The sequence below is a fragment of the Marmota flaviventris genome, chromosome 17 (genome assembly GCF_047511675.1).
Source record: "Marmota flaviventris isolate mMarFla1 chromosome 17, mMarFla1.hap1, whole genome shotgun sequence".
Classification (NCBI taxonomy): Eukaryota; Metazoa; Chordata; class Mammalia; order Rodentia; family Sciuridae; genus Marmota; species Marmota flaviventris.
In genome coordinates this window covers 33,511,735-33,567,802 of record NC_092514.1, presented here as the reverse complement: position 1 = coordinate 33,567,802, position 56,068 = coordinate 33,511,735, and the positions used below count along the sequence as shown (strand labels likewise).

Here is a 56,068-nt window from a genome sequence, read left to right as displayed (position 1 = left end):
TATTTATTTCTCCTAAACTTTAGTGCATAGAAAAAGTGCATGACTATATAGCTTAATGGATTTAACAGAATAGACCCATTTCAGAAAGAAATATTACTTGTACCACAGAAGATCTACTAAATGCTTTTCCAGCCTAATCTGCCTCTCTTTGACTTTGGCTTTGGGTTTTTGTTTTTGCAATGCTTGGGATTGAACCCAGGGCCTCACCCATGTTAGATAAGCACCAGCTGCATCCCTAGCCCCTTTCAATTTATTTTGAGATAGGGTCTCAATAAGCTGCCCAGGTTGGCCTCAAACTTGCTGTCTTCCTGCCTCAGCCTCCTGAGTGGCTGGGCTTATAGGCCTGTGCCACCACACCTGGCTTCTCTTTGACTTTTAACTAAAAGTTTGCTTGTTCACATGTTTTTTTAGCATTTATCCATTCTGTTGTTGGTGAACATTGGGTTATTTCTTGCTTGAGGTTATTATAAGTAATGCTTCTAGGAATATTCTGTATTTGTCTTCCAGTAGATACATATATGTGTTTGGGTGATTCCTAGAAATGGAATTGCTGAGGCATAAGATATGCAAATGTTCAGCTTTATTAGATTAGATACTATCAAAAAAAGTTTTCCAAAATAGTACTAAAGTGTACTCTCCATCAGTGTAAGAAAGTTCCTCTTTATGTCTTACTTTAGCCATCCTAGTGGGTGCAGTGGTCTCACCGGTTTTCATTTTGTGGTTCCCTTATAGCTATCTTATGTATTTATTAGCATTTGGATTTTTTTTTTTTTAATAATCTGTTCTGTGGCCCTACACACACCTTTTTTGGGGGGTGGGGTGGGGTAAGGGGTAAGAGGTAGATGATCTGCCGTTTGTTTTTTGTTTGTTTTTATTTTACAGTGCTAGAAGTCCAACCCAGGGCCTCATGCGTGCCCTCTACCATTAAGCCACAGCCACAGCCCTGACTTCTTTTTTTCTGTATGAGTCATTTAAATATTCTGAATATGAGTCATTTGTCTTTGCAAGTAACTTCTTCCTCTGACTTGCCTTTCATTGTCTTTTATATTTTATTTTTTGGATTAAACCCAGGATCACTTTACCACTGAGCTGCATCCCCAGCCCTTTATATTTTTGATTTTGAAAAAGGGTCTCACTAAATTTCTTAAATTTGCTAAGGCTGGCCGTGAACTTGCAATCCTCCTGCCTCACTTTCCTGAGTCACGGGCATTACAGGTGTGTGCCACTGCATCCAGCTTCACTCTCTTAATGGTATCTTTTTAAAAAAATATTTTTTAGATGTTGATGGAGCTTTATTTTTATTTTATTCATTTATATGTGGTTCTGAGACTTAAACCCAATGCCTCACACTTGCTAGGCAAGTACTCTACCACTGATCCATAACCCCAGCCCTTAATGGTATCTTTTTTTTTTTTTTAAGAGAGAGAGAGAGAGAATTTTAATATTTATTTTTAGTTATCGGCGGACACAACATCTTTGTTTGTATGTGGTGCTGAGGATCGAACCCGGGCCGCACGCATGCCAGGCGAGCGTGCTACCGCTTGAGCCACATCCCCAGCCCAGTGGTATCTTTTAATGAACAGAAATCTCTTTTATGAAGTTAATTTAAATATCTTTTATAATTCAGTTTCTTGGTTGTGGTAGATACATTTCTAGTGCCCAATAGCCACATGGAACTAGTGGCTACTGTATAAGACAGTGGATTTACAGGACATTTGTATTATTCTAGAAAGTTATACTGGACATCACTCTTTCAAAGGCCTATTGTGTACTTTTCATATGGCACCTGGAGATAATTTTCCTGTGTGGTAAAAGAGGACCTACTTTTTTTTTCCATATGGATATTGGAAGGATCCAGCAGCGAATGAAAATTTGTTCAAATTAAAACTACAATGAGTAGAGTGTGCACTTGGCATGTACAAAGCCCTCATTTCAACCCCCAGCACCAACACAAAACCCATCACAAGGAACATGATTATATATCCTCAAGAATCTCAGAAATGTACAATACCAAATGTTGAGGATGTGAAGCAGCAATTTGTTGTGGTAGGTAAACTGTTACAAGCTTTTTGGAAGATGGTTTGACTTTACCTATTAACATTGGCACTGAACTTTTTTTCTTTTTTTTTTTTTTTTGGTGGGGGGGTGATACTAAGGGATTGAACCCAAGGGCGCTGAATCACTGGACCACATCCCCAGCCCTTTTTATATTTATTTACAGACAGAGTCTTGCTATGTTGCTGAGGCTGGCTTTGAACTCATGATCTTCCTGCCTCAGCCTCCTGAGCTGCTGGGACTATAGGCTTGTGCCACCATGCCCAACTGGCACTACACGTTTCTTATAATGCAAATATTCCACAGATGCACCAGGAATGTTCATAGCAGTGTTTTTTATCAAACTGGACACAACCTCAACATCCACTCAGTAGTAAATTAAATATATATACGTTCACCACACCACATGCACAGTCTCCAACATTGCAATGATCTCATTAGAGCCACATATGACAGACAACTTGGATGTGTCCCATAGCCTTGTGACAAAAAGCAATTCACATAGTTTGTATGGGGGGAAAAGATTCAATTATATTCTATAGAAATGCATGGTTAGGTAGTAAAACTAAAGAAAAACAAGGAAATGATGATTACAAAAGTCAAGATAGCATTCATTTATGGAAGGGATACCCACTGAGCTTCTGGATATTGTCAGTATTTTGTTTCCTGCTGTGGATGGTGGAGACTCAGTTGCTCGCTTTCTCGACTGTAAGTATGTTTATATGTTTTGCATGTATAATGTCTCCCAGTAAACATTTTGGTAATCTTAAATTTTTAAATATATGGGTTGGAGGAACTGGTTAATCTTAGTCATTTCTAATGGCTTATGCACTTACTATAATACATTTGATAATGTATTATTTGGACCAGTTTGAATAAGAGATTTATTAAATTTGTTGCTAGATATATGTTATTTTGAACATTGGAGGCCCAAGATAATGTACTTAAGAAATTTAATGAATTGGTAAACAGCTGTTCCTCTGAGTCAGTTTTAAAAATAAGATATGAAGGACTTAAAATACCTTAATTTTTCTCCCCATGCCCTTGTTTACCCTTACTCCAGGCACACCAAATACATAGTACTAACTCCTGCTAACTGTGCTTTCTTACTTTGTTATGGGTTTGGATATGAGATGTTTCCCAAAAACTCATGTGTGACACAATGCAAGATTTTCAGAGGTGAAATGATCAGATTATGAGAGCCTTTACCTAATCGTAGGATTAATCTAGAGATATACATTAACTTGGTGACTGCTATAGGCAGGTAGAGTGTGACTGGAAGAAGATCACTGAGGTCATTCCTGTGGGGTTTTTATCTTGTCCCTGGTGAGCAGACCTCACCCACCCCACTCCAAGGCCTCTTTTAATACCCATCTTGGTCTCAGCAACATGTCCATGTTTCCTTTGCATTCTGTGCTTAATGCTATCACCGCATTATAGTATGATGATAGTGTGTCAGTTGTTCAAGGGCAAAGATCCAATTTTGTGTGCCCAGCACTTACTATAACACTGGCATGAGGGAAAATTTAGAAAAGTTTTCTTCGTTATTTTAGCATGATTTATTTTAATATTCCTCAAGTGTTTCTTAAAATCAGAATTTTAAAACTGGAAGGAGGGCTGAGGTTGTGACTTAGTAGTACAGTGCTTGCCTAGTATGTGTGAGGCAGTGGGTTCAATCCTCAGCACCACACAAAAATAAAGGTATTTTTTAAAAAACTGGAATGACCTTACAGATTACCTAATGTAGACTCTGTGCTCTGGTTTGAATATGGTTTGTTCCCTCCAAAACTCATGTTGAGGCTGGGCACAGTGGCACATGCCTTTAATCCCAGGAGCTCAAGAGGATTGCAAATTCAAAGCCAACTTCAGCAACTTAGTTAGGGCTTCAACAACTTTGCAAGACCCTATCTGTAAACAAAATACAAAAAAGGGCTGGGGGGTAGAGCACTTGTCTCACATGTGGATGCTGATCCATAGTGGGGCAGGGGAATAGGGAAGAATGAAGGAACTTTGGTTTGTGTACAAGGGAGTGAGGGGAGGGATGAGATTGCAGGGATGGGAAGGATGGTAGAAATAGACAGACAGTATTTCTCTATACACATGTACGATTACACTACTGGAGTGACTCTGAACCATGTAGAGCCAGAGGAATGAGAAGCTGTGCTCCACTTTTGTACAATATGTCAAAATGCATTCTATAAAATAAATTAATTAATTAAAAAGAAAGAAGTCCCTCTCATCCTGCCATTCCAGCTCCACTTAAAATTTGAGTATTTATCCTGATCTTTCGTTTCCTCCTCAGCATATCTTTTTATACACAAAGCTTTACTCACTTTTATTTCATATTAAAGTACAAGCACCTTTCCGTTTCGTCTGCATGGGTTCGATTCCTGTAATTATGAATGACCGTGTAATTTTTTTATCCAATTGATGAACCGTGATGTATTAATCATTCCTTTATTGTGAGACATTTCGTGTTTCCCAATTTGTTTTAGGCATTTAATTTTTTCCATATTTTGGATTAATTTTCCTCAGGATAAATTCCCAGAAATCTAATTAGTGGATCAAAGGCTACAAATATTTTTATGGCTCATGATATTGTAATGCCAAATGTTTTCCAAAAAGAAGTTACTAATTAATAAAATTCATCAACAACAACAAAAAATGAGAATATCATTTTAGAACATCCTCACTAACAATTAGGCTTAATAAAAATAAATTTTTCGACTTTCTCTGCTAATTTTAATTTAGAAAAATTTAAATTTTTATTTTTAAATGTCTTTGATTTTTTTCAGCTCAGTCAAATATTTGCCATGTTTATCTGCTAGTTTTGACTTCTTTTTTTATGACTTGTCTTTTTATGGCCTTGGAATTAAAATGTTTATTTTATCAATTTGTACAAGCATTTTTACTTAATAAAGATATCAGGACTTTGACCACTATAACAACAAACAAATAAACAAATAAAGTTAACATCACCAGTATGATGACAAATCAAAATACTGCTCCAGCTGATAGGATGTAATGAAATAACACAGGACAATTTCCATGATAAGCTTCAGGATGGAAGATGAAATTAAAACCTTCCACGATAAACAAAAGTTAAAAGAATTTGCAGCTAGAAAACCATCTCTTCAAAACATCCTCAGCAAAACATTACAGGAAGAGGAAATGGAAAATAACAATGAAAACCAACAGTGGGAGGTAGGAAAGTAAAGGGGGGAAAAATAATCAATGAGGAAAACAAACCATGTTTAGTAACATAAATAAACAAATATGGCTGGAAGAACAACCCATATCTCAATAATAACCCTAAATGTTAATGGCTTAAACTCACCAATCAAGAGACACAGGCTAGTAGAATGGATCACAAAACAAGACCCAACAATATGCTGCCTACAGGAGACGCATTTGATAGGAAAAGACATACATAGGCTGAAGGTGAAAGGTTGGGAAAAATCATATCACGCATATGGACTTCGGAAACAAGCAGGAGTGTCCATACTCATATCAAATAAAATAGATTTCAAGCCAAAGTTAATCAAAAGGGATAAAGAGGGACACTACATACTGCTTAAGGGAACCATACACCAACAAGACATAACAATCATAAATATATATGCCCCAAACAATGGTGCAGCTATGTTCATCAAACAAACTCTTCTCAAGTTCAAGAGTCTAATAGACCACCATACAATAATCATGGGAGACTTCAACACACCTCTCTCGCCACTGGACAGATCTTCCAAACAAAAGTTGAATAAGGAAACTATAGAACTCAATAACACAATTAATAACCTAGACTTAATTGACATATATAGAATATACCACCTAACATCAAGCAGTTACACTTTTTTCTCAGCAGCACATGGATCCTTCTCAAAAATAGATCATATATTATGTCACAGGGAAACTCTTAGACAATACAAAGGAGTAGAGATAATACCATGCATCCTATCTGATCATAATGGAATGGAACTGAAAATCAACGATAAAAGAAGGAAGGAAAAAGAATACATCACTTGGAGAATGAACAATAGGTTACTGAATGATCAATGGGTTATAGAAGACATCAAGGAGGAAATTAAAAAATTCTTAGAGATTAATGAAAACACTGACACAACATATCGGAATCTATGGGACACATTGAAAGCAGTTCTAAGAGGAAAATTCATTGCTTGGAGTTCATTCCTTAAAAAAAGAAAAAAACCAACAAATAAATGATCTCATACTTCATCTCAAAATCCTAGAAAAAGAAGAGCAAAACAATAGCAAAAGAAGTAGAAGGCAAGAAACAATTAAAATCAGAGCTGAAATTAATGAAATCGAAACAAAAGAAACAATTGAAAAAATTGACAAAACTAAAAGTTGGTTCTTTGAAAAAATAAACAAAATCGACAGACCCTTAGCCATGCTAGCGAAGAGAAGAAGAGAGAGAACTCAAATTACTAGCATACGGGATGAAAAAGGCAATATCACAACAGACACTTCAGATATACAGAAGATAATAAAAAATTATTTTGAATCCTTATACTCCAATAAATTAGAAGATAGTGAAGGCATCGATAAATTTCTTAAGTCATATGATCTGCCCAGATTGAGTCAGGAGGATATAGACAACCTAAACAGACCAATATCAATTGAGGAAATAGAAGAAACCATCAAAAGACTACCAACTAAGAAAAGCCCAGGACCGGATGGGTATACAGCAGAGTTTTACAAAACCTCTAAAGAAGAACTAATACCAATACTTTTCAAGCTACTTCAGGAAATAGAAAAAGAGGGAGAACTTCCAAATTCATTCTACGAGGCCAACATCACCCTGATACCTAAACCAGACAAAGACACTTCAAAGAAAGAAAACTACAGACCAATATCTCTAATGAACCTAGATGCAAAAATCCTCAATAAAATTCTGGTGAATCGGATACAAAAACATATCAAAAAATTGTGCACCATGATCAAGTAGGATTCATCCCTGGGATGCAAGGCTGGTTCAATATACGGAAATCAATAAATGTTATTCACCACATCAATAGACTTAAAAATAAGAACCATATGATCATCTCGATAGATGCGGAAAAAGCATTCGACAAAGTACAGCATCCCTTTATGTTCAAAACTCTAGAAAAACTAGGGATAACAGGAACATACCTCAATATTGTAAAAGCAATCTATGCTAAGCCTCAGGCTAGCATCATTCTGAATGGAGAAAAATTGAAGGCATTCCCTCTAAAATCTGGAACAAGACAGGGATGCCCTCTCTCACCACTTCTGTTCAACATAGTTCTCGAAACACTGGCCAGAGCAATTAGACGAAAGAAATTAAAGGCATCAAAATAGGAAAAGAAGAACTTAAATTATCACTATTTGCAGATGACATGATTCTATACCTAGCAGACCCAAAAGGGTCTACAAAGAAACTATTAGAGCTAATAAATGAATTCAGCAAAGTGGCAGGATATAAAATCAACACGCATAAATCAAAGGCATTCCTGTATATCAGCGACAAATCCTCTGAAATGGAAATGAGGACAACCACTCCATTCACAATATCTTCAAAAAAAAATAAAATACTTGGGAATCAACCTAACAAAAGAGGTGAAAGACTTATACAATGAAAACTACAGAACCCTAAAGAGAGAAATAGAAGAAGATCTTAGAAGATGGAAAAATATACCCTGTTCATGGATAGGCAGAACTAACATCATCAAAATGGCGATATTACCAAAAGTTCTCTATAGGTTTAATGCAATGCCAATCAAAATCCCAACGGCATTTCTTGTAGAAATAGAGAAAGCAATCATGAAATTCATATGGAAAAATAAACGACCCAGAATAGCAAAAACAACTCTAAGCAGGAAGTGTGAATCAGGCGGTATAGCGATACCAGACTTCAAACTATACTACAGAGCAATAGTAACAAAAACAGCATGGTACTGGTACCAAAACAGGCGGGTGGACCAATGGTACAGAATAGAGGACACAGAAACCAATCCACAAAACTACAACTACCTTATATTTGATAAAGGGGCTAAAAGCATGCAATGGAGGAAGGATAGCATCTTCAACAAATGGTGCTGGGAAAACTGGAAATCCATATGCAACAAAATGAAACTGAATCCCTTTCTCTTGCCATGCACAAAAGTTAATTCAAAATGGATCAAGGAGCTTGATATCAAATCAGAGACACGCCGTCTGATAGAAGAAAAAGTTGGCTACGATCTACATACTGTGGGGTCGGGCTCCAAATTCCTCAATAGGACACCTATAGCACAAAAGTTAATAACTAGAATCAACAAATGGGACTTACTCAAACTAAAAAGTTTTTTCTCAGCAAAAGAAACAATAAGAGAGGTAAATAGGGAGCCTACATCCTGGGAACAAATCTTTACTCCTCACACTTCAGATAGAGCCCTAATATCCAGAGTATACAAAGAACTCAAAAAATTAGACAATAAGATAACAAACAACCCAATCAACAAATGGGCCAAGGACCTGAACAGACACTTCTCAGAGGAGGACATACAATCAATCAACAAGTACATGAAAAAATGCTCACCATCTCTAGCAGTCAGAGAAATGCAAATCAAAACCACCCTAAGATACCATCTCACTCCAGTAAGATTGGCAGCCATTATGAAGTCAAACAGCAACAAGTGCTGGCGAGGATGTGGGGAAAAGGGTACACTTGTACATTGCTGGTGGGACTGCAAATTGGTGCAGCCAATTTGGAAAGCAGTATGGAGATTTCTTGGAAAGCTGGGAATGGAGCCACCATTTGACCCAGCTATTCCCCTTCTCGATCTATTCCCTAAAGACCTAAAAAGAGCATGCTACAGGGACACTGCTACATCGATGTTCATAGCAGCACAATTCACAATAGCAAGACTGTGGAACCAACCTAGATGCCCTTCAATAGATGAATGGATAAAAAAAAATGTGGCATTTATACACAATGGAGTATCACTCTGCATTAAAAAATGACAAAATCATAGAATTTACAGGGAAATGGATGGCATTAGAGCAGATTATGCTAAGTGAAGCTAGCCAATCCCTAAAAAACAAATGCCAAATGTCTTCTTTGATATAAGGAGAGTAACTAAGAACAGAGTAGGGTCGAAGAGCATGAGAAGAAGATTAACATTAAACAGGGATGAGAGGTGGGAGGGAAAGGGAGAGAGAAGGGAAATTGCATGGAAATGGAAGGAGACCCTCAGAGTTATACAAAAGTACATACAAGAGGAAGTGAGGAGAAAGGGAAAAATAATACAAGGGGGACAAATGAATGTCAGTAAAGGGGGCAGAGAGAGAAGAGGGGAGGGGAGGGGAGGGGAGGGGAGGGGGGATAGTAGAGGATAGGAAAGGCAGCAGAACACAACAGACACTAGTATGGCAATATGTAAATCAATGGATGTGTAACTGATGTGATTCTGCAATCTGTATATGGGGTAAAAATGGGAGCTCATAACCCACTTGAATCAAAGTGTGAAATATGATATATCAAGAACTATGTAATGTTTTGAACAGCCAACAATAAAAAATTAAAAAAAAAAAAGAGTCCAGAGAGAATAAAGATAAAGGTTGAGATCGATAAAATGGATAAAAGTCAAGTAATAAGAAAAATTGAAAAGATTAAAAGAAATGACTGATCAACTGAAAGGAGACACAGAGAGAGGGAGGGAGGGAGGAAGGGAGAGAGAGAACACACAAGTTACTAACATCAGGAACAAAAGAAGGAAGCCAATATGGACCCTTGGACCTGGAAAGAATGAAAAAGAACAATTATGAACAATTTCATGTGATAAATCAACAATTTAGATGAAAGAACAAATTCCAGGAAGACAACTTATCAAACCTGATTCAAGAAGAAATAGAAAATTTGAACATCCTATACCCATTAAATAAATTTAATTCATAATATTTTTAAAAACTCCTCACAAAGAACAGGCCAGCCCCTGATAGTCTCATCATTGAATTCCATCAAACATTAGGAAAATGAACAGAGTGGCAAAAAAAAAAAAAAAAAATCACATTGCAGAAGAGCTGGTGGATAAGAGAGTGTTGCAGTCATATTTGGACTGATGTTATTTGAGACAGGTTCTCGTTCAGTTGTTGTGCAGTTGGAACCCTCCTGCCTCAGCCTCCCAAGGAGCTGGGATTGCAGTTGGAATCCTCCTGCCTCAGCCTCCCAAGAAGCTGGGATTATAAGCATATATAGCCTCCTGGGCTGCCCAAATATTTTTTTACCTGAAGTTGGTTGAATCCACAAATGCTGGAACCCACTAATAAGAAGGGCCAACTGTAAATTATTGCAATCATATAAACTATCATGTATTTTCATCTGCAAATTTAATCTTCAAAAATTCTTAGAGGTGGCTAACAGTTTAATCCCCATTTTTCAAGTGGGGAAACTTGGGCATAGAGAAATAAATTGTTCAAGGCATACTGTTGTTAAGAGGTGGAGGCTGAACTTGTACCCAGGCAACCTAATTCCAGAGCAGGTGGTTGTAACAACTATCCTATTGCAACCATGTAATGTTTGAATGATATTCTGAATGTTTGAATAAACCAAGTTTTATGTAGTTAAAAAAAAAAAAAACATTGGTATCAGATTTGTGGCTTATCAATTCTATGTGAGAATGTCATTTTGGTCTGATAGTTAGCCTCATTCTGGGCCCCATTTTATTATCCCATTCATATAATCCACCTTTTTCTTTTATTTTGGGAATCCCTACCATGCTCTTTAAGCATCTTTATACAAGTCACTGTAAACCAGTTAATCTGACTCTAGTACAAGGATTAGATTTACTGTGGTGATGTTACCTGGGGAATCTTTTTAAACTAACTATAGTGTGTACATACACACAGAATGATATGTCAGCATCAGTTTTTTCCTCTGTTCCTATTCCTCCTCTCCTTCATGCTCTAAAATGAGACAGAACAGTAGCATATGCCTATAATCTCAGCAGCTCAGGAACCCAAGGCAGGAGGATTGTGAGCTCAAAGCCAGCCTCAGAAATTTAGCAAGACCCTAAGCAACTTAGCAAGACCCTGTCTCAAAATGAAATATAAAAAAGAGCTGAGGATGTGGCTCAGTGGTTAAGCACCCCGAGTTCAATCCTTCATACCAATAAATAAATAAATAAAATTAAAAACATTATTGTATTTTAGAATTTCCAGGTTTCTATGGATTGGTTTCTCCCCAACCCCACCTCACCCTGTGCTAGGATCAGATCCAGCACCTCACACTTGTTAGGCAAATTCTTTACCATTTAGCTATATTAATGGCCCCAGTGAATGCTTTTTTTTTTTTTTTTTTTTTTTTGAGTACTGGAGATTGAACCAGGAGTGCTTTACCACTGAGCTATAAGCTATATCCTCAGCATTTTTAATTTTAATTTTATTAATTTTATTATGGGGGTAGCTGATTGAATTTAACCAATGAGCCGCAACCCCAGCTCTTTTTATTTTGAGACAGGGTCTCCCTGAGTTGCTGAGGGCCTTGCTAAGTTGCTGAGGCTGACTTTGAACTTGCAATCTTCTTGCCTCAGGTTCCACCATTTCATCCAGCTTTAATTTTTATTTTGAAACAGAGACTCACTAAACTGCTAAGGCTGGCCTCGAACTTTTGATCTTTGTGCTTCAGGCTCCTGACTTGCTGAAATTACAAGTTTGTGCCACCATACCCATCTAGATGCTTGTGTGTGTGTGTGTTTGTGTGTGTGTTTGTGTGTGTGTGTGTGTGTGTGTGTGTGTGTGTGTGGTGCTGGGGATTGAATCCAGGGCCTGTGCATGCAAGGCACTCTACCAACTGAGCTATATCCCCAGCCCTTGGGTGCTGACTTTTAAGATAGATGTACAGACAACTTTGGCCTGGAATTAAAAAAAAAATAATAGGCATAAGTCCTGTTCTGGAACTGTTTTAGTCAGCTTTTTCACTGCTATTATTAAAGGACCCAATCAACACAATTGTAGAGGAGAAAAGGTTTATGTAGGGGCTTATGGTTTCAGAGGTCTTAATTCATAGAAAGCCTGCTCCATTCCTCTAGGCTCAGGCTCCAGGTAAGGCAGAACATCATGGGGAAAGAGTATGGCAGACAGAAGCAGCTCACGTGGTGGTCAGGAAGCAGAGAGAGAGACATTTCACTCACCAGATACAAATTTTTCTCCAAAGTATACACCCAATGCCCCATCTTTCCAGCCACACTCCACCTACATTCAGTTACCATTAGGTAGGTGATTAAATCACTGATTGGGTTAAGGCTCTCGTAACCCAATCATTTCTCCTCTAAACCTTTTTGCATTGTCTCACACATGAGCTTTTGGGGGATACTTCACATTCAAACCATAACATGAACTTTTCAGCTATGTGAACGTGGATAATCAACCAACCTCTCTGAGTCTCAGTCTCTTCATCTGCAAACCTGAGAGTATAACATCCATGACCTAGATTTCTGGTTAGCAAAGAAATGACACATTCTAAAATACATTATAAACTATAGATTGTTATAATTGCAAAGACCTGTAATAATTTCTTGCTTATTGTTTTACTGAAATTTAATATTTCTAATTTGAGGTGATTTTGATGCTAAGTATTTGCAAATGATTGTAGTGCTGTTTTGAGGAAGGTCTAAATATCTGGACAATATACAATAAGTTTTTAGCTGAGCATAGTGGTGCACTCCTGAGACTCAGGAGGCTAGGACAGGAGGATCGCAAATTCAAAGCTAGCAATTTAGTGAGACCCTAAGCAATTTAGCGAGACCCTATCTCAAAATAAAAAATAAAAAGGGCTGGGGATGTTGCTCAGTGGTTAAACACCCCTGGGTTCAATTTCTGGTTCAGAAAAAGAAGGAAGGAAGGAAGGAAGGAAGGAAGGAAGGAAGGAAGGAAGGAAGGGGAAAAGGAAAAGGAAAAGGAAAAGGAAAAGGAAAAGGAAAAGAATAAGATTAGCCAGGCATGATGGCACAAGTTGGTAATCCCAGCGGCTCAGGAGCCTGAGGCAGGAGAATCACAAGTTCAAAGCCAGCCTCAGCAAAAGTGAGATGCTAAGCAACTCAATTAAACCCTGTCTCCAGATAAAATACAAAATAGGGCTTGGGATGTGGCTTGGGGATGTGCCTTGAGTTCAATCCCTGGTACCCCCCCTCCAAAAAAAGGAAGATTTTAATTTTAACCTTAAAAGTTGGATTTTTTAATGAGAACAAATCTATCATGATATTGAGTTATTATAGTAATAGTTCATAGCAGAAATTAGTTACTGACATCTCAAAACCCAACTTGGAATATTCATATGTAACTAAACTGCTACATAAATTAATATAGTAGTATTTTGTGCATTTTAAAACTTAACTTCTAGCCAGGCATGGCAGTGCACAACTGTAATCCCGGTGGCTTGGGAAGCTGAGGTAGGAGATCTTGAGTTCAAAGCCAGCTTTAGCAAAAGCGAGGTGCTGAGCAACTCAGTGAGACCCTGTTTCTAAATAAAATACAAAATAGGGCTGAGGCTGGGGCTCAGTGGTTAAATGTCCCCAAATTCAATCCCCGATACCCCCCAAAAAAAACTAAAAAAAAACTTAACTTCTGATATGTCTAACACACAATCAAAATATCCTCAAGGGAAGAGGTGTATTTCAGTGGTAGAACACTCCTTTAGCATGCCATGGGTTCCATTCTCAGCCCCGAAAACAAAAAACTGGCATTGGTGGTAGAATGGTGTGTGTTTTATGATGTGTTGCTAAGATTGCTCTACATCTAGTATTCGAATTGAAATATATTGTAAATCATTTCCAACAAAAAACTCTTTGGGCTGGGTGTGATGGCACATACCTATACTCCCAGCTCCTAGAGAGGCTGAGGCAAGAGGATCTCAAGTTCAAGACTGGGCAACTTTGCAAGTCTTCTCCTCCCTCTTCCTCCTCCTCCTCCTCCTCCTCCTCCTCCTCCTCCTCCTCCTCCTCCTCCTCCTCCTCCCTCTCCTCCTCCTCCCTCTCCTCCTCCTCCCTCTCCTCCTCCTCCCTCTCCTCCTCCTCCCTCTCCTCCTCCTCCCTTTCCTCTTCCTCCCTACCCTCCTCTTTCCTTCTTCTCCTTCCTTCTTTTTCTCTCTTCCTCCTCCTCCTTCTTTTTTTAATAGTAATAGAGATTGAACCCAAGGCCTTGTACATATTGCAGGCAAGTACTGTACCACTGAGCCACATTTCCAACCTAAGCCTCTGTCTCAACGTAAAATTTTACAAGGGACTGGAGGTAGAGCACATGTGCAAAGCCCTGGATTCAGTCCACAGCACTGGTGAAAAAGAAAAAATACTAAGGCCAGGCATGGTGGAACACATCTGTAATCCCAGCTATGATGATGTGTGAACTCCATGATGACTTCTTCCCACTTAGCATAGGACTATTTTGGTTTTATTGTATTACTTATGGGGATGACAGGTGGTGGCATAATCTTTCTGAGGAGTCTACTACTACTTTTCCTCATCCCTTCCTGACAAAGGGAAAAAAAAGGAAAAGAAAAGAGGAGTGAAAAATGCCCCCACTGTGTTTAAAGAAGACAACCATCCTGGACAGTTCTGATATCTTAATCACTCAGTGTTGATTTATGAGTCAACAGATATACTAAGGAAGGAACCAAGCTTCAATTGTACCATTGAGTGGCTGAGCATTGTCTAAGATACATGTGAGAACAGCAATGTTAAGCCATCGTGTTCCATAATATTTAGTTTTGTTAGCAATCTCCAAGTCAATTATACAAGTAATAAAACATCAGGTCAGTCTTTCCTGCTTATCAGAACAAATGCTATTCTAATTCCACCAGAATAGTCTCCCTTCTAAGGGAGAGGGAAGAGTTAAATGGAAATTTATGCATACACTTAAATTTGTATATTGGTACCACCAAATTACCAAGATTTGTGAAAATAAAATGTTCAGAAAGTGACTAATCTCACAGAATAATTTTTGCCTTATTTTGTGATTCCATTATTTAATGATTCTGGAGCCTTTGATTTGAATTTGGATTTGTGAGGGTCTTTGCATCTGTCTCCAGGTGGGAGAAGCCAGAATGATGAATTTAGGTTACAACTCATACATTCTAGCCAAGTTTATAGTTGAGAGATGAATTATTTAGATTTAATTGCATATCAATAGAGGAAATAACCTCTAATAACTGAATTGTCTCCTTGACTTTGTCTTGTATCTTGTCTATTTCTTGGTTGTTGGCTTTTGGGTTTGGGGGTTTGTGTGTGTGTAGCTCTAGGGATTGGATCCAGGGCATCAAGTATGCTAAGCACATGCTCTACTACCAAACTACACCTCCCATTTCCACTTTCTTAGGTACTTTTTCTAGTAAAATCACAAGAAATTAGCTTCAGTTGTTAAATACTTTCACAATTCAATTTTCAATTTTTTACTTCTTAAAAATATATTTATTAATTGTTGATGAATATTTATTTACTTACTTATATGTAGTGCTGAGAATCGAACATAGTGCCTCACACATGCTAGCAAGCACTCTACCACTGAGCCACAACCCCAGCCCTCAGTTTTTTGTTTAGATGCTACACTAGGTGTTAATATCTTTGAAAGAGAATTTTTAAATCTACCACCTCTTAAATTTTCCTTTAAAAATTTATAGTGTTATTAATAAAGACTAGTCCAATAAATGTAAAATATGTAGAAGAAACAGATATTTTGGGATTTTTTCAGATTCATGAAGTTTGAAGCTCCTATATAAGATTCCCCTAATACCTGACTTGGTGAAACTCATTCCAATTGAAAAAGTGCTTATTAAAAAAAGTGTAATCTTGAGAGAATGCTTAAGTGTATATGGGGTGTGGAGAATCTTTATCCAAAAATTTTTACAAAGCAGGGTCTTAATGTTTGCAAAGCTGTTTACCACTTAATACACTGCCACTTACAGGACTTCTCTTTTCAGCATACTACAAAGGGAATAGAAATAAGGCACAAAGAAGGAATGAAAGAATGAAGGTAGGTAAATAGACATTCTTAAATCCCTCTTTTCCCTTAACATTTTAGGAAACTTCTCAGTAACTGACATCTATGAGGAAAATATATTGCCAAAAAGACCCCTGAAAGACCATTATGTCAGGAGAGTACAGGAAGATAGAAGAGATTGTGGAGGGAAGGAAACCAAGGGAGAAAGATCTGTAATGGAACAAACCCAAGCTTCTATTACATAGACTTGCTTTTTATAAGGTTGTTAAAATCAAATTTGGTTTATATGGGGGACCGAAGTTATGTGGGCCAGATGATTAAGTTCTTTTGTCATTGATGAGGTTTTATTCAAGATTTTGCTAAAGGAATCTCATACCACAAGCTAATATTTGCTTCTCTACTTTTGGTCACAAGTCACCAAAAGCCAAATGTACTTATCTGTGTTAAGGGCTTTACAAGGGACAAAAGATCATTCACTTGTTGGGTTCCCAAGCAGCCTTATATAAACTCAAAGTTGGAAACTATCTGGAGAGTTCACAATAATGGCCACCACGAAGGGGAAAGACAAAGAAGGAAGGCAATTAAAGCTAGCCAGACTCTCCAGTTTCTCCTGGACTGATGATACCCTTGATTTAGCTCAGGGTGTCAGATCTCTACACTGAGAGCTAAATGGGAATTGGATTTACACTCTCAGCACAAAACAAAATAACCTAGATAGTTAAACTTAGTCATTTGAAGTAGACAGAGCTTAAACCAGAAGATCAGTTGAACATCGAAGGTGCACATGTTGACATCTATCTTCACAGTAGTTCCCATAACTAACAACATAGGCCATATTTGCCTATGAAATATATTATCCTGAAGATTGAGCGCAGAGAGGAGCAGTAATGAAGTGCGGCAAATACCAAAGAAAGGTGCGTGGGCTAACGTAGTATCAGTGGAAAAGGAAAAGGTAGCAGAACATGTTGTAGTACTTGTACCCTTCAAATAATAACACACACACACACAATTGAGTAGGTAGAATTTGTTAATGTAAGAAAATTAGAGGTAATTCATAGCTTGTAGTGGACCCAAAGTATTGGAATAGAGATAATACACAGACACAAAAATATACACACACACAAATGCTCAAATGTACACATTGTTTTTCAGTTTAGCTGCTGCTGCTTTTCCTGACTCCACAGCAGCACATAGGTTAGAGGGTTCTAGAAGGTTCCAGGTATAGAGTTCTACACTACTCAGAAAATATGTGGCTAGCAAGACAATCTTTGTTTTCTCCTAGATGGTTAGGACTTCATGAACAGTGGAGTCCTTAGAAGCAGATGTCAGCTAACAATGATAATACCCAAAAAATACAGTAGACTTTCACAGATTTGATTCTAAACCTAATCCTAACTGATGATAGGGTGGTCTCATCACCTCCATACACACCCTCACATGTCCAAAACAGGCTACTTCAACTGTTGTCACAGTCTAACGTGGTAATATGTCCCAGAGATTCATGGAAAGAAATGGCTGGAGGCCATAAGAGTCTGGGCACCGTAATCTCTTGGGACTGTGTCTCCATGAAGAAGGCCCTTCTGTTGTCAGGCTCAGCTGGAAACCAATTCACGGGGAGGGGAGAGGCAAGGTGGGACTCATCAGAGCTAGAGGTGGCAACAACTGGGAAGTGTTTTCCTCTCTGGAGTGTTTACACAGCATTCAAGCGGATGTCCCCGCAGGGAATTTCTGTTGGTGTTTCTGGAGTGATACTTTTAATAATGCGCTGTTAGGAAGAAAAAACAATGTTACAGTCTTGTAATTTAGCAAAATTACAAAAATATTTCAACATTAATATTAAAGCTTAAATAGCATTTTACTAACACTTAATAGTAAGTTGGAACAGTCTCAATGACTTTTCTTTTTTATTGGAAAGATGCTTAACCACTGATTCACATCCCCAGCCCTTTTTTATGTTTTATTTAGAGAGAGGGTCTCACTGAGTTGCTCTATAAGGCCTCACTTAGTTGCTGAGGCTGAGTTTGAGTTCAAGATCATCCTGTCTCAGCCTTCCAAGCTGCTGGGATTACAGGCATGTGCCACTGTGCCTGGCACTGACTTTTAAGAAGGAAATTCCCAGCCTTGTAGGTGCATGCCTGTAATTCCAGCTACTCAGAAGGCTGAGGCAGGAGGGTGGCAAATTTTAGGCCAGCCTTGACAATTTAGTGAGACTCTTTCAAAATAAAAAGGGCTGGCCATATGTAGTTTAATAGAGCACACGACCTAGTTCAACCCATAAGTTAAAAAAAAAAATCCCCTTTTATTCTCAATATGAATAAAAATGGTATCTATTGTCTAGATCTATAATAATCTGTAAACTAGTTAAGATCATCATCATAACAAGGGAGAAAACCAACCTTCAGTAGACCCCCTGCTGAACTATAACATGCCTTTGAATGACTTGGGACAAAGCATCCCTGTTTCCTAGACAAAGGAGGTTCCCTGTGGCCACACAGGGCTTGAGGAGCAGAGTAAGGGCTGGGTTTTGGTCTGCCGGCTTCCTCATGCCCTGCATGCACACTGCAGCCACAGTGGCCAGCCCTTCAGGAGCCACTGCAACAGCCAGGATGTTACTGACTCAATGAATCCAATGTACAGCAGTGCTGGTTAGTTCATATGAATACAAATTACAGCCATTTAAAGAGGTGAGCCTTAAAATCGTCACTTCTAAAGCAGTCTTACATGGAGTGGTCCTCATCACAGAGAAGCTGAGAATTTCTACTATAGAAACAGCAGGAGTACACAGAAGCTTTGAGAGAGAGCTGAAATATACTTGGGCTTGGTATAAAACATACAACCTGCCTTGTAAAACTTAGCATCAGAGTGATATGAAACAGCTCAAGGAAGTGGAAAGAGAACAGCACCACACAGAGGCTTAGAAAAAATTTTATTAAGTCACTTCATAAAATCTTTAATGGACAAATGTCTGTATGTTGGTAAACAGACAAAATTGGATCTGAAAGCATCTTTTGATTTATTGATCTTTAGGTAAAGCTTTGCTGTCCTTTTTATTTTAGGTTGAAAAGGGAAGGAATACTCTTCCCCCCCCCCCCCCGATTTTCTGTTTCTGAGAATTTATTCTTTAAGGTACAAGGCCTATGGAATTCAAAGAGTTCCAATCCCAGCCAGCCAAAGTGATGCATGCTTGTATTCCCAGTGGCTCGGGAGGCTGAGGCAGGAGGATCACAAGTCTGAGATCAGCCTCAGAAATTTAGGGATGTCCTAAGTAATATAATGAGATCCTATCTTAAAATAAAAAAATAAACTGGGTGTGGTGGTGCACTGTAATTGGGATTACACCTGTAATCCCAGTGACTCAGGAGACTGAGGCAGGAGGATTGCAAATTCAAAATCAACCTCAGCAATTTTTCGAGGCCCTAAGCAACTCAGCAAAAGGGTTGGGATGTGGCTCAGTGATTAAGTGCCCCTGGGTTTAATCCATGGTACCAAAAAAAAAAGAATTGTATATTTTGTGTTTCTCATGACCTTAAAACCTGAGTACTAAACTCTCACACTAGTACTTAAAAAGGAGTTGTTGCTGGGTGAGGTGGTGAATACCTACAACCACAGCCACTTGGGAGAATGAGGCAAGAAGATCATAAATTTGAGGCCAGCCTCAGCCTCTTAGTCAGACCCTATCTCTAAATAAAAATACAAAAAGGGCTGAGGATATGGCTCAGTGTGATTAAGTGCCCCTGAGTTCAATCCCTAGTATCCAAAATAAATAAATAAATAATAAAAATAAAATAAAAAGGTCTAGGGATGTACTGATATCCTTTATCAGGGAATGACAAGTCACTGAAAGCAAAATTCCAGAAATGATCCATTCCTGTAGATGCATATATAAACTATAACTGCTTAAACAATTATACCTTGCTAATTGGCAACTAGACGTAGATCATGGCAACCAGTCTTATGCCGAGGTATGGAGTACTGAGGGAGAAGAGATCACTAAGTCATGCATAGGCAAAGGCAGCAAAGAAAAAATCATTATAAAGAAAAAAATGTTTGGCTTTTGTTGCCCAACCCCTACCCACACATTCTGCTTTCCTCTGGCTGCTGGTCTCCCATAACACAGACTCAGTTTTGTTTCCTGGACTTTGGCAGCATTCTAGTTGTCAGTCTATTGTTGCTCTTAAAATTTGGCAGGCCCGGGCCTTCTACAAGACGGTCACTAGCTAATCTAAGGAATGGACCACTCCTGGTATTTTTCATAAACATGTCACTCATGGGAAACGTTTTCTAATATCTTTGTGTAAGTTACTGGGGGTTTATGCAACAACAAACTAAGTTGCTGTATGACCTTGAGACTTCGAGGCTTCAAATGTGTATGATATCCTCCAATTATACCTGTAAGTGGTAGCTCACTCCATAGCTCCAACCTTATACAGATGGCCCCCCACTTACAAAGGTTCAATTTAACTATTTTTTACTTTATTATGGTACAAAAACAATAGGCATTCAATAGAAACCATATTTTGAATTCTCATCTTTCTCAGGCTAGTGATATACAGTACAATACTTGGGGGCATCAACAATGAGCCGTAGCTGAAACTATGATATTGTTGGATAGTTAATTTTTTTTTTAACTATTAGTTGTTGATGAACCTTTGTTTTATTTATTATATGTGGTGCTGAGAATCAAACATAGTGCCTCACACATTCTAGGCAAGCGCTCTACCACAGAGCCACAACCCCAGCCCCAAGTTAGTTAACAATTTTTAAGTTAAAACTATGAAACTGTTGGAACATTCTTATTGTATGATGATTTTTAAAATAGTACTTGTCACATTGCTGTTATACTAAAAAATGCCCACAGTAATTTTTTCTAACTTCCACTTAAAAATCTGTGTGTGATCACTTTGCAGTCTTTTAGCTAAGATTAAGTATCATATCTGTTCTTATCAGTTCAACATCTGATATGTCCTCCATCCAAAGACAATATTTTAAACTTATGCCATTTTTTTAAAACGAAAGAAGAGATATGTAGTTAACAGAGCCAGTGTGTTTTAGAGTCTTTAAAAGGATATTTTTAGTTGTAGATGTACATAATATCTTTATTCAACTTATTTATTTTTATGTGGTGCTGAGGATTGAAATCAATGCTTCATATGTCAAGGCAAGCTCTCTACTACTGAGCTACAACCCCACTAATTCAATGAATAGTAATCATAGAGTATCCATATTATATATCCAGTGTCTGCTAATCAAATACATTTTGATGTCTACACTATGTAGGTAGTAATGCTCTGGAGAAATTAGCAAGTTCATCTCTTATGATCAAGATCCTCAAATATGCTTTTTAAGTCAGTGAATTCTGTACTATGAATCAATTTTCAGAAATATAACAATGGGGGCTGGAGTTGTGGCTTGGCGGTAGAGCGCTCACCTCGCACATTCGAGACCCTGGGTTCGATCCTCAGCACCACATACAAAAATAAACAAGTGAAATAAAGGTCTTGTGTCCAACTACAACTAAAAAAAAAAAAAAGGAAAGAAATATAACAATGAATAAGAAACCACCTTAGGGATGTTTGCTATTGATCACAACTTGTCATGATCATTCAGTTATGTGGGAGAAAGTTCATCAGAGGATGTTCTATTATAGTTGATGTGACTTTCACACTACAGATTCTTAAGTTTTGAATGTCTAATACAAACACTAATTTCTTTTCAAAGATTGAAAGAATCTTTTGCTAAGTGCTGTACAGTTATAAACAGAAAATGTAATTATTTTAGAAAATGGGTAATTAAATACAACCATTACTTGATAATTAGCTATTGTAAAAATTTATGTGTGACTTCTGACATCACAGATCTGTTGTCTATGCCCAATGGCAAGCAGAAGGCTGAGTAATTGATAAGTTGAGAAAGCTATATACAACCCAAAGTACATGCTAAGCTTTACCCAAAGGTGTCACTTTTTTGCTGTTGTATTTGAGGGTTTTGGAGATGCCTTATGATGATAGTGGCAGCCTTTGATGATAGTGAGTGGTAGCCTTAAATACCATGGTATAGGTATTTAAGTAGGTAAGGTTGAGAGCCTTCTGGTGAATTTCATATAGACTTATCTTTTTTGTTTTGTTTTGGTATCAGGGATTGAACCTAGGGGCGCTTAACCCCTGAGCCACATCCTCAGCCTTCAGGGTCTCACTGAGTTGTTTACTGCCTCACTAAGTTGCTAAGTCTGGCTTTGAACATGTGATCCTCCTGCCTCTGCCTCCTGAGCCACTGGGATTACAGGTGTGTGCCACTGCACCTGGCTAGACTTATTTTTTTTATGTTGTGTATTCATATATTTTTAAATATATAGACTTGTCTCTTGATAGAGCATAACAAGAGAATCCTTTTCTCCCCAATTACCAGACTGAACACACACCACACACATACACACTAACACATACCTCCTTAAAAGTCCCTGGAGTGATGATCAGCCGATAAGTTATATACGTCGGGATGCAGATGAAAGATGAAGTTCCTATGCAGTAACCCAGGATGACACTCCAGTGAGGATAATTATATTGGAAAAGTCGTAGCTGGGGTGGGCTCATCAAAAAACTGCAAATGATGAACTAAAAACAAAGTCCAAGAAATATTAAAACTCTTAATATCCATGCAGATAGACACAAATTCTGGTACCATAAATGCTAAAGATACTGTTGAGATATATTCTAGATTAAACTCTGACACACAGAATTATCAATTGTACCTAAGTTGCACGAATAAGATAGACAGGTGCTTCTCTTAGTTTTCCTCACCATCCCTCCTCACCTCAGGGCCTGCAGTGGGATGTTACAACATCCCTACAATTACCCCTAAAGGGAGAGAAGTTACAGTCCCCACTTTAGTGCAGCTCTGTGCCAGGGAGAAGAAACTGCATCCAGCAGGAGTGAACTGTGTGACCTCTCCACAGCACCTGCCAGTCATAGGGCTTCATATTGCTCTCTGCCTTGTTCCATTTTCCCCGCAATGATTGTTTTTGGTCAGATGGCAGGTGCCTTGTGTCCAGGAGAGATAATAAGGTTCTCAAAACCCAAGGAAGACTCAGCCTCCTGCTTAAGTTCCTTCTGCTCTTTGCTTTCTGCATACAACTCCCACAGCCTGCGGTTTCAACAAGGATGCCTCTGCGGTGAGGCATCTTAACAATGGATACCTGCCTGCCACAGGTCCTCATAGTGAAAGAAATTACAGAAGAAAAAATGCAGCTTATTACATTTTTCACTTGAAAATTCCATGAAAAGTTTGACCAAGAAAAATTCCACAGAGCTCTTCTAATTTCCAGTTTATGAGTTTTCTTATTTCAGTTTGGTTTCCAGAGAGAGTGTAAATATCAGTTTTTGCCTAGTAACCACTGTGCAGAAATCGTTATTGCAATTGATTTAATTTTATTTTATTATTTCATAGTCATAAAGAAGACAGTAATGTAAATTATTTGTGTGGTTAAACATCTATTTTTATCTTTTTTTTTTCTTTGTCTGCAGGTAATAAAATGGGAAGATGTTAAACACACATCCATCTTCTGAGCAGTGTTATCCTAAGTCCAGGAGGAGACCTTCAGAACCAGGAGTCCAGTTAATCACAAACCATTCTCTACACTCTTTGTTCCCAGACCTAGCTCCTCAGGAAGGTAATCTGGGAACAAGGAAAGAGAGGGTCTGGTTAGGAGCCAACCCTGCCAGAACTCGGCTCTTCTTGATGTCAGGTATGTGAACTCCAACTCAGCCAGGAGGGCTCAACTCTAGCTCCAGAAACCTTCACGTGGCCCAGCCTCTCTTTGCTCATACACTATATTTTCTTTTGTTGTAACTTGGCTTTAGTGAAAGGGAATATTTTTAGTAAGTTACTCGTTGTTTACCTAAAGCAGCCTTTAAAAGCCCAGAGCAGGGGATCTGTTAAGTAAACGTAGAAGTGGAAGACAGATTTGCCTCTTCTTAATTGGGCACTAGAGCACTTGCCTGTGGAAGAGGGGAGTAAAGCAAACATCACGGGGATTGTGACTAATGAGCCTGCACCCAATTTGGTACTTGGGTTTTGCAGGGGAAAAGAACTCAGTGAGTGTGCCCCTTCTTCCTCTTTTGAAAAACAAATGAAAGGGTCTAAGTAGATTATCAAGAAGCACTGGTAAGAATATGAATTAATAACCCATTTACGTCAGGACTTCTTATGGTAACAGAGGGCCAGGTGATTCAGTGCAACCCTCTCATTGAAAACAACTGAAACTTCTGCATCATAAATTTGTTTGCCAGGCATGGTACTACTCGCCTATAATTACAGCTACTTAGAGGCTGAGGCAGGAGAATTCCAAGTTTGAGGCTAGCATGGGCAACTGAACAAGACCTTACCTCAAAATAAAATAAAAATGACTGTAGCTAAACTTAGTGGTAGAACATTTGTCTACCATGTGCGAGGTCCTAGGTTCAACCCAGAACATCAAAAAATAACTTTATATGTTATAAATGTACACTTACGATTGGACACTTTTCTGTGTATGTGTTATATTTCAATAAAATGTCTGGGGGTAATTTCCCCAGGGCAAGAAGAAGAAAAGAAATGACAACTCACCAGGAGAAACATAGGGCTGATGGCTACCCAGCAGATCCTCCAAAACCATCCAGGGCTGAAGCCAAGCATTTCCTTCACATCACTGCAAAACTGAGTGATCCCTGAAATCATCCGAAAGAGAAAGAGACTGATTGAGATGATCGGGACAATCCTTCTATCTCCTGTTCTCAAGGAGAATCAGGGTCACTGGGGTCAGCACTGAGAATGACAAGAATTCCTATCCTGAACAGTGTAGCAGTTCTGGAATTTCTCCAAGAGGTGCTCAGGGACACCAATCTGGTATGAAGGGTCACAAAACTGCATTTTTAAAGCAAAGCTCTTTCTACATAGAGCAGGTTGATAGGCATTTGGGGAAAGACGGAAAGCTGGCATTGGTACCCATACTAAGATCTCAGTATAAATATGATTTTACTGGTATTGTAGAAAAGAATGCTGAATTTTGTTTAGGGATGGTGAACCAGCCTGACAGAGACAGGCTTTCCACCATACACTGCAAACTTTCAAGAGAATTTTTAAACCACAATATTGCCCATTCATATGCCAGAGCAAGATCAAGTTTCTTCTATAAAAAGTTATTGGCACAGTGAGAACAGAGAACTCCCATTGACAGAGGAAAAACTGAGAAGCGGAAGGTGTTTTGCAGCTGCTTCCCTGAGCACTCCCTGCATATCCTAGGGCAGGCAGGTCTGCAGCAATTCATACACTTTGAACTTTGTCCTCTGAATTACAGAAAGGATTTCTTTCTTCCTTCCTTCCTTTCTTTCTTTTTTTGTTCTAATTAGTTATACATGACAGCAGAATGTATTTCAAGTCATTGAACACAAATGGAGAACAACTTCTCATTTCTCTGGTTGTACAGTATGGAAGAGAATTTCTTTTTAAAAGACCAGACCCATGTGCAACTCAAAACACGCTCTTCTCTCTTCTTAACACGTGTAATCACTACAATGCTAAAGCAGTTTTATTATCATAGAAAGTAGAAATTCAAATAAATTTTTTAGAATGAGATAATAGCTTCTTGATTTTAAAGAGGCATCTCTGAACTGGTGTTCTTCATTTCAATTTGACTGTGCCCTAAAATCCCAGGGCTCCTGGGACCTCTGCCAATAGACCCATCTCAGCTCACTCCCTGAACCCTTGGTGCTTCCACCCTTTATCAAATTCCATCCCAGGACCAGAGGAGGGTGATCTGGGAGTCTTAGCAGGGTAGATAATGCAAATAAGAGCATCTTTGCCTTTTTCTTAGAAGATCAGCCTAAACTCACTCTCAGGGCTTCTGGAGGAGATGTCGCTTAAGAAATTTAAATTTGAGACAACTCTGTTTAGCAATTTATTGTGCATTCAGCAAATGAATTCACTGTACATGAATTCTGTGTTGTGGTTCAGGATCATGAATTTCTCAGCCTTCTTCCACTGGGTAAACATTCAAACTTAGAAAGGGAAACATGTCTATCCCCAAGGGTGCAGGCAACATGCTGTACAGAGGGCAGAGGGAATGACGGACTTCTGGAGAAGGCACTCAACAGATTATTTAACAGATCCATCAGGAGGTCACACCTTGTCAGCTGTCCCTTTCTGTCCTTCTTTGATGAAATCAGCCCTTCTCTGTGCTGTGAGTAGCGTAGTGGGGGCTGAAGGAAGATCTTACCATAGAACCAAGACACAGCCACTGCTTCTATAAGCACTACGGTGAGCACCGCGGGACCCGTGGCATATTCTTCCAGCAGCTTCACCACATAGGCCCCTCCCTGGGGGCAAGACCACAGACCTGGTTAAAGGCTGCCCCTCCCTACTGCACAGGACTGCATACGCTTCTGAACATAGGGTAATGCTGGGAAACTTCCGCCTTGGACTTAATCTGTCCCATAGCCTCAGCTACCAATGCTTTACCATTGCAAGTTCTAGAAGAGACACGTGGCATTACAACATGGTAAAGCACCAGCTTCCAGCTAGCATGATGGTACATACCTGTAATCCCATCAACTTGGGATGCTGAGGCAGGAAAATCACAAGTTTGAGGTCAGCCTCAGCAAATTAGTGAGTGAGGCTATCTCAATAAAAAATAAAAAGGAGTGGGGACATAGCTTTGTGGTAAAGTGCCCCTGGGTTTAATCTTTAACATCCCACCCCACCACACCCCACCCCAAAAAACACCAGCCTCCAGCTTGCCTCACACATGTGAGGCACTGGGTTTGATCCTCAGCACCACATAAAAACAAATAAATAAAAATATTGTTTTTCTCTACAACCAATAAAATAAAATAATAAAGACAGCAGGGCAATATTCCTGTGAAAGCAGCCCTAAGTATTAGAAATAGACTGGAAATGCAAACCCAACCTAATTTTTCTCCAGATATTTTGCCAAGCTAGAAATGTAATTAGATCGATTATAATATGTGAAGAGCTTCAGGATAACATATCATGTATGATTCTACAAATGGATGCTGCCAGATAACTTTCCTTCTTTTCCTGGGTGAATTTTTTTTTTTCCCCTCAGTGCTAGAGATCAAACCCAGGACCTCATCTAGGCAAATGTCCTACCCCTGAACCACTCCCCAGTTGTGGTAACAAAATACCCCCTTCTACTCCCCCCACATAGTGCCCTGATTTGGAGCTTCTTGTAGCTGTCTGCTGCCAGCTCAGAGCTGAGGGCCACGATACTCACAAAAGTCAGGGTGACCAGGGATCCAATGAAGCAAGTAACCACCACAGCAAGCACAAACCACTCCCGGCGCTTGGCCCAGATGTGTGGAAACTCATCTAGCACAGCCGTGATCACACCCTCCAAGCCTGCAAACTGAGAGGTACATGCAAATGGTCACTGTGGAGGTTTTGGGACAAGTCTGTGCCTTCAGGGCAGTGTACAGGAAGAGGAGTAAGATTGCTAAGTGATCAGTCAAGCTGATCATAACCAGTTCCCCCAACTCACTGGTCCATGAACACACCTGGAAGCCTATTTCCCTTATTTACACTGTATTTAGAACCCATTTCTGAGGACATCCAGGAAAGAAAATACAATATGAGGACTGAAACGTAATATGTGAGGTCTCCTGGGGAGACAGTCTGCATCAGAAAGGCCAACTCAAAACTGAGTCTCACTCCATGGTAATAAGGCCAAGGCACTAAGCTAAATGCTGGGCAGGGTAGACACAGAAGAGACCTTGTCCTGGCCTTCAGGGTCAGCACACAATAAGAAATTCACATATGTGGAGTCTTCTCCTTTGCCAGGCACTTTCTTCACATGATCCCACTAATGACTCTGTAATGTAGTGGGGGCTGTAAGTGCCGTTGCTGAGCTTGGGGGGCACAAGGTGAGAGTAGCTAACACTGCCTGGGATGGCCAAGGTGGGAGGAATGGGTTCAGCGGCCTCTTCTCCTCTTCATCCTCCCAAAGCCTGTTTTCCTTCCCCATTTACTCACTGTGCTGTCCAGGCCCAGTGTGATCAGCATGAGGAAGAAGATGATGGCAAAAAATGTGGATGCAGGCATGTTGGCTATGGCTTCTGCATATGTGATGAAGAGGAGGCTGGGTCCTGAGGGCGATGAGGAGAAAAGAAAGGTGGTTGCTGAGATGTGTCCTACAAAGATGTCACAGGGTGACACTCACTGACTACAATTCTCATCATAAGACACGTGAGTTGAGCTTTGCCATGTACCAAGTGCTTCCTCACACTCCACACCATCTTACCTGGTCACCTGGGAGGTAGGGAGGAAGGAGCACACACCTTGAAAACTGAATGCCCTTAAGTAACATGGGGGGTGGGGAAACAGAACCAAGACCCCAAGACTAGCAAAGCTTCACATAAGAGTAAGAGTTTTCCACTGTATAATAACTTGGTGTTTTATTTCCAGGGCCAGGACTGATATTTTTAAAGCCCCTTAGCCCCTCTGATATCTTCAGCTTCAGAACAGTAGAAAATGGAATAAAGACTTCCTGCCATTTTTAAAGCCACTTTTATTAGAGTGAGGGACGTGTTCTCAATCTCTCAGGGGCTAGCTAGGGGTGCCCTCTTTTGGGGAACAGGGTTGGCCAGAGTACTGCATCCGGCCAAATACACAAATATGCTCTCAAGAAAACCCCGGGACTCCATCCACTAGATCCTATCAACTTGTTTCCAACATCTGTTACAGCAGAATGACCACAGCAGCTACATTTTTCTATAAGGGGAAGTTCTAAGGATTAGTAACTTGATTTGCCTACAAGACTGCATTCATTATAAGACCATCACAGGACCCAAATCCACTGGTTTCAAAGCCACCATCCAAGCCATATTTTCAAGCCTATTGTGTGTTAACGGCCCAGTGCTGGGTGCCAAGGGACTTGCTCTATCGCCTGTGGCTTTGAACACACAGAAAGGATCAAGATCACCAAGGCATTAAGTTTCTCTCAAGTCCTAGAAATTTTAAAGAGCCATTCGAAAGTTAGATATTTGTAAAGATTCAAAGTGAAGCAATTCAAAAGAAACCTAGACAGAACCCAAGGTCCTACCTGCATCTTTGGCCACCTCTGATACATCTTCATTCCTCATCTCAGCCATGTACCCGAGCACAGTGAAGATAACAAATCCCGAAACAAAGCTGGTCATGCAGTTGACCAAACTGGTCACCAGGGCATCTCTGGAGTGGAAAACCCAAGGGACATGAGACGGTTCTGGGGTGGGGAGTGCAGCATTATCTGTCTGCATACCAGTCTCACCAAGACACACCACTCTGGCTCAAAGGACCCCTAACTTTTCTGGGTCCCTCTCATTCCCTCAGAGTCCAGCCTCTCAGGCTTGAAGTTCAAATACCCTGACCATCACATGTGGGGTGGGTCAGTTAACAGGTCAGAGGTGTTTTTTAAGAGGTGGTTCTGCTATGAAACAGCACAGACCTCTCCATTTCAAACAGGAAATATCTGTTCTGGAACAGGGGCTAGACTGGAGAAGGGGGCAGGAGGCGGGGCTTTGGCCTCACATTTTAAAATTCCTCAGATTTAGATGTTTGACATTATCTTCAAATGAAGTCACAGGCTGCCACAGAGATATCTTTTCCCCCCAGGGTCTTGCACGTGTTCAGGCCCTCTACACTGAACTATACCTCTAGCCCTTTTTAAATTTTTAATAAGGGTTTTGCTAAATTGTCTAGACTGACCTTGAACTTTCATTCTTCTTGCCTCAGCCTCCTGAGTAGCTAGGTGTAGTATAGGTGTATGCCCACTGTGCCCAGATCCCTGGCACTTTTAAAAGACCTCAATGTACAATTTCAGATTGGTATCCCAGTGTAAGGCGACATTGCTTTGGGTAAATGTGAACCCTCGCCCCTATCTTTTAAAAAACCCAACTCTATAATAATGAGTTGTGCAAATATATTGCTACACATTGTCCTTGGTGATGGGAATTAAAATAAAATCTAGTCTAGAGGTGATGAGTGACACATAATGATAATCAGTGCAACATTCCCTGCTTTGTTAAAATATCTAAAGTAATATTTTTCTATGAAAATTAATAGCATTTTAGGCTGGTCAAAAAATCCAATCAGCCAGTTGTGATGGTGCACACCTGTAATCCCAGCTATTGGGGAAGCTCAGGCGGGAAAATTACAAGTTTAAGGTCATCCTGGGTAACTTAGTGAGACCCTGTCTCAAAATAAAAAATAAAATGGGCTGCTGATGTAGCTCAGTGGGAGAACACTCCTGGATTCAACTCCCAGTATCACAACAACAATAACAACAACAACAACAAAATTCAATCAGTAAACTTTTTGTGTACATATATAACAAATTTATCACATTATAATTTTGTTGGTAAATGTATTAACCAAGCCCAAATATTTAATTGCATTTTGTAATTTTTGTAAACCTGCTGTGGAATTTCTTATTATTTTTATATATAGGGATTTTTACAAAACAGAAGTGGCCTGGGGACTCTCTCAACCTCTGGTAAAGTTGTAACCTGGACAGATGCTCTGGCCAGAGGTGAATGGACAGAGGCTCATGGTACCTGTGAGGGGCACTGTCATCATAGCCAGAGCCTGGCCAAATTTGAAGCCATAGGTTTCGTAGCCTTCCTCCAGACTGGCTTTCACTCACTCTATTTCCAAGCCTTGCTTGGACACCCCAAATACTCACTGGTAACAGTTGTTGTTGAACTTGTTGTAGCTAGCAAAAGCCAGGAGGACTCCGAAGCCTGGACCAAGAGAGAAAAAGATCTGAGCAGCAGCATCGATCCACACCTGGAACACAGCAGAGGAAAGGGCACGGGGTAAGAGCGAGACCCAGACTGACACTGGGCACCAGCAGAGATTCCACATGACTATGTGCAAGGTAAAAAGACCAGCTTTCAAGGCTCATTTCAAGGATGGTCACACAACCTAGTGCAAACACACGTGACTTCTCTTCCCTATTGTCATTTAGGTTTAAAACCACCCAGTGGTGTGTACTACTTTTTTTTTTTTTTTGGGGGGGGGTACTGGTGACTGAATCCATGGGAGCTTTACCACTGAGCTATATTTATATCCTCAACCCTTCTTATTTTTTGAGACAGGGTCTCACTAAGTTGTAGAGGCTAGCCTTGAATTTGCAAGCTTCCTGCCTTAGCTTCCTGAGTCACTGGAATTACAGGCATGCACAACCACGAAGATCAACTGTACTTTTTAAAAAACTTTTTTTTAACCTTTATTTTATTTGTTTATTTGTATATGGTGCTGGGGATCGAACCCAGTGCCTCATGCATGGTAGGCAAGCACTCTACCACTGAGCCACAACTCTGGCCCTCAACTGCACTTTTCATGCTTGTATTTCTACAGCATTATTGCAGACTTGTATAGTGAAAGTAAATTTCAGTCGTCCCTACTGTCTTAACTGAAGGGGAACTGGTTTTGTGTAGTGGATGACAGACAGGTACACACTATTTCCCTCAATATCTTACCCCTGTCTCCAGGAGTTTCTGCCAGTTGGGTTTCAAGTAGAAGAGGACACCCCTCCAGGCTCCAGGGAGGGTGGCCCCCCTCACCAGCAGGATAGAAAGGATGATGTAAGGGAAGGTAGCTGTCACCCATACCACCTGGAAGGAAGGAGAGTGGGAACACTGTTATCGCCTATTTCACAGAAAGCAAGGAAAGGGGATAGGTTGGTATCAGTGTCTTAAGTTGTAGATGGACACAATATCTTTATTTATTTATTTTGATGCTGAGGACCGAATCCAGTGCCTCACACTGAGAGGCAGGTGCTCTACTGCTGAGCTATAGCCCCAGACCAGTATCAGTGTCTTTTATTCCTAAAGATCTACAATAAAGGAAATCTATCTCTGTTTTGTCTGTCATTTTCAGGAGGCAAAGTGGGAAGCAGAAAGATCACTGCCTTCAGAACCAGGCAGATGGGGATCTGACTCAGCTTAGCCAGTACTACCTATCTCTAAGCCACAGCTGTAAAATGCGACAATGTCTAGCAGGAAATAGCCTGTGGAGATAAAAGCACTTACCATGGCCCATGGTGGACTTGCAGTAAATTATTGCCACTATTGGGCCATGGGTATATATATAATTGTTCTTAGGACTAGGCCATTTCTAGAATCTTCTAACAGATGTGATAGAAAAAGAACACCATGGAATGTAATAGGTGTTGAAAGAGACAGTGATCATCCCCTGACCAGTAGCTGTTCAGGCTACTGGGTTTTGAGTTTAAGACCCTGTAGGGCCCCTTTGCATGCATGTATAAGCAGCCAGAGTCCTTCTCACCTTGCCAGAAGTTTTGACACCTTTCCAGATGCTGAAGTAGATAATGGTGAAGATGAGCATGATGCAGAGGGCAAGCTGCCAGCTGATGCCCCCCAGGTCCTGGAGTCCCTTAGACCGGTGGATCTGCAAGACATGGCGCCTAGAATAAAAGAAAAAGTCTGTGTGAGTATCTAGACAGTGACAGGAGCTCCCAGTTGTGATACCTCTAAGAAGGTGCCCAAGAAAAATGGACACTACACTGAAAGACCAAGTGTTCACCAAGCCTCAGAAAGGACTGGGATGGGCCCTGCTGATCCTGAAGGAGCAAGCAACACAGTCAGCCAACAGTCCCTGGGAAGAGTTCTCAGCCCCAAGATAGACTTCCTGATTTCTCCTTTTGTGGCTGGGACCTAAACCTCTTTGACCAATATGCTTGACTTTTGGGTACCTGAGGATTTGTGTGTGTAGGTAGCAGGCCCCCTCCCTTACCCTGGGCAGTAGTTCTGTCTTTGGGCTGCCTGAAATTCCTACATTAAAATAATGCTATCTTTTCCAAGCATCATCTTCCAAAGGTTAGATCCTGTTTATGAAGTCGATGCATTAAACCAGAAACTATTTGAATAGTTTCAAACTACTGAAGATCCTGGTTGTTTTGCTTTCATGGCAATTGACTGAGGAGGAGGAGCCAGGAAGAAGGGTAGTTTTGGTGTAGGGGAGTGATTTTAGAAAGTGAAGGCAGGGATCAGCTTGGACATGTTAAATAGCCTGTCCTGACAATGGGAAAGGTAGGAGATGGCGCAGCAGGTGGGATCGTGCAACACTCAAAACAGAGTTTCCTTCGGGTGTGGTGGCACACGCCTATAATCCCAGCAGCTCAGAAGGCTGAGACAGGAGGATCATGAGTCCAAAGCCAGCCTCAGCTAAAGCAAGGCACTAAGCAACTCAGTGAGACACTGTCTCTAAATAAAATACAAAATAGGGCTGAGGATGTGGCTCAGTGGTTTAGTGCCCCTGAATTCAATCCCCGTTACTCCCCCCACTCCCTCCCAACAAAACAAAGTTTCCCAGCTTCAAATCCTGCCAGATTTGGGTTCTGCCATCCCCTTTCTAATTCTCTCCTCCACCCCTGACAGTTGGCCAGGAGATTGGTAAAGAGCCCTTGGCTCCTGCCTGCTTTCTAAGAAGCCAAGTCCCAGATGTGTGGCCTGCCTGAACAGACCATCCTCTCCCGCACGCTTACGTGTAAAATTCTTCAGCAGGGGATGTGGAATGGAGTGTCCAGGTGATATTGTCCTCTGAGAAATAGTTGGTGCAGTTGCCAGTGTTCCAGGAATTCTTGCAGCTGGTCCAGGGCAGCTGATCCGTGAAGGAGGAGATGAGGTAGTAGAGCGCCCAGGCCATGATGGTGTTGTAGTAGGAGGCAATGTAAAAGGCAATGATGCAGATGGCATAGCCGATCCCTGGGAAGTGGGTAAGAGAGGCCAAGTTCAAAGGGCAGCCCAACAGTAAAAGGCTGAGCTAGAGCACAAGAGTCCCACAGCCTGAGTGAGGGGTTAACATAGATACTGTCATCCATTTCATTCCCCAAGAACGCTGGGAACGACTGGGAAAGAGTGGCAGTGTAGCCATTTACTTGTATATGTGCAAGCTTTCATGTTTTTAAAGACGCATGTGAGCCCTGTTGATGTCCTAAATTTTTAAATTTCAGTTTACTTTTTAATTGCCATTTGTTCTGTTTCTTCTTAACAATTTCATAACACTTGAGCAGTCACAAACTTGATGACTCAAGTTGTTTCCCAGATATAGCTGAGACCTAAGTGTTTTTAGAAGCAAGTTCCCAGCTCCCACCCATTGATGAAAATGCCCCCACTGACCCATTCAGCAAACCCTTCAGTTACCTTTGAAAATTGGGCAGATTTTCCTCCATATAGAAATGCATCCATTTCGGTGGTACTGGCCCAGTGCAAGCTCCATGTAAAAGAGTGGAATTCCCCCGAAAATGGCCATGATGGTGTAGGGGAGAAGGAACGCCCCTGAAGCAGATGAAAGACAATTTCACTCCCTGACTACATCTGTCCTAGAACAATCCAATTGATCTGGACAAGAAGGCTCATGTTGAGGACCACAGAGCCACCCTGTGCTGAGTGACCTACACTGTCCTGCCCTGGTCTTGGTGCTTTGCCTGAAGTAATAATAGACAGAGCTGCACAGCTAAAAAGAAGTTTCAAGAGGAGGCTGAAAGAGTAAATGGAAAGAACACTGGGTTGGGAGTTGAAAAGGGCAGGCACTGGGAGCACCTCCACTTCTGGCTGCCTAGAGAAACCTGGGCCACTTCCCCTCTTTGAGCCCCAATGTTTTCCTCAATAAGATGACAGGGTTGAGGAGAGCTGAGGTTCCTAAACCCAGCCACACATCACAATCACCGGTGAGCTTAAAAACTCACCTCCAGATTTCAGGGCCCACCCAGATCTCCTGAAGCAGAATGTTTGGTGTGGGTGCAATGTATGATTGTTAAGCTCCTTGAATGATTCTGATGCAACCATTACAGGGTCCCTGGGTACAGACCACCTGTAATGAGCTATACAGATGCCATCATCAATGGTCACAAAACTAGAATTTTGTTCTTCTAAGTGTTTCCAGATACTTATTGATATTTGACTATATATCCATTAATTCCAGAATGATTTCTCACGAGCCATCTCTTGGGGGCCTGGCTGCAAGGGTAAGTTTTTCACAGAATAAGAAAACACAATATAAAAATAATGTTTTTGCATAATTAAGACATCTAGAAACAAAAATGTCCTTAATAATGCTTTTGGTCCTCACCTCATTTCAAAATTAAGAACAAATATGTGGCTATATTATGTCAATTAAAATAGAAGCTCTCCTTATCAAAGTTTGCCAATGTTTAAGATATCTGTAATAAATTTATTTTTTATTTATTTATTTTTTTAAATATTTATTTACATTTTAGTTTTCGGCAGACACAACATCTTTGTATATGGTGCTGAGGATCGAACCCGGGCAGCACCCATGCCAGAAGAGCGCGCTACCGCTTGAGCCACATCCCCAGCCCCTCTGCAATAAATGTATAAAAAAAAAGAAAAGAAAAAAAAAAAAAAAGAAAGCACAGAGCTATTGCATAACTATTGGTACTGATGTTTCCTTCATCTTAAGGCTGTTGGAAATGTTGGGGATTGTTCCCTTGCAGCTTGAGTTGTAGCACAAAGGGTGAGTCAGCTATGATTTTCCCTGATAACTTTCCCTTCTATAAAATGCTTTGCTCCTAGAAACCTTGAGGTCAGTGCAACTCAGAAGGGTCCCACATAACTTGCAATTACACTGGGTAAACCTGCCTTGAGAATAAAAAACCATGTTGTGTTTTCATGGTGGCCTTTGTCCAAAGGGTTTGCTTGATCAGCTTTAAAAGGAAATGTCACCAGTGACCCAGCCCCTTATCTAATGCTCAGGCTAAAGGTGAGTCTTTCCAAGGTAGAGATAAAGTGATTATGACTTCCGCTCCTCCCAGACCGAGCCCCTAAGCAGCTGCTTTTGCAGCTGCATGGACAAAAGTCCCTAAAAAATCTAGCAAATCTAGACTGCTTCATGTCAGGCCATGGAAGGAGTGAGGGTGACACAAATAAATTATCCCCAAGTCTTGTTTTAGCTGCCCTCCCAAATCTATTGCCAGAGCTCCTGTCAAACTAAATATTGATTGATTTGACACCCATTTTTGCATGTTGTTTTCCTATTCTGATAACAAACCCAATGCCTACATAGAGGCCCCATTCCTGTTCTCTCCCCGCCAGGTTCCCATGTCCACATCTAACTCAGCTACAATTTTTGATCATCTACAAGGTAATATCTGTGGATGCTTTAGAGTTACAAAGAGGAAGCAGATTTGGTCTCAGTCCTCAAAAATCTAACAATCTTATCGGAGACATAAGCATATCCATGCATGATTTGGAGTTGGCGATACTGTGGCTGGGTTCAGCCTTATACCCAGACTGGCAACTTAAGACTTTGGAGCTAAGTTGATGTCATTCTCTGACTTCACACAGGTCCCAAAGACCCAGGAGGATCTGAAGCCCTGCAGCAATCTCTCAATTTTTCCTGACGCAGATGTGACCCCTCCAGATACTTCCAAGAAGAACATGCCACAGAAGTAAAGAAACGGGACATAATGCTGCTGGCCATTCCCTCACTTTTGGCTTGGTCGGGGACGATGCTTGGACAATGCAGGATGAGGAGGCACATGGAACACTGATGATGCTAGAAACCTGTGAGGTCAGGTTTGGGAGAGCTCCTGCCCAAATCCTCAACCCAGAAAGCCTCAGACATGCTGATCTAAGTTTTTGGCTTACTAGAGATATGTCTTTTAGACTAGCATGAATGTCTAAGCAGCCATGTTCCCAGGCTCCTCTCAGTTACATGAAGCAGCTAAGACATGATTTATCATTTGGCCTCCTGTGAGGATCTACAGCCCACCCCGTTTGTGGCTGTGATACTGACCTCCTCCATTCTGGTAGCATATGTAGGGAAAACGCCAGACATTGCCCAGGTCCACAGCATAACCAATGACTGAGAGGAGGAAATCCATCTTCTTGCCCCAGGTCTCCCGTTCCCCCTGATGAACCTCTGCCATTAGGGTGGTGGTGGCAGCTGGCATAGAGTGAGGAGTATCATCTCCTGCGCTAGGGCTCGGAACTGCAGAGTACCCATTGGACCTTTGGCCAGACTCAGCTCTTTCCTCTGTGGTGGGGACACCCTTCTGCAACACTCCATTTTTCTGACAATCCTCTCCATCCTTACAGGCTGACAGCACCTTCTGAGAATTCAAGGGCGTGGTCTCCATTCTGCAGGTTAGTAAATAATCCTGCTGCCCATCTGCCAAGGACCGGAAGGAGTCTTGCTGTTTGGGTTTGTGGATCTCCTCAGAGCTTTATGGTGGCAGGTTTGAGAGCTCTGCTGGAAAGGCACAGAGAGAAAGGAGAGAAAAAATTAGGCCTTGTGCTTGTCTTTGGTATTAACGCACTGCATTTCTTACACATTAGAAAATGGGATTATAATGCACCAGTTAAATGTGAGCCTGCCTATTTGCTGTACAAGAGTCAATCAAATCAACTCCATTTTCCAACCTGTACAGGCAGCAAATCACAATCAAGAAACCTGAAAGGAAACAACAGAACAAATACAGCATATCACCATCCAGGCAGGGTGGCACACACCTGGAAGACCAGCAGCTTGGAGATTGAGGCAGGCAGATTTCAAGTGCAAAGCCAGCCTCAGCAACTTAGCTAGACCGTTTCACATAAAAAATAAAAAAGGGCTGGGGATGTGGGTCAGTGGTTTAGTGTGCCTTGGTTCAATCCCTGGTACAAAAAAAAAAAAAAAAAAAGAAGCATATCACTAATATTCACCCAGGCTCTACTTATGAAAAAGCACTTGCTTCACTTTGAGGGGCCAGAATTTCACCCCATAGTTTGTTTAGATATGATCTAAAAAGCCAAAGAGCAAAGGATAGAGGCTAAAGGCCACACTTAGTGAAATACCCCGAGATCCTTGGCTGCGGGCTTTTTCACTCTTCTTTTACCCAGGTCTGGAAAGCAGATCCTTGTGGCCTCTGGTGTTCAGTCCACAGTGCTTGGCTCTTCAGCCTTCCCATTATGCCTCTGCAGGTCTCACTAGGCTGTAATTAGCTCCACTGCTCACCATTCATCTTCTTGCTACCTACCCAGCAACTCTTGTGGCCAAGCCCCTAGTCACTCTGCAACAGTGACAGGGCAGGCAGGCTCCCTCTCACCTGGAGAGCCAGAGAGAAAAGCATGCAGTTCACTGAGGCTGGTGTGCCCCCATGGGGCCAGGGTAGCCTATGCCTTTTTTTTAGTTCCCGGGGCCAGGGTGCAGTGGAGGCAGCTCTGCTCTCCTCTGGACTGAGGTCTGAGATGGCCAACGTGGGTAGAAAGAAATCTGAGCCCTTTTGGACTTTACACCTATGACCTATTATAAAGTTGCAAGCAGCCAAGACCTCCCAGCTCACTTGGTTTCTTCTAGGCCTGAGCTTTCAAACTCTTGAAACAGATTGGAAGTTGAAACATGTTTCTCCTTAGATCATATCATACCTTTGTAGAAATGGACAGTAAGCACTATTCACATCTCTGCTGCAGAGATCCCACATCAACCTTCCAAATCCAACAGTGAGAAATGGGCTAGAGGCTAAAAATGGCAAGTGTATGTCTCCTACCTACCTATTTGGGGCTTTCTGTGACTCTGACTTATCTATACATACAAATGTGAAGATAAGATGAGCACAACTATAATCCCAGTAACTCGGAGGCTGAGACAGGAGGATTGCAAGTTTAAGGTCAGCCTCAGCCACTCAGCAAGGCCCTAAGCAACTAGCAAAACCCTGTCTCAAAATTAAAAAAAACAAAAACAAAACAAAAAACAGCTGCAGATATAGCTGCAGATGTAGCTCAGTAGTAAAGCTCCTGGGTTCAATCCCTGGTAAAAAAAAAAAAAAAAAAGACAAAAACAGTTGAAAATTAGAACACAAGGTAATAACTTCACAGTGATGACTATGGACATAAATATTGGCAAAGATTAGACATGAACACCAAGGGATGAAAGTAATTAGGGTTTTGTGTTCCTTGGTTTCTTTTTATTTGTAAAGTGGAAAATAAACATTTTAAAGGGATTTATTGTTACCAAAAATATCTAAAGCACTGAGAGATAAATCAGCTCTGTGTAGTGAGGGTGTGTGTGTGTGTGTGTGTGTGTGTGTGTAAAGTGGGTAAACGTTCTATCCTATCCAGCTGTTTGGCCCTTGCCTACCTACCACACCCCAGACTCAAGGGAGCAAACACCATGGAGGAGAATATAAACTTCTGACAGAGCAATCTAAATAAAACCTCATTCTAAGCCAGGTGTGGTGGTGGACACCTGTAATCTCAGCTACTCAGGAGGCTGAGGCAGAAGGTTCACAAGTTGGAGGCCAGCCTGGGTAATTTAGTGAGACTCTGTCTTAAAACAAAAAATGATGGGGAGGTGCTCAGTGGTAGATTGCTTACCTAGCATGAGCAGGCTCTGGGTTCCATCCCAACAACCACAACAAATTAAAAAAAAAAAGAAAGAAAGAAAACCTCATTGTGTTCATGCTGCTGAAGTCTCTCTCCACGTCCTTGGGACCTCAACTAAACCTGTTTTCTTCCTTTTTTCTTTCTTTCCTTTTGGAATTGAACCCAGGGCCTTGAACATGCTAGACACACTTTGTATCACTGAGCTAAATCACTAACCATACACTGTCTCATTCTCCCAGGCCAAGGGATTTTTTTTTTTTTTTTTTTTTTTTAAGAGAGCATTGATGAGATGTCAAGGTTTCTTAAATACATAGCTAAGTTAAACCTGAACTTGGCAGTCTTTGGTGGTGTTGAGAAGGCCTCTGTTCTCACTCTGGCCTACATCAGTGACATGTTTTCCACACTAAACATGGAAGAACCTGAAGACCCAATGGCAGGGATCAAGAGCTTCCCCACAGGTGGCCAGGTGGCACTCAGCTGACAGAGCCTGCCAGGCCTTGCTCTTTCTTCCTCCATCCCCTGAAGTTTTCTGTAGGAACTTCTTCCCACTTCAACACTGCCACTTTCCACCCATTTAAACCCGAGAGGGGAAACATGGTCCATCTCAGTCACAGCTGTGACTCATTACCTTCCCTCCTTCGCAGCCAAACCATTTGTTCTAGATTTCATTTATTTTCTCCCTCAGGGCATCCTGCAAGGAGGGTGGAAAACACTTGTGGGTTGGTGGATGGGGGTGAGAGCAATGTGTGTTTTCCAGGGTCCTCAGCCCCGTAAGGCATCTGATCTTGATTGCTTCACAACTCTGATGAGCAGCTCCTGGAAGAATAATACTCTCTCCTCTATTTGTTCTGAGCCAGTTTCCTGAAATACCCCGCAGCACTTTTTAACTTGGTAAAAATAAGAAAAATCATGCCTGTTAAGAGCATCCTTCAGACAACCCATGACTTTAGGCTGCCTGTCTCCAAACACTGGGCTCTCCCTGTTCAGCTTTGCTTTCTGGGGTTTTCCTACTGTGCTCCCATCCTTGATCACAGAATTTGGGATACAAAAAAAAGTGAGTCACTTGAAACCACCAAACAGGAAACACACATCTCCTTTTCTTCATTTCCCTTCTTCTCCCAGTTAAAGGAGACAAACTCCTAGTTGTGAATCTGGTGGGCCAGGAGCAGAGGACACGGGCCTGGGCCCCTGTCGACAGGCTCCTTCCTAGCTGTGTTGCCAGGACTCCTTTCCCAGTTTTGTGATTCTGCTGAACCCTCACGGGCCATTTCTACGCAGACCAGCAGATAACAATGGTTGAGAGCAGGCTGGCTCAGGTATTCAGAAGTACGAGTTGATAAGAAGGTTTCTGAATGCGCTCTTGAAAGCTTTCTTTTTTAAAAGATATTTTTATCCTGCTGGGTAGGAAGATGGCAAAGGAGGTCAGAATTATAACTGTGACCTCCTCCAGGTAGCTTTTGAGTTTCTCCAGGGCCAGAAAAAGCCCCCGAAGCTTTCCTTTGAAACTTGAATGGATACTATAGCCCCAGGCTGAAGCAGGGGACAGGCTGTGAATGGTGCATGAATACCCAAGGCAGTGTGGGACAGCAACCTGACCTTCTGCCAGGTTTCCACACCTGAGGTGTGCAGCTCCGTGGTGCAGTATACCCCAAGACAGTCATGATTAACTTTCTCTTCACACTCCAGCTTCCTCTTGGCTAATTCACTCTATTCCCTCCCACGAGTTTGTGGGGTGTGTGTGTGGGGGAGAATTGTTTCTATTCTATTTAAATTTGTGATCAAATCTCCATTCCTGTTTCCACACAACGGTCTCTGTAGCCAGGGGAACCAGTAACCGAAGGAGTAATTATGACGATTAGTCATAAAACCACCTAGCCCCTTGGAAATGCCCGTTGACTGTTTTTCTGTTGGACACTATAGAAATTTTGTACTTTGACTTCATGTGTCAAGAGCAAAGTGAATTCACATCTCAGGATACTGGATTTCCATTTTCCAAAACAAAACAAAACCCCAGCGTGAAGTATGGGTTGAACACTGAGATAAGATTAATTACAGGTCATCAAACCAAGTGGCAATTTGCATTCTCTATGCAGAGGGAGTCCAAAGTTCCCGAGGCATCCAAAGATGATAGGAATTACAGAGCTCTGATGCCTCCTGCGCAGTGAACACTGAACCTGGCCCCCTGCTGCGGAGAAGGAGTAACCCAACAAAGCCCTGCTGCTCGCCCACAGAACAGGCACAGTCCTGCCTTCATGGAATTCACAGTACAAGGCCAAATCTGGAAAGGCAGGCAGATTGCAGGACAAGCAAAGCAATGCCCTGGCCCATGCTTCCTCTAAGAGCTGTGGCGTGTGCCCTGTGGACATATCCCCATGCCTGCTGCAGCATGCTGAGATGCCCCATATTTCCAGCTCCAAAGCAGCCCTCAGGTTCAACTAATCTCCCAGGTGCTACCTTGAAGTTTCTGTCCCAAGACCTTGGAGTTTACTTGATTCGTCATCACAGGCTCCACTGGATAAAGCAGAGGCTGCATTTGTACCTGTCAGAGGGCTGCTGTCTCCAAGGTGTGTGGTATCACAGGTCACAAGTCATGGTGGCCCTTGGCTTGCCTTTCAAGCAAAATAGACTTGGGCTATCGATCAAGGGGTTTGAGAAAATCTGCTTGTGTTTTGGACATACAGGAAAGACATGAACTCTACTATCCCAGCCATCACCTCCTCCAGAGGATTCCTCATGAGAGTCAGTTTTATTTTTTATTTTTTGGAGAGGAATTAAATAGGGTAAAGTCCTCAGGGCTATTTGGGCCAGTTACCATGAGGAAAGAAAAATCTTTTCAGAACTTTCTCTGCCTGGCTGAGGAGAATATGGGAGCTCTGAGCTTGTCTGCACAGAGTGTCCAGTCTAGAGGACTAGTCGTCCATGATGGGTCTAGATCACTGAGAGGCTGGCCAAAAAGTACAACGGATTATTCAGACTTTCATAAAAAAGAAATGAATTTGGTATAAATGGGCATGAATAATTCTTTTCCAATGAGCATGAATAGCCAAGCCTAGATTAACTGACTTCCTGAGTCATTCAGTGATAGTTCTGTGTGTCCACAACCCAGAACTCTCCTTTCTGTTTCACAGATCTGCACTGAAATCCCAGATCCACCACTTACTGGTTGTGAGACTTTGGGTAGGTCACTTAATCTCTCTGAGCCTCCAGTTCATCCTGTTGGAAAGCAGATGGTTAATATTTGAACTTGGTCAGGACTGTTGTGGGGATTATAAAAGTATGATAAATGCTTAACTTAGCTTCTAGTACACGAAAGCATCAATAAACAACAGTGGGTCACTTCACTTCCACCACCACACACATGCTACCCATTCTACTTTCCACTTAACAGTCCAGTCAATTGGGCCTCACTGGTCCCTGCAGCTCCTGTCAATCAGGGGCTTAGGGTCACCTGGAAAACTTGAAAACAACACATCACTGGCCCACCGGCTTTTCTCCCAGAGACTGGTCTTGTTCTCAAGAGATCTGTGGGGTGCCAGGCATCTGCACTTACCTTTATTTATTTTTTGGGTACAAGGGGTTGAGCCCAGGGGTGCTTAAGCCACATCCCCACTAAGCCACATCCCCAGCTCTTTTTATATTTTGAGACAGGGCTTCACTAAGTTGCTGAGGCTGGCTTTGAATTTGCAATCCCCTGTCTCAGCCTCCTGAGCCGCTGGGATTATAGGCATGTGCCACTGCACCCAGCAAGCATCTGCACTTTTCACAAGTGCCTCAGCAGACTACTCAGGGTTCCATGAACCTTATAACACACCTTCTACACCCCCACCCAGCTTCCTCTGAGGCTTGGCTTCCTCCACGAAGCTTTCTCTTAACACCTCAGCCCAAGATGTCTCTCCTGATCCTGTATAATTTCTCATTTGCCACACAACGTTGATTAGCACTGTCACCAGTTATCCTTCTATGTATATTTGTTTTGTGTTCCCCTGGAAACAGGGGCCTGGGTCACACATCTTTGTGCCTGAAAGCCTGGCATTTGTGCAGCAGGGCTCTGCACAGGGACCCGTTCCTGGTTTTCTGAGCAGGATGCTCTTTGATGCCATAGACCTGAACTTTGGGCCAGGCACCACTCTTCCTCTTCCTGGGTCTATGTCAAATGTGGCCAGGTCCCATCCCAAGGGGCCCTGTGCCTCCCGCCTCCCCCATCAGGAGATGGGGAGATGATGGTGGAGAAGGGGGCCTGCCACAGCCATGACTTCACAGACTCAGGACTGGAAAAGACTGGCGCACGGAGGATAAAAGAATGAGCCAGGGCTGTTCTTTCAGACTTTGAACCGGCCAGGCACACCCAGCAACAGTCTGGATTCCAAATGTTCATTTGTGACTTGGTTCTTTGGCTCTTGGAATATACTTACTACCCACAGAAACCATTGTCAGAAACGGAGGCATCAAAAGCGAAAGCTGAAGGACACAGGATGAAGCCCCACCAAACAGCAGGGGAGGGGTGGCGATGAAATGGACAGAAGCATCTATTTATTACTCTTCTTTCTGGGTCTTGAGGAATATTAAATTTAAGGGCAAGGATGCAGAGAAACTATCAGATTCCTCGAAGGTGTCATCTAGGCCAGTTAAGGGCTTTAGAAATTGATGGCATGAATTTTTCTTATTCTATTTAACTTAAAAATTGTTGCAGAAAACAAAACTGCTTTTATTCTGTCTTGGTAACATATTTAAATGTGGACAAGACAGGGAAAGAGACAGGAAACTTAATGCAAAGTGATATGGTAAGATTAGGCATGTCACTTTTTTTCCCCTTCCCTTTTGCCATACTGGGAATGGAACCCAGGGCCTTGCTCATGCTAGGCAAATGCATGAGCTACACTCCCAGCCGTGACTTACATTATCAAAATTAAAAAAAGAATGTTTAGAAGGTGTAATTTGTGTAATTAATAGGAACATTTCCAAACACAGCTTTGTTTCTTCAATACAAGTATATTACACAACTAATTTTCTGGGCACTGTGGCACATGCCTGTAATCCCAGCAGGTGGGGAAGTTGAGGCAGGAGGATCACAAATCTGAGCCAGCCTGAGAAACTTAGACCACATTTCATGATAAAAAATAAAGGGGCTGGGTGGGTGGGGTGGCACTAGGGAAGTGGTTCAGCAGTAGAGTGTCTTTGGTTTCAATCCCCAGTACCAAAAACAAAATAAAAGGTAAGTGGTGAGGAGGAAAGGGAAACCAGGCACATTTCTTAGTCCTGCAGGGAGAAGGAAGTGGGGAGACAGAGGAGGGAAAGTGGCTGCTAGAGGAGGGGGAACTTCAGAATTGGGGTGACATGGAGACTCCATATGGCACCTCTTTAGCTATAAGGTGAGTGAAGATTTGTACGTCACTGCTAGAAAGTGCCTGTATTCTTAGGTCAAGAAATTCTGAAATGTAGTGGGTGCGAGGATGCACACCTTTAATCCCAGTGGCTCTGGAGGCTGAGGATCTTAAGTTCAAAGCCAGCTTCTGCAATTTAGGGAGACCCCGTCTCAAAATAAAATATGGTTAAGTGCCCTGGGTTCAATCTTTGGTATGCCCCCCCAAAAAAAAAATAAATAAATTCTGAATGTACAGTGAGTCGCATAGTTGGGGAATATTCATGGAAAAAAATCAGTTCTTTATTACACAGCATTGATCTGGTGGTTCCCACTGTGCACTCAAAGGAAGGCAAGAAATAATTCTGACGCCTAGCAGTTTACAATCTCAAATAGTAACCCCATAAACTCAAAAGGACACCATTGAGACAACAGGGGAAATTTGGCCTGTATATTCCATAACAGTTTTGTATGGATGTTTCCCTGGTATGATAATGGGGGTACGATTATTTAAGAGAGGTCCTTATTTTTAGGAGAGGCATGCGGTAAAGTAACTGGAAGTCTGTAAACTCTCAAATGTTCAGCAAAAATGCATATATACAAATATGGAAATTATATATAATTACATATTATAAATAACATGTCAAATTTTCTATTACATATGCGAAAATAGATATATGTATAATTAGAGCAACTGCCTGAACAACTGGTGAAACTGGATGATTTATCTGATTTTTTTGTTCAAAATTTCTTCAAATAAATAAGTGGGAGGAGAAATATAATTCTAGTGCCTGGACCAGTGCTGGAAACTCCCAGCGGTCCCACAGAATGGCTCCGCTCCTCTCCACTCTACTCCCTTCCCCTCCCCTCCCCTCCCAGCCTCTTGCCTCCTTTTCCCTCCACGCAGCTCTTTTCCTCCAAAACAAGAGAAAGAGCCAGATAATTTGATTAGCATTTTTAAGGCACTGGCTCCAGGACTAGTGGGGAGAGAGAAAAGAGTCCATGCCAGGAAAGGCAAGTTCTAGGCCTGTACCCTGAGAGCCACCGCCCAGTCACCTCCCTTCACCTTCAAGATCTTGCTGGCTCTCCCACTCTCTAATTATAGGCCTCTCCTTGGAAGGGAAAATTCCCTTAGAGGAAAGTCAGTCAGTTTATTTTATTCAGCAGGTCAGTAACAAAGGAAATAAAATGCTCTTTTTTTTTTTCCTTGACTATGCTCCAAAAGACCACACAAAAATGCTAGGTGGCAAAGACCCACTGATGGCCCTTCTGCAGGTGTCCACCAAACCTGTGGCTCTGGATTCTCCCAGAGCACCCAGCTGGCTCTTTCCTGAGCCACTGGGAAGTGCTCTTCCAGGTCACCACCTGGCCTGTCACAACTCTTCTTTTACCTCTGCCCTCCCTACCTCAAATGATTACATGAAGAACTGGCTCTCAGGAACCCAGGAGACCCTCCCTTTTGCCATCTGTCACTTGTCGTGCCTGGGGACCCTGGGACATCATCTCCATGTCTCCGTGTCTCTGGAGTGCATCTCTGGTTGTGCAGTCCAGGGGCTTCTGGGATTAATGGAGGTCTGTCCTGTTGTGAGTTTAAAAATCAAGGGCTTAAATACCCATTAACAAGTCCCCTTGGTCCAGGGGTGGGTGGGAGCTAGGGAGCTACTGCCAGGTTCCAGGGTAGCTGAAAGAAAGAAGAAAATAACAAGGGGGCCTACAGCCTCACACCTCACACCAGCCTTTATCTCCACTCATTTTGTCACCTTGTTAGGCGCAGGGCTGGGAAGACACTTGCTCAGTTTAAAAGCATGTTGTTGACATTTAGTAAATGAGCATTCATCTTTCCAGTCACCAGAAGCTAAAAAAAAGATGGGGAGGGGGAGTGTCAGGCTTAAGGGAATACCCTGCAGAGACATTACTCACGCAAGAGCATTTCTAAAGACAGTACAAGATCTCCAGATCTCTGCATAAATGACCTCTGGGATGCAGCCCAGCTGGGTGTGGTGGCATATGCCTGGAATCCCAGCTATTTGGGGGGGCTGAAGCAGGAGGATCACAAGTTTGAAGCAGGTCTGGGCAATTTAGCAAGACCCCATCTCCAAACAAATAAACAAAGGGCTAGGGACATGGCTCAGCGGTTAGAGCACCCCTGGGTACAATCCCCAGGACTTGGAGTGGGGGCAGCACACAGAGTAGAAAAATAACATGGCCCATGGCGGGTCTTGTGCCAACCCTAGATACACAGTATACCAAAAATGACTGTTTTCTTTTTGGCCATACAGGTGACATTAGGAAAGGACTCAAGTCATGACCACATCCTGTTGATTCAAAATGCCAAAATAAAAGGTTAGTTTCATGTATTTTCAACCTGACCTCTCCTAGAAAGATGTCAATTTTACTTCCTTAAGGTGCTCTTACCACTGGGAACACAGACAGTGACTCCCCATAAGAACAGGGGTAATCTGTATGTAGTACTTGCTTCAAGTATGAAGAGACAGAGGCTTTTATCAAATGTTGGTCTCCATACTCATGCCTGTGCCACCAAATACCGAAGACCTCAGAGAACTGTGACTGGTTGGTGACAGCTCAGGGATTGGGACAGAGAATGGGCACAATCCAAATCTGTGCACGTGGAGGCCATTTCTATGGCACTACGCCCTAGGCATCTTGCAAAGGGTTTTAGGGGAGTCTGGGAACTTGGACCCCTATTGGCTGGGCATGGTTGAGGCACAGTATTTAATTTCCACATGTCAGAGTATGACAAGTCTTTGCCTTCCTATCAAACCTGAGCAGATCTCCAGACATCCCTAACTAGATAGCAACATCTGGGTAGAGTCCAAGCCCTTGGGCACTCTTGTACCATTATTACAGCTCATATATTATAGCTCATATTTTGTTTTGTTTGTTCGTTCCTTCTTTTTTTGTGTGTGTGTGTGTGTGTGGTGCTGGGGATCCAACCCAGGGCTTTGTGCACACGAGACAAGCACTCTAGCAACTGAGCTACATCCCCAGCCCTTGTTTGTTCTTTATACTGGCGATTGAATTCCAGGGGCACTTTGCCCTTGAGCTACAACCCACCCTTCTTTCTTATTTTGAGGCAGGGTCTCCCTAAATTGCTGAAGCTGGCCTCAAACTTGGGATTCTCCTGCCTCAGCCTCGCTAAGTTTCTGGGATTACAGGTGTGTGTGCCTCTGAGCCAGACAGCTCACGTTTTCCTGAGCACAGAAATTATGACCACAGTTGCAGAATGAGTTGAAGCATATCATCACGCTACATAGGCACCCCCTGGTTCCTCCCTGCCATTTGCAGCTGAAGATCATGAGACCCAGAGGAGCTGGGTCTATTACTGGGAATAACTAAGGCTCCGGTTGCCTTCTCAACCAAAAATGACTGCATCATTTTCCCTTTGGCCATCCAGGCAACTTTAGGAAAGGAGTCAAGTCATGACCACATCCTGTTGATTCAAAATGCCAAAATAAAATGCAACTTTGCCTCAGGCAGTCCTGCTTTCTGTGCTCTCAAATTATTTGACAAGTATGAAGAAGTGGCTACTGCCACGAACTGGTTTAATTTCTTGGAATTACCTGTGTTTCTCTTTGGTGGATTCACTCAAGGTGTTTTGCAAGCCTGCCAGACAGAGCCCAACCCATGCTCCTAATCCCCTGGAGCCACAATCCTCATTCCAGTAACCCCACCCATTTGTGAAACCCTCCACATGCCTCTCCAGGTTTCATCAAAATGCTCAGATGTCCCTGAAAATCTCCCCAAGAGGAAATTTGGAGGCCGTGGAGATTCCATTACAACTTCAACATTATCTGTTCTCCCCACTCCTACATGTCCTATGTGTATTTCGTAAATAAGGAAACGGAAAAAAATGGGTTTGAATAGCTGGGCTGGTAGTTACATCTCTGAAATGTCCTGGGTGGATCACCAGAGTATTTCTGGGACTTTTGATTTAATGAGTAGTTTCAATCCGCTCGTAAATTCAGTGAAAAAAAAAAAAAAACCTACACCCAATCCAGCAAACCATTTTTTTTTTTCCTTTTTTCTCTCTCACAATAATCCAAAATCCCCACACATTGTGGTGATTCATCTAATGCATTTCAGAGGTGTAACTTCTAGCTCAGATATACAAACCCACTTCTTTTAGTGGAGCTCAGTGGTAGAGCATGTGGTTAACATGCAAGAGGTCCTGGATTCCTTCCCTGGCATTGCAAAAAAAATTTTTTAAAAAGGTACATTTTCACATGCTACAGAAAAACTTGCCTCTCTTCCATACTGAACAGTCATCTCCCCCCCCCCTCCTGTGAGACAAAAACCCCCGAGTCTTCAGGCAGCAGCATCTCCACACAATAGCAAGCTATGGGACAAAGAGTCAAAGCCATGTGTTTCCTTGCACTCCTACACTCCATGACACTATCACTGCCCCTAGCTCTCCTCCCTTTCACTAAACACAAATCCCAACGTTGTCATCTTAGACATTTTTTCTATGTAACTGAAGGCAAAACACATTAAATATTTGATCTCGTCTTACTATGATGAGAGCTAGCAGGCTCATAAATAATCCATTGACCTGGTTCATTTTTCTGGACAAAAAAATTGATTATAAAAATACATACACACGAGCTTTTGTAATGTCTCTTAGAAATCCTCTCCCTCTCCAATTCTTTAGAAACTCCAACTGGAAAAGGAACAATTCAATAAGAAAAGCCTCAGTGCAAAAGGAAATCTGCTCCTTAGCATTCGTCAGCTCCTGAGAGCCTTTTCAGAACAAATTTGAACGTACACATTCTTCAAGCAACTGATGGCTGTGCATTTTAGCCATGTAGATCAGCCCGTTGGAGTTTCGCATAAATTCTGAATGGCCTGTGAGTATCAGAGCCAGCAACCAGCTCTGCCAGCGAAACCAACCAAGCGCACGGAGACTCGGCCCACTTAAGTATCACTCAAAGATTTCTCTAGATATTTGGGCATTTGTGTCAACCAGAACTCTCCCTGCACAAACGCGTTTGCATAAAGCCACTTGCACGCGATGGCAGCAAAGTAAAGATCAAATATAAAACCACGGGTTAAAACTACAACTTTTCCCTATGCGCAGGACAGCACTTTGCTTTTTAAAGACCGTCTTTACCTGGTCTTCCAGCTTGAGCTCAAGCGCTCGCTGAGCCTCCGCAAGCAATAGACAAAGAAGCCCTCCAAAGCGCCTGCAGCCCACAGACGCGCTCCACGCTACCCTCTCCTCGGGTGTATCTGCGAGTGGCACTTGTCTTGGTTAGAATGGAGGGTGCGGGAGGCAGGCGCGCACCGCCCGGAGCGCCTCAGCAGGACCAGAGAGCTCAGCTGCACGACGGCTCCGCTCCAGGCAAGGGAGGGGTTCTGGAAAGAAACCAAGATCAGAGGCAAAAAGAAAAGCTGACCCACCTGCCGGCTGGGCGTGGGGAGGCTGGTACAGCGCTGGGGAGGCGGTGCGACCCTCGCGCCCTCGAGGCACCAGGGCAGCAGCTATGCCTGTGAGCAGCGGCGCCCGCGCCGCACTATTTGTACTCTCGGCCCCTCACATGGTCTGATCTCTAGATAGCCGCTGCCAAAGAGCTGTTTAAGAATTTTTTGCGTCACTTTGAAGCGAATAAACTTTATGTTTCACCGCAGCCGCAGCTGGGCGCTCCTCTTAGACAGAGGGAGAGTCTGGGGCGCCCATGCAACCCCAGCCGTGGGAGGGGACGGACATCCCCCCACCCATCACACTCACTCGCAGTGCCCTCAGCCGCGAGGGACCCGAGGGGGGCTGGTAGCGGGCAGAGCAGAGCGAAGGACTCGAGGTGTCTACTCTTGAATCTTGCGGGGCGTGGGGCTGCTCCACTTCTAAATCCTCCCAAAGTAGCGTCTAGGTTTTCTCTTAGAACGATTTTTCTTGACCACCAACTCTTCCCCATCATCCCCATCCCGACGAGTCCTGCCTCATTTCTTTTCCTAAGACTTCACGGCACTTGGCTCCACTGATGGGACGTGAGCTCAGCCAGGGGGGGCCTCCTCGTCTTAACTCCTCTGCAAACTCGGAGCCCCCTGCAGCTGCACGCAGTAAATACTTGCAGAATGAATGGAAGACGCTTTCCTTTCGTTAACCAGCTACAGCTCCAAGCAGTTTTCAAACAGAGCACACGGCTGATCTGCAGAAACGCCCATGGTTTTCGACAAGGATCAGGCTACTTCAATAGTTGAATTATCTCAAGGGTTTTAAGAGGAGACCCCCCCCCCCTTTAAAATGTTTTGGACACCTTTGTTATTTTATTTATTTATTTTTATGTGGCTCTAAGGATTGAACCCAGTGTGCCTCACATGTGCTAGGCAAGCCCTCTACCACTGAGTCACACCCCCAGCCTGAGCCCATTGTTTTTGAACCACATGCATATGTTGTTTTGCTAATTTAAAAAACTTACTGTTATCATATTAGTTTTTTGCTAAAATTATGTAAAAATTTTAAAGTACAGATGAAGTACTTGATTTGTGCAGAGATGTCATGGTTGGGACCAACCAATCAGCCTACCTCTCCCAATAGGAGGAGGCCAGGGGATACTGCAGTGAAATCAAAGCCAAAAACAAAGTAAAAATAACAAGTTTGCAGTTTCAAGAAAGCTGCAGCCCCTTGGCACATGGGGGGAACTAAACCCAGAAAGCCCAGAGCGCCCAGCTGAGCTGAACAGGCACCGGGAAGGACCAAGGACAACTGTCCGCAGGTGTGGTGAGCTCTGCAAGGAGAGGGATCAGCACAGGGTTTTGGTGCCACCTAGACACCAGGGAGGGGACTGCAAAGATTTGAAAGCATTCCCAGAGCACCAAGATGCCTTGGGGAACTAACTGCCTGGTGCTCAGGGGAACAAATTGAGGCTGGGGACCTGGGCAGGCTTGGGTATTTCATGTCCTAATCAAGTCCGCAGGTGACAGGCTCCGCACTGGGCTGCTCCAACAGTCGTTTGAACACAGTGACCTGCTGCATCCTTCCACTTCTTCAATGAATGCGTAAGTGCTGTGCAGACCAGGCGCTGCACGGATATAACAGCATCTTGAAGGAGGAGGCAGGGCAGACAGGGGAGCAAGTGGACCAAAGCTGAAGGAGGCATTGGGGATGACTTTGCTTCTGGCTAAGGACACTGGTCTCCACCCCATCTGTCCCTTATGCTGTCTAGACATGGCCTTTTTTTTTTTTTCTTTCTTTCCCGACATGACTTTTTAACACTGTTCACATTCTCACATAACTTGACCTCACCACTCCTGACCTTTCTAGGCTCTGTCCCTTCCCACGCAGCCACACCAGGCTTTCCTGCTTATGCCTTCCCTGTGGTGATAAGTGGCCCCTCCTACTGTGCCCTTTCCTCCCAGGGTCTGGGGCCCAGGGTTGGAACCTCCCAAGAGTGTCTCCTCCCCTTTTGCTCCTGGGTAGAGGGGCATGCTGAAAAGGACATCAGAGTCCCACATCCTGCACCTTTCCCCTGTCCCTTGTTACCTCCCTGGCAGGTCTGCTCAAAATTGATCCAGGTGGCCATCCCCTTTCAAGCAAGTGTCTTCTCCTCCTGTACCACGGGGGCTGCCCCATAGGTACAGCTTAGCCTCCTGCCCCATCTTGCTCTGAACAGATCTGCCTCTCACCTCCCATGCAGCACCTGCCCCAACATGCTTCTGATCCCCATGGCCACCCTTCCTTGCTTTCCTCTGGGGTCCTGCCTTCCTCCCTTGCCAACATCCTGGGTTCTGGAGCCCTGTTTGGTGGCCGGCAGAGCTTCACTGGGCTGCCCCTCCTCACCTGGATGGACAGACTACACTCCTAGGCATGTGGGATGATCTACTCCTCCTCCATTGCAGCTCCTTCCTGACCTACGCTGCTGCAGCTGAGCATGACAGAAGCCACATACGTCCCTGTCCTTAAAGACCTGGGGAGTCTGGGACAGGGTTGTACTGACCATGGCAAGCAGTGGGAACCCTGAATGGAAGAGGCACAAGGAAAACTGTGTTTCTGGGACAGGACCTAAGGCTGTGACCAGCATGGGTGGCAGGTATGGAGGGGAGTCAGGGTTGGGGGACCAGTGCACACAGGGACCAGATGCAGCCCAGAAACACAAACTGGAACCCACAAGGCTTAGTGCTGATCTCGTGTATGAGCAAAGTGATGGAGATGTCAAAGCTGGTGGCCGGACCCCAGTGACTGGGTGGAGCCGTGGCAGATACCAGCGTGTAGCAATACTTTCTCTTTCCTTCATTAGCTCAAGCTCAGGACAGTGGGGCTTAGAGCCTACTATTCAGGGGCAGAATAAGCAGTCTTTCCTGGAAGAGGTTGGGAACACATTTCAATATTTATGTCCCCCCAACATATCACCAAGACAACCCACTTCCTGGAAGTCTCAAAGCCCAGCAATGGCTCCACTGTGGAGCCAGGTCAAGACAACAAGCCTCTCCTTCTGGAAGCCCCTGGTGCCTTCAGTCTATTCTGCCTCTGTTCTTGTCAATATGATAAAAGAAGACAAAGACCCACCCCAGCACTCTTGGCCAGCACCCTAAACCCTCCAGGAGCACTCGCTGGGCAAATGCTAATTCTCTTAACATCTGGACTCTAGCCGCCCCCCCATGCCAGGCACCTCATCTCAGTGATCCCATAACTAACAGCCAGGCTTCGCCGTGGCCCTGGCCTTATCCACTGCCCCATCTAGATACACAGAATAACTGTCCAAAATCATGAAATATGTGTCAAATTAGTGTTGATGTGAGTCACTTGCTGCCCATGCTCAGACTTCATGGATAATTGTTTCTAAAAGAGGAGAAAAAGGGGAAGCAGCAGGTATGGAAAGGTCACTGATACATAAGGAGAAGTCAGGGGGGACACTACCCAACCAGGCTGACTCCATGCTCTGTCTGTAATATCTTTGAACCAGAGGTTTTGATTTTTACCTTCTTCCCAGGAGATTCCTTCCCCTGGCCGTCAGCACCCTTAGCTAGGGCCACCTCTACAAGGCTTATCTTCTACCTTGGTGTAGAAGTGAAGCCAGAAGCACAGGGTACCAGGAAGGGCCCCTGGCCCTGTGTCCACAGATCCATTAGTGCACTTTGATGTCTCTCTAGCTGCCCTGTCCCCCATGAGGCTCTGAACCGCCCAGGGACCCGGCTCTGCCTCTCAGCATGTCTTAGAGCTTCAACTGTCAGCATCCAGCAGATGCCACAGTATGTCGAATGATGATGAACAGGACGATGCCTCTTACTCTACCTAACAGACTGGGTACTACATTTCCTAGGGGCTGGGAAGGAAATGGTGCCATATCAGCAATGGAGTCCCACACAGCAGACAGCAGTTACATAGGCAGCTTTATACGGGCTGTCTTGGGGAGTTCCTCAAGATTTATTGATAAATAGGGGGAAATCAAAGAACAGAACAGGGGTCACTCCCATTTGTTGACAGCAAGAGGGGGCTGTTAGCTGTGCCAAGAGCTCTCTGTGTGCAGAAGAAACAGGGAACAGTGGGGACCTTGGTGGGAAAGGACACTAGGGGGTGAAAGGGAGCCCATTTGTCACCTCTTTTATACTAAAAGTATATCTGCCATGAGTAGGTGATACGTCCATAAAACTTTTCAGAAAAGCCACTTTTTATTTATTTTTGGTGCTGGGGATGGAACCCAGGGCCTCATGTGTGCTAAGCTCGTGCTCTACTGCCAAGCTGCACTTCCAGTCCCCCCAGAAGCATTCTTTAAAATTATAAAACATAAAAAAAGAAGGGAAAAAGTAGGGGGGGGGGAAGGAAAAGAAAAAAGAGAGGAAGGAAGGAAGAATAGAAGAAGGAAAGAGGAAAAAGACATTCTAAGGGCCCCATGCTTCTTACAAAGAGGGGAAGGACCCGAGGATTCCAGAATGCAGCTCTGCTTTATGCCACACAGTCACGCTGCCTTCCCCAGTGGGGTCAAATGGCTCCCCCCATTGTCTTTTGTTTTGTTTTGTTCACTTAAGGAGGAAATTTATTTATTTATTTATTTTTAGTAAGGATGTTGTGAGCCAAGAGAAGTGAAGTCCAGTGTTCTGCTCAGAATCAGATCAGAGGGACAGAATTATTTTGAGAACTCTTTGCTCCCAGCTCCGGAAGTCATTCATCCAGTGACTTTTCTTTTCTTTTTTTTTTGTACCAGGGATTAAACCCAAGGGTGCTTAACCACTAAGCCGCATCCCCAGCCCTTTTCATTTTATTTTGAGACAGGGCCTTGCTAAGTTGCTGAGCCTGACTTTGAACTTGCGATCCTCCTGTCAGCCTCTAGAGCCGCTGGGATGACAGGTGTGCGCCACCATACCTGGCTCTATTTCCATTTTTCTGTATCCTGCTTGAAGATTATAAAATACTCTCTTGGGCTCTTCTTTCTCTCCATAGACTTCGAGATAACGTGTGCCTCTGTGTCTAGGGAATTTCCTCTCAGTTCCTTCTTGGTAAACTGGTCACCCTCATCTTTGATGGTCAGAAGTTAAAGTAGTCAACATGTTTCCAGTTTGAAGTCCTTTTACAGCCCTTAGGCACTGACTGAAGACCTCACTCCTAAAGCCACCTTCCTTCTCAACATCTTCTTTATTTGTGGTGCCAGGTATTGAACCCAGGGGTGTTCTACAACTGACCTACATTTCCAGTCCGGCTCCCTCCCCTTTAAATTTTATTTTTGAGATGGTCTTACCAAGTTATCAAAGTTATCCTTGAACTCGTAATCCTCCTGCCTCAATCGCCCAAGTAGCTGGAATTACAGGTGTGCAACAGCATGCCCAGCTCAACATCTTATTTTCTCAACTAAATGACACACTTAGCTGGAGAGCAGGGAATTGTTCTAACCCCCAGAGGGCCTAGCAAAGTACTGGACATGTTGAAGAAGCTTGGAGAACCTTGTCAGAAATGGTTTTTAGTAAAAGTTGTCATTTTTTGAGCATCTACTGGGAACACTATGTGCATTCTTTTTTTTTTTTTTTTTTCCAGTGTTAAAGATCAAACTCAAGACCCAGAGCCTTACCCATGTTAGACAAGCATTTTACCCCTGAGCCACATCCCCAGGGTTCCAAATTATTATTATTATTTGATATTTTTTTAGTTGTAGTTGGACACAATATCTTTATTTATTTTTACGTGGTGCTGAGAATCGAACCTAGTGCCTCACGCGAGCAAGGCAGGCACTCTATCACTGAGCTACAGCCCTCAATTTTGCTTTATTGCTCACATGATTACACAGTGAATTTTTATATTTTTTAAAAAATTTTTCATTATATTTGACTCATATATCTGCATGAATAAGACAAAGGAATTCCCAGTCTTTTTTGTTCGGAG

General features: G+C 42.6%; 1 protein-coding gene and 1 pseudogene across 3 annotated transcripts; one reads left to right on the top strand and one right to left on the bottom strand.

The window, feature by feature from the left end:
- Nucleotides 1-17,017: 17,017 nt before the first annotated feature.
- Nucleotides 17,018-50,239, bottom strand: Slc6a4 (solute carrier family 6 member 4). Of its 3 annotated transcripts, XM_027924446.3 has the most exons (16): nt 50,161-50,239; nt 42,544-42,596; nt 37,857-38,107; nt 36,817-37,272; nt 34,203-34,337; nt 33,545-33,764; nt 32,326-32,464; nt 31,518-31,652; nt 30,719-30,822; nt 29,099-29,226; nt 28,030-28,142; nt 27,275-27,406; nt 26,258-26,357; nt 24,610-24,710; nt 22,452-22,619; nt 17,018-17,773 (listed from the first exon to the last, which is right to left on the bottom strand). In XM_027924446.3, the coding sequence occupies exons 4-16, from the start codon at nt 37,157-37,159 to the stop codon at nt 17,699-17,701; spliced, it is 1,893 nt and encodes a 630-aa protein (XP_027780247.1). In that variant the 5' UTR covers nt 37,160-37,272; nt 37,857-38,107; nt 42,544-42,596; nt 50,161-50,239; the 3' UTR covers nt 17,018-17,698. The 3 variants fall into 3 exon arrangements, with proteins under 3 accessions (XP_027780247.1, XP_071460086.1, XP_071460085.1); XM_071603985.1 differs by lacking the exon at nt 37,857-38,107; XM_071603984.1 differs by lacking the exon at nt 37,857-38,107 and having other exon boundaries at nt 36,817-37,269.
- LOC114083326 (U2 spliceosomal RNA) lies at nt 20,904-21,013 on the top strand (annotated as a pseudogene).
- Nucleotides 50,240-56,068: the final 5,829 nt, after the last annotated feature.

Bases quoted from the DNA above. Each gene is read 5' to 3' on its own strand.
- Slc6a4 (XM_027924446.3), bottom strand. From the start codon at position 37,159: ATGGAGACCACGCCCTTGAATTCTCAGAAGGTGCTGTCAGCCTGTAAG. The intron at 29,227-30,718 runs GTGAGTATTTGG...TTTCCACTCCAG, and splicing joins TTCAACAACAACTGTTACCA to AGATGCCCTGGTGACCAGTT. The intron at 22,620-24,609 runs GTGAGTTGTCAT...CTTTGTTTTTAG, and splicing joins TCAGCCCTATGTTTCTCCTG to TTCATCATTTGCAGTTTTTT.